Source organism: Benincasa hispida, chromosome 7 (genome assembly GCF_027475165.1).
Source record: "Benincasa hispida cultivar pf3 chromosome 7, pf3_genome.v1.1, whole genome shotgun sequence".
Classification (NCBI taxonomy): domain Eukaryota; kingdom Viridiplantae; phylum Streptophyta; class Magnoliopsida; order Cucurbitales; family Cucurbitaceae; genus Benincasa; species Benincasa hispida.
The window spans coordinates 61,321,059-61,393,147 of NC_143484.1; the positions used below are offsets into that span (position 1 = coordinate 61,321,059).

At 34.5% G+C, this 72,089-nt stretch overlaps 1 protein-coding gene and 1 pseudogene across 2 annotated transcripts; one reads left to right on the plus strand and one right to left on the minus strand.

The window, feature by feature from the left end:
- Window positions 1-13,329: 13,329 nt before the first annotated feature.
- LOC120081312 (cysteine synthase-like) lies at window positions 13,330-21,139 on the minus strand. 2 transcript variants are annotated; one of them, XM_039036068.2, is made up of 10 exons: window positions 20,572-21,139; window positions 19,947-20,056; window positions 19,379-19,436; window positions 18,419-18,682; window positions 17,358-17,495; window positions 15,381-15,432; window positions 15,204-15,283; window positions 14,775-14,834; window positions 14,479-14,559; window positions 13,330-13,746 (listed from the first exon to the last, which is right to left on the minus strand). In XM_039036068.2, exons 1-10 carry the CDS (start codon window positions 20,821-20,823, stop codon window positions 13,654-13,656), a joined length of 1,188 nt encoding a protein of 395 aa, XP_038891996.1. In that variant the 5' UTR covers window positions 20,824-21,139; the 3' UTR covers window positions 13,330-13,653. The 2 variants fall into 2 exon arrangements, with proteins under 2 accessions (XP_038891996.1, XP_038891997.1); XM_039036069.2 differs by having other exon boundaries at window positions 14,762-14,834; window positions 20,572-21,052.
- A 24,957-nt stretch (window positions 21,140-46,096) lies between these two features.
- LOC150035310 (uncharacterized) lies at window positions 46,097-48,669 on the plus strand (annotated as a pseudogene).
- The last annotated feature ends 23,420 nt before the right edge of the window (window positions 48,670-72,089 follow it).

Sequence of the window (72,089 nt, forward strand, 5' to 3'; positions counted from 1 at the left end):
ATTGATGAGAAAAAAGAAGTAAATAAAAGCGGCGGATTTGAGAAAGATAGTTACGTTGATAGATGCAATGAGTATGCGATGAACGGGTTGAGAAGGTCTTTTAGTTAGCGTTACTCAGGAATGCGTCAAACTTTGCGATCATGTTACAACCATGCACAGCAAGTCATTTTCCAATGTAAATGCGAGGCTCCTAAGTCTAAGACACATGTGTTGAATGCAAAATGTCCATAGAGCTTATCTCTAAGTCTCTACTCTTGTCCTAGGCGTTGATGCAAAATGCATGAAAGCAAAGTGACCGCATACAATCATACCTTATTGCTAAGATGCATGTGATGCGTTAATAACAAATAGTACTCATTTCTAAGTGCTTATCTCCCGTTTATGCGTTCTAATCTAGTTCTTCCAAACCTAGATTCTGACCTGATCTTCCCAAGTCTAGATCCTGACTTTAGACTACCCTCTCGAGTATCTCTAATAGACGAATGAAGCATACATAAACAAGATAATCGTAAAGATGAAGATTCCCTCGTTATGCTAGCTAACTACTTCTCAACCCATTCAACTAATTTAGCTACTCATGCTTAAATAACAGAGAGTGAGCAGATATAGAAAAAGACATTCCATTCTTATAACTGAGTTGAGTACAAAATGATAATGGAAAGTAAAGGTAGAGAACTTGGTAGCAATTCCTTGTTGATCGAGGCTATTTACACTGAATCTCTATTCTGATCTACAAATGTTCCCGCTTTCGCAGGCATCGGCCCTCTCTCTGTCTTGGAGCTTCCGGTGCTTTCCCAAGCTTGCTGGAACGATCTATCGGCACACCTTCTTCCTCGCGTCCACCTTAAAATGGAAGAAAACTATGGACAGAGGTGTGAACTTGTAAAGTGATGAAGTAATCAACTTCTTAACTCTTTCTCTGAAGAATGCACTTGGTATTTATAGAGTTTCCATGGTGAAAGGCAGCTTCTCTCTCCCGGTTGTTCAGATGGGACAGCTTTAATTCCTTACTGATGCACCGAATAATTGTCACCGATAAAGCTGAATGTACTTTGTGACCGTTATCGGCTATCAACTTAATTTGGATCCGACTGCCGTCAGCTTTCTGTTCCATCGATCTTAATTATCCTTTCATCCAGATGCGCCCACCATGTTGTGCTGATCAAGTTGCGGTGATTCTTCTTGGACGAATGTTTGCAAGCACGATCAATGCAAAGTCTTGCGGTGAAGTTGCGCTCGACCAATATATTCCTATGATCGCAATCTCTACATTGCGTTAACGCATATTCTGCACAAAAATATAAAGATCAACTGCTCTAATGCGTTGGACGCATGCGACCGCAATATTATAGAATTTATGCTTAATAGACACAATTTAACATATTTCAACAACGCAATCCAACATTGTTTAAGAACTTAGTACTATGATAACGTGCATTTCTGCCCGTTATCAGGAGTAACCGCTACCTGTGGAGAAGACATTTAAACAGGGTGAGCTAGAAGCCCAGTGAGTGACTAACCTTTGAAACGTAAAAGACATACATATCAATCATGCTTAACAAAGAGATCATGAACTGAAAAACGTAGTTGAAAACTGAGAAATTAGTCAAGCAAATAATTACATAAAACTTCTCTACTAGTAATTAAACATAACATAGGCATCATAGACATCAACTCTGTGAGGCCCTTAGGCCTTTCCACATAAAATATCTTTATAAGAGAGCAACTCTTCTGGTCTACTCTTGAGCATAACCTTATTAAACTAAAGTTTGGTTGGGGGAGGGACCCTTTGGCCCAACTTCCTCTATAACCTTAGTCAAGGTGTGTCACTTCTGACCATTACTTATGTCTTTAACTGTAACTCATCGAACAGCTTCCATAACACTTGAAGCATAAAACACAATAATGTTCTGTGAATACTTCCTGAATCTTAGTTGAGAACGAGCATTCATCGCTCAAGCTCCCAACGTCTGTATCACGCCAAGAGACCTATAATTCGGCCTTAGGTTATTGAAATATGGCCTAGGAGACCCATACTTGGCCTCTCAAATATGGCCTAGAGACCCATACTTTAGCCTCTTCTTCAGAACTTTCTACGTGCACGTGAAGTTACTTAGTACCGTCAACACCTTAGGTATTTCCTGGACACCTTCCATGCTTTTAGTATCCGGCTTACTAAAAAAACATATCATGCTTTAAAATCACATATATTATGAATCTTTCAGAATATAGCTTTAAGCTTATCATTTGTAGAAACTTAGCTATAGTCTTTAGAACGCATGCTTCAACATAAAATACTTAATATGAAATAAGACTAGCATATCACCTTGGCATGCGATAAAACAAGTACATACTTGAAGAAAATGTTAATCAATCTCATGAAACTTAATTGCTTGAAAAAATATAAACTTATCAACAACTATTATTAAAATCACATAGTTTATCACTCTTCATAATTCTTGTTAATGTGGAACCAACTCAATGCATAACATTCTTCATTAACAAGTTTTACTGAAACTTGAATTCATCTCTTGGGATGTGGCTCCTCTATCCATTACCTTCCTAGTCCCACTGGCCCTATGTGTACGTAGCTAGGATTCTATCTTCAATCACCTCTAAGCTCGGTTACCACTTCGAGGTATTGAGCTAAACATACTTTACTAGGAGTCCTTCACATAAACATCACACTTAGCTTTGTCTTATAGACTTAGCTTTCCCTAATAGCAGGCGCTAACCATTCAGGCTTTGTCTAGGGCAACATACTTCATAAGCATTAGACATCAATTACTTAAGAACATCATGCCTGGACCATACCTATCTATACTCTATAAGTTATTAATCTATCAAGCATACTTAAACATCAGTAAAGGAAATAGCTTGGCAAACGTTTGAGGCTAGCTATCAATAAATAACTTTCATTAAAGCATGACTTGCTAAATCATTCATAAACATTTGTAAACATTAGAGTCACTCACAGTCTTTGGGAACACCTTTTAAGATTGATGAGCTTCTCCTACTAATGTCAACCCTATGAACATATCGAAATACTTTAGTTACTAGCCATGGTTTCCCTTTTTAGACTCGTTTTCAGAATTAAGCTCACATTTATTCCTTTCGCTTTCAATTCTTTGTAACTTTCCTTAGAGCATCAAGTACTTAGTCGAATTTAAAAGGGCTTAAACTTCAACTAGTCGCCTCTTTTCTGACGCCCACACCCAATACTTAGTAGGATTTTTGGGCTGCCAAACCCACGTTTAGCAAGTAGTTGCCTGTTCGCCCAACAAATTCCACATTCAATTTCTAATGTCAATAACTCAAAATCCAGAAGTCATTTCAAGAAAATTCCTTCTTCAAACATGCTCAGAATTGTGTTTGCCTCAAAATTTTAGCGTAAAACTCTTTGTGGTTTGATTTGGAGCTTTAAATCTTCTCCAATGGCCCTAAATCGCGAAGCTGCCTGCTTGTTTAACACTTTCTAGATTTAAATTCCAAAATATGTAACTCAAACCCCAAACCTTATCTTGCAAAAGTTCATTCTACAAACCATTCTACAAACTTACTCATAAAGGTGATAAAAATATTACCTTAAATTTTCAGCTTGAAGTTCTATGTGGTTCGGTCTGGATCTTGATTTCTTCGTCGACGGCTCGAATTTGCCCAAAAATGGAACCCATCGATACTTCCTTCATTCTCTGGCCTTTTTCTAGCAAGACTTCCTTCCAATGGCTCAACTTTAGAAACTAGACTTACAGAGCTTTCAAACAGTACCAAGTTCGTCTGATTTGCTCGAAGGAATCATCCAAAACGAGCTCTTGAATTTCTCTTCCCTTTTTATACTAACATTCAGCCCTTATGCATGAAATCTCATTAAGCCATCTCACCTATTAATGGAGATTAAGGATCAAGATTAAGCCATCTATCTGGATAACTAAAAGAAAAGTTTAAAGCTGAACGTTTCGAGCAAACTTGATCCTTTATGAAAAAACTCGATGGAAAAGGGTCATTACTCGGTTGAAGTTTCGATGGTTCTCTGCTAAATACTTGATGGGAAGAACTTGATGCTCGATGGGATACTCGATGCTTGACCTTTCCTCAATCACTTATACTCGACGCTTGACCCTTCCTCGATCATTCAGACTCTATGCTCGACCCTTCCTCAGCCACTTATACTCGACGCTCGATCCTTCCTCAATTTCTCATACTCGATGCTCGATAGCATTTACTCGCTGCTTGCCTTGTGCTTACTTGATGCCCAGCCACCATTTCCACGTCCAACACTTAGCCAAATTTTCTTTTTTTGCAAGGCTAACTTATTAAACACCCGAAAGCCAAAATTCTCATACTTAAATATTTCCCTCTTCACTTCCTTATCCTTAAACATACTTAAGTGAGGTAATTAAAACTCAAGTTTTATACCACGACACACGCATTTTGACCCAAATCAACCCCAAACCCATTTCCCAGATTGGAGTCAAATCCTTTTTAATGAAATTTGCAATATGTCTCATGCCTAACACTATTGAAATAATTAAAATCCAAATTCATTTGGATTTTCTTCAAACTTGTAAAACGAGCTTTCTTTCATTTTTAAAGGAGCCTAAATTGACAACAAGACTTGTTGGGACAACATAATTCTTGGGATTAATTCATGGTGATTATGTTGAAGAATTTATTTCGTTTCAAATACAAATCTTGGCTAGACTTATGCAATTTAGATGTTGTTGGTATTGGTTGTTCAGAAATATTTTCGTTCAAGTGTCTTACTTTTTTATTTTTACTTTCATTTTCATTTTAAAACTTGAGGACGAATTTTTTTAGGAGGAATAGAATATGAGTAATAGGATTTGGGGTAATTTTTTAAAATTTAGAATTAGTTACCCTATCCCACACTTAATTCTCTATAAATAGAGAACCTCCTCTCTTGTATGGATTAGACTTTGATCTTTGGAATAAAACTCTCATTTGGTATACACCATTTATTATTATTTTGTTGATGTTCTTCATTTAATTATTTGGTTTGATTTCAATTTTATGTGTTGGTTTATTTTTTTCAATCAAAAAAATATATAATTCTGGAAACTACATATGTTAGGTAATGAATTTGATTTTGTCCTCATTTTATTTCCCTCTGTTGATTGGTTATTTGCCAAAATTTAGTACACCAATATTTGCCAAAATTTCAATGAGTGAGACACTGGAAGAGGGAAAAACAAGTATTGACCAAGTTTGGATTAATTTTTTTTTTCTTCTGACTGCAATATTTCTTTTCCCTTTCTTATTCTTTGAATTTTTTTCCTCCTCTTTTAACATCCGAAAAAAGGAAAAAAAAAAGAAAAAAAAAAAAGGAAAAGAATGATATTTCATGATAGGGTTGCATTCTCTGTTCTATTATCGTGGTAGTAGTGAGATTATTATTTTTATTATTATTTGGCATCCATTTGGCATATGTGGCATTCGATTTTTATTTTATGTTTTCCACTAATTTTGCATTTTTAAATTATTTGTATGACCATGATGATTTAAGCCATGAGTATTGCACATTTTATGTTATTTTTTTCCATTGGCTTATATTGATATGTTTTAATATCAAGCATAACGTTCTCATGTCACTACGTTTCAAACATAATGAATAATGTCTCAAGTTTTATTTTGTGAGAACTTGTTCGGTAAAATTATTTACGTTGGTTCACAATTATTTGGTGATCGTTTTCACATAAATGTCATCAATGATACAAAATTTTGCACCATTTGTGAAAATCATGGAGAAATTTAATGGCAATGATTCCAAATGATGACAAGATCTTTGACTTTGTCGAGAATTTTGAAAAAACATACTATTATAATGTTTGAAGGAGAAAACCAACAAAGGAAAGTTCCTTGCACTTGAGGCATAGAAACATATGCAAAATATTTATGCAAGAGTCACATTTTGAGTGAACTAGATAACACATTATATAATGTGTGTAGTGGTGGATTTGGAAAAAAAAAAACTATGGGAATCATTAAAGAAAAATAATATATATAAAACAGAAGATGTCATAACAATGAAATTTATAGTTAGAAATTTTCTGATCCAGAAAATGATTTTGATTCCAAAATCTAGATAAGACATATTTTGTGAATATGTCTTCCCATGGTTGAAAGTTAATTATATTTTGTTGGGATTGGTGTCCTGATTCTCCCGGCGTCTCGTAATTTGTAAACTTTGTACACATTGCTATTAATAAAATAAGAGTTATTTTATTTGCATTTACTCATATCCAATAAACAAAGATCCGTGGTTATTTTATGTAAACTTAAGCATATATATGAGATATACAAGTGGATTATGCCTTAAGTAATAACCTAAAAGGTCTGTAGTATAAGGATAAAGGAGGGATACCTTATCCTGGTGATACTACGGATACGGCTCGCTTTGTAGAAGTTTACAAGTGTTGTAAACTACTACAGATGGTCTGATCCTAACCATTCATGTGGAGACATGCGAGTGGGGGTGTCCTATACAAAGGGTTTATATAAGACTGGACCACGAGATGATTCGTCTCTTTATATAACACTGTTGATAATTGAGACTTACATCTCGCTTAAACGACCATAGGTGACATGACCTTAATCTTGAGTGTTTTGGGAACTCCTGCCTATGAAAACGGTCCTTTGATGAGTATGGATGAGAGTGGCTAGATTGCCAACTCAACAAGCCTACCTTTTTGAGGATTTGTGTGATTGGGGAGCTGGGAACTCAGTTACACAAGATGGAATTCACTCCTTCCCTGAAGTAGGGGTAAGTAGATAGATTGCTCCCTTAAAGGATGATTCTGGGTCTTGAACATAATAGTCACACCCTCTCTTTGGAAGAGAGGACCCAGTCATAGTAGGATTATGACTTATTGTTCATTAGAGGAATCAGTAGTACTTAAGGAGTTAGATGTAACTATAGGGGCAAAACGGTAAATTGGCTCAGTTATACTTACGAGTGATCTGTGAAGAGTTATCGCACTGTTGATTGGTTAATATGGACACAGAAATATATTTGTGAGAAGAGTGCAGCTGTCGTCTTTAGTGGAGTGTCCGGCAGTTAACGGATGGTGGATCTTGTGACTAAAGAGTTTAGTTAGTTATTCGTGTACGGTTGGAGCTTCAAGCTACAGGTCCATAAGGTCCCCTTAGTAGCTCAATGGATTCAAGTTGAGAATCAGATTTTTAGGTTGATTTGAAGTGTTCAAATTAACAAGAGAAAATTCAATTATATATGATATAATTTGTGTGATGTATGAGATACATCAAGTGGAGGAATTAATGTAAATAGGATTTACATTAAGTACCATAAAATAGAAAAGGAACTATGGTTTGTATGTTTCATGAGATGAAATATTAAAACTATAGGTTATAAATATAATGTGGTAAGTTCGTTATCATATTTATTTATAATATATTAATTATATGATAATTAATTTCTTTTTCTCTAATAACTGATTGAGTGAGAGGTTATTGGTGATTTTATGGTAATCATGAGATAAGAGGAAACTTGTTTTCCTAAAATTAGTAGTTGTCTCATTCGGAAAGTTCTCACGGAGACAAGCTATCAGGTGAAAGAGTTTCACTAAGTGATAGCCGTTGAGAGACTAAATGATCGTTTAAGAGTTGACATTATGATCGTTGACCTTTTGATCATTGCTACACGATTGAATAGTAAAAGTCTATGCAATAGGCTTTGTTTACTAAATGATCAAGCACATCGTTTATACGATAGACAGTGTTTTATCTCCTACTTGCTCGATCGTCTACTCGATCGTAGACCTCCAGTCTCTTCCTCAAGCCAAGATCATACAGAGCCCACAATTCCTGGATTCTCACATCGAGAATACTAAGATAACCATTGTGGTGGTGTCCTCACTCAGTTCGTGGATCGAGTTAGACTTGATTGGGTTCGAGGAGCTGTTGGTCGTTCGTTGTGTTCTTGTTCGTTGGTTGTACCGGTTGTTGCATTTGAGTGTGTTGTTCTTGGACGCTTGTAGATTGATCGAGGGATTCGTGAAGAATGTTTCTTTAAAGGTATGCGTCCTCTATCCCTTGTATCATCGTTTAGCATGCTATAATTTCTAGTTGTGCATGACCTGTTAGTTTTCGTTTAGACTATAATTGTTTTGTGTTCAATTCGAATGGAATTTGGAACGATCCCTTCCGGTGCTCATGAAAATTCTCATGTTTGATTTCCTTCATATTTTATATGGAATTCCATATATGAAAATATAGGAAATTTCTTGTGAATAATGGAAAGGTTAAAACCTTCTTAAAATCTTTTGTTATTGTGGGGTATTTGGGAAAAGTGACTATTCCTCGTTTGATAATCCAAGTTTGAGAATATTCGATAACAATTTAAAAAGAGATTGGGATATGTTTGAGTTGGCTACAAAATTTTTGTAAGGTATTCTTAAATTGTGAGATTATAAAATTTTTGTATGATATTTCTAAAGTGTGAATACAATCTAAACCTCTTTAGTGAACAATAATAAGTCTCGACATATATATGAAGACTTAATACAATCAGACAACTATTTTATAGTGGAATTATTATAATTGATTTTGTAAGGTCAGAAGATAATATTGCATATCTGCTTGTAAAGGACCTAACTAGAGAATTAGTTGAAAGTTCATCAAGGTGAGTGAGATTAAAGCCTTTAATTTTAAAAAGTTAATCAGAGAGACAACCCAACCTAGTTGACTAGAAATCCCAAGATCTGGGTCAATGGACAAATTTACCTCTAGATAACTTAGTGACCATTGCATTGAATTTTTTTTCTTCTTACCCATTCTAAGGTTGATGAGACAGTATAAGTGTGGTTTTAGGATAAGCATTGTGCTTTTAATGATTTTTATAAGTTGTTGAATAATTATTTATGAAAAGAGCATATACGATATTCTTTATAGGAATCACCTACATAAGTGTGAAAGGGCCGCTTCTATGAGAATTTTAAGGTGAATTCTCTGAAACACTCATGAGACCAGGCGGTGTTCAAGGCCAAAATGAACACAATTATGAGAACAAACTTTGTTATAATGAAAAACTGTGTGACTTCAATTGTCTTAGTTTACTCTAGAACGGCTAACAGTTCAAGGCATCAAGTCTGCCAATTAGCTAAGTAAACTCAATTGATGTTCACTAGGGAAAGTTCAAAGTGCTTACTACTTATCTCGATGCAGATTCTTCATTGGAAAATATTGAATGTTTTCTTTCTTTTTTTTTATCTTAAATTGTCAAATTATAATTTATGGGGGATTGTTGGAATAAATGGTATGTGACCTTTCATGTAGAATTAATTGTTTCATGAATGAACATGTCTTTTCATAATCAATTAACTTGAAGAAGAGACATGACTATTCGAATGACCACGAATAGCTTATAAATATGCTTCTTCTTCAAATTGCATTAAAAAAGACAACTGTTGTTCCAAAAGCATTTTTCTCTCATAGAAATTTTCTCCCTTTCTTATAAATTTGCAAGTTGGGTTTATTTCCACAAAGTGTAGTTTGTTGGATATATTCTATTCTAGGAGATAATTACTCATGAAACTGAGACACTAGAGTAAGTAAAATTGTCTTAAAGAGAAATGTAAAGTCGTTGGACTCAGATTCTTTCTAAGGTAATGTAATTTCTAATTTTTTGGTAAATTATTCATACAACAATCTCACCAATGAGACTACTCCTTTGTGGCTCTCTTAGTGGATATACCCAAACTTGGCTTTATGCTTAAGAGAGTAGTTTCTGGAAATACGTAAAACTTCCCAAAGAAAAGGAAAGGAAAAGGATGGACAGAAACTCACTGGCTTTGGTCAAATGACAGTGTCATGCAATTATGTATACGAGTAATAATACTTAGATGCTTTATCTTTTTGTGCATCCGAACCTACTCACCTGCAATAAGAAAATTCAAAAATATTATAAAATGATATAAGAGTTTGCATTGATAAATTATAATCGGAGAGTTAGGTGGAAATACACTTAAATATTTTTCTTATGTATACTATATCGACTCCCGGCCTACCTAAGACAGTTGTTGAGCTACACGAGAGGACAAGGACGAATATCAATTTACATCTTTAAAATTTGGAGGTTATATCAATTAAAACTTCAAACTAATAATTGTATCAATTTAAATCATAAACTTTTTTAAGTACGAGATTCGAAATATCGATATTGATGGAAATATTGAGATTCCAATTTTATGAAAATACCGATGTAAATATCGATATCGATGAAAATTTTGAGAAAATTTATGAAAATGGATGGAAATTATTATAATTAGTTAATGAAACTTTGATTCTGACTTAATTAGATTGTAATTGACCATTTTTAATTACAATTTCTATAAAGTAAAACGACATTTAAACAAATGATTGAGTAAATGTTGATACAAGAGAAGAAATTTAAAAAAGAAATTGAAAATAATTACAAAATATTATAAAGTTTAGGAATATATTGAGGTGAAATAATATGAAAATTATGAACGTTTTGGGTGGTGAAAGAAAAAAACTCACATCAATTCAATTTTAAGGTGAAATGATGTGAAATTTTAATGAAAAAAGTTTGAATGATGTTAAAAATAAATATATATTATTTTTTTGTGGTTTTTTCAAATTCAATTTCTTTAAAAATGAGTAGAAAATAAAGCTAAAAATTAAGAAAAGTTGGAAATTAAAAAAAATAACAAACAAAAAGCTTAATCTTTTGTCAAAAATGACATTGGCATGTGAAACTATAGAATTGTGTGTAATCATAATCATAAAATTAAAAAACTTGAACTAACCTAACGTAATTAATTAAAAAATCGAAATTTTCTCAAAATATCGAAATTTCTTGACATTTTTTCAAAATCTCGAAATTTCGTCGAAATAGGTGGAATCAGAATATTCTTGAAATTTTGAAATTTCTTGAAATCTTCTCAAAATTTTGTCAAAATTGGGGGAAAACGAAATTTCCCCCAATTAAAAATTCGAGGACATCAAAATCTTGAAATTTCTATAGAAATTTCTAGATTTCAATGGAAATTTTAAACCATGCTAAGTGTATTTATTTACACCCTTCTCTAGATTTCGTTCAACCAAATTTCATGTGAAACTTATAATTTGAGTCAATTAAACTCCTAGATTTTTATAAGCTAATCAATTTAACTCTTTTCATTACGATTACCTTTGAAAATCATATATACATTAATTCTCAAACATGCGTAGACTTCTTAAAATATTAGTTTTACAAAATAGACCACTAGGGTAAATGCATGAACAATTAATTCTCAAATAAAAATTTATTTAAGAATCTAACAATACATTTATGAAAGTTTAAAAATTTAATTGAACTATTATAAGTTCCACATGAGTCTTTTACAAACGGAACGTAATGAAGGTGTAAATTGGTACTTACAAAAGTTCAAGATTTCACTTTAAACAACCCTTACCATCATCGTCCGAATTTATTTAGGAAAAACTACCTTTTTAGTCCCTAAGTTTTGAAATTTTGAAAAATATGTGCGTTTGGTCCCTATGTTTTCAAAACATACTTTTTAGTCATTGAGCTACTTAGAATAAGTTCATTTGGTCCTTAAATTTCCAAAATATACATTTTTAGTTCCTAAGTTTTTAAAAATAGGTTAAAAAAGTCCGTGCATTAATTTTTAATTATTATTTTAAGTATAGAAATTTCTTGACATTTTTTCAAAATCTCGAAATTTCGAAAATTCGAAATTTCTCAAAATTTTGTTAAAATTGGGGGAAACCTCAATCAAAATTTTGAGGCCAAATTTCGAGATTTCGATGGAAATTTTAAACCATGCTTAAGTGTATCTGTTTACACCTTTCTCTAGATTTCGTTCAACCAAATTTCATGTGATACTTATAATTTGAGTCAGTTAAACTCTTAAATTTTCATAAGCCAATCAATTTAACTCTATTCATTACAATCACCTTTGAAAATCATACATGCGTTAATTCTCAAACATGCGTAGACTTCTTAAAATGTTAGTTTTACAAAATAGACGAGAGTAAATGCATAAACAATTTTCAACTAAAAAGTTATTTAAGAATCTAATAATACATTTATGAAAGTTTAGAAATTTAATTGATACAATTATAAGTTTCACACAAGTTTTTTTTACAAACAGAACGTAATAAAGGTGTAAATTGATACTTACAAAAGTTCAGGATTTCAATTTATAAAACCCTTACCATCATCGTCTGAATTTATCTAGGGAAAACTACATTTTTAGTCTCCGAGTTTTGAAGAATATGCGTGTTTGGTCCCTAAGATTTCAAAACATGCTTTTTAGTCCTTGAGTTTTTTAGAATAAGTTCATTTGGTCCTTAAGTTTTCAAAATATAAAATTTTTAGTCTTTGAGTTTTTAAAAATAAGTTTAAAAAGTTCATGTATTAATTTTTTTAATATTATCTCCTCTCTAAAATTAATTTTTAAAGAGAAATTTTCATAGATAGAAAAAATGAAAACTTATTTAAAAAATCTGTCCGGGATAGACTTATATCAATTTCTATCACTGATAATACCAATAATAGACTTCTATCAATTTCTATATAGACATTGATATACTTCCACTAGCGTCTATATGTGATAGACATTATTGTCTATCACAACTATAATTGTTTTTTTTTTTTTTTTTTATTTGTGTAAATAATTTTTCTATTTTCAAAAATCCTTTTTTAAACATATTTTTGTAATTCAAAATGTCATATAATTATATAAAGTGAAAATAAAAAAAAAAATAGCACAAAGACTTAAACCTATTCTTAAAAACTTTGGGACTAAAAAATTACATTTTGAAAACTAAAAAATATACCTATTCTAAAAAATTAGAGACTAAAAAGACATGTTATAAAGACTCAAGGACCAAACCCACGTATTGTTCAAAACTTAGGGACTAAAAAGATAATTTTTCCATTTATTTATTAGCAAGTTATAATAACTACATACATATTATTAAATTTCCATCGAGATGCCGATATTTCTATCAATATTTCCATGTTTACATAGGTTCAACATCGATATGTGAGGTAAATCGATATTTCTATTATATAGTAGAAAAATCTACAAAATACAAAAAACTAAACATCAAAATATCGATGATATAAATATAATATAAATAATAGACATGTTAACTTGTTTAAAAATTATAAAATATTTAATTACTAATATATAACTAAGACTCCCGGTAATTAATCGGTGTTGACCAAACGGAAAAGGAGAAAAAGGAACCTAGAAGATGTAGTTTGCATCCAATTTATGCACATAGTGGTGCTGAGTTATCTAAAAATAAAGACAACCGTTTAAGCCTTATTGTCACTAAATTCCTCACAAGAAAGTTGCATTTAGAGTGCAGTCAATTTGAGAGGACTGTTCTCTCGAACAATAATAACACAGCATACAAGTTGCACCAAAATAAAGCCTACCTTTTAAACAACAGTTCACAACATAAACACCAAATAACTATGGATCTTAACCCAAACTCACCCCATTACCATAAAAACAGTAAATTGTAAATAAACAAAGCCAGCCAACAAAAACTTATTACTTGGCCAGCTTCGTCTCCCATCCCACTTCTATCCTTCGTGCATAGGTGTGATGAATTGGAGGCCAAATAAAATGTACTTCATGGCTCATGTTGCATATTTTCACATTCTTCTCTGAGTGATTGGAAAAGGACCGAGGAAAGGTATCGTTCTCCAAAGCTGGCGAATACAACCTGAAAAAAGTTATATTGGGAGTCATTCAATGCTAAAGAGTTAATTCACCTTATGGTTAGTCTCTGTATCAGGAAATAAAATAACAAGAAGATTTTTTTAGTACAACAGCTGCAGGGGTAGGATGGGAGATTGAATCTCCAACCTCTAGAGAGGAAGGTTGTGCCAGTTACCATTGAGGTAAGCTCATGTCGTCAATAACAATAAGATTTTAGTAGGCAAAATGTATCTTTCTTGCTTGATGCATAGAACTGTGTTTGCCATAAAATCAAATTACGAGGTAACTTTGGTAAAAGGGAGAGTTGAGAATCATTCATTTGGAATGGCACGTCATTAAGAATGGTGAGATAAAATGGAGGTGTGAATAAACTACATTGTGAAAAACAATCAATTTCAGACCATAGAGGTTGGATTTGAAACGGTGTTAAAACAGGCTGTGCATTTTATATTTATCCCAAAACTTAAATTTTCCTAGCACTGCGTGCTACAAAGCCTCTTCGGTTGCTAAAAGACGCTAAGACTGAAGTTAAGCCATGCTAAGTCAAAAATGAAAGATCCTATACCTTTCTTAATTTGACTCCAAAAAGAAAAAGATAGAAAATGCGTGATATTTTCTCTTATCCAACCAACTTCAACATCTGCTCATTTTCTCTCCATAGAAATATTTCGTAACTGAGCATGAGACGGGAAAAATCCATTTAAGTACATATATATTTAACAATAAGGGTGCATACCGCAATAAGCTTTCCAGCATTCTCAGGTCTTTTTGCCACTTTCAATGCAGCAGCTGCTGTTCCTCCAGAAGAAAGGCCCACCTAATATCAAGTCAATGAGATAATGTCAGGAAATATACGTACACTTCAGAAGATAATGAACGGACCTAAAAAAGCAACCCCACTTTTTATACTTGAGTTAGCTGAAAAAAGCACTTCTTCTCTGTTTTGACATATCGTTTCAGATTGAAAACTTTTTTGATCGGGTTCTAGATTGAAATTTCACACTGGTCAAAAAGATTACCGAGTACACTAACCAGTAAGCCTTCCTGCAGTGCCAATTGTTTTGCCGTCTCAATAGCTTCTTCGTCGGATATCTGCATCAGTAACTTTTGGTCAGATTTTTAAATGGAAACCTAAATAAGATTTAAGAGTATATTATGCGTTTTATCCTGCCAACAATATAAATAAGGCATGTCTCAGCCAACTAGTTTCCAGTGCACGGTGTTGCCTTGAGGAATATCAGATCAGTTTCAGTGGACAAGTATGCAAGTGTTGTGTGAGTACATGCATCACGCATGCCTGTTTGACTAGTGCTAGGGAGCATTAATTCCGCACTCGGATTAATCTTAAACAAGGTTCTATGTTGCTGGTATGGAACATTTTAATTCTCACATAAAGATTTGACTAGAATAGAAAAATGCTTGATCGAGTGCATGACTAGGGAAAAAAGGTAAGAAACGGACCTCGATGACTTCATCAACTACACTTTCATCCAAATTATTGGGTATAAAACCAGCTCCAATTCCTTGAATTTTATGAGATCCTGTGTTTCCATAATTTATTAACACCGCTATTTAGTGTTATAAAAAATAAATAAAATGCATAAATAATAATCAGTAGAAGTTAAATGGTTTGCTTACCAGGCTTTCCTCCATTAATTACGTTACTTGCAGTAGGTTCAATGCCAATAACCTGTAGAATGGAACCGAAGAAAAGCTGTTAAACTTCATATATATACCTTTTCTTGTTTGCATTGAGAGAGAGTAAATCCGGGGGTAAAGAGCAGCTCAAGAATCGTTCTTTCAATTATCAGACATGCCAAAATCAGGTATTTAAACCATTTCCCACCTTTATGAACCCCATCCTTCAGAAGATCAGGGTGCGTAAAAGGATTTTCTCCAAGGTCATCTCGTGCGTTCAGGGAAGGTTGTGTTAGGCCATGGTCTTGTAGGAGAATTTCCATACTTTGCATTAATCACATTGCGCCAAAGAGCATCCTCTTCGTGGTAGTATCTCCAAATCCACTTGTTCAATAAAGCCCGATTTTTTCAGCCAAATTTTGAAGACCAAGGCTGCCATTGTTGATGGATCGAATAACTTTTTCCCAACAGGATAGGCACCACCTTGGGGAGAGTTCACTTCTAGAGAAACCTTTGGAAAATTTTTCAATATCTGTCACCACTATTGTGAGATCTTGAATATAGACAAACAGTATGTGGGGAGATTTGCAAGAGTCGCTTGTAGCAAAGTGAGTCGACCTCCCTTGGATATGTGAGAGTAAACCCCAAGAAGATAGTCTTCTCTCAACCTTTTCAACAATCGAAGCCCAAAAAGCCACTATTCGAGGCTTGCCAAATAAGGGGAGTCCGACTGTCCGAGGTAAACAGCCAATGACCTTGTTTAAAATTAAAGATGTTCGCAATAAGCTCAACGTCTTCTTGTTCAGTATTGATCCCCAATTTCGAATTTTTTTATGGTTAATATTCAATCTGGAAGCCCAATCAAAAAGATCATCAAAGCTAAAAAGGTTCTCAATAACTCAATTTTCCAGTGTTGTGAAGAGGATAGCATCATCAGCAAATAGGAGATGGTTTATTCAAAGAGAATCTCTGCCAACCTCAATGCCGTTTATGGTGTTGATGGAACAAGATTGGTCACCATTACTAAAACAATCCATAACAATGAAAAAGAGGAAAAGGGATTGGAGAAAGAGGATCATCTTGTCGAAGGCTCTAGTGGCTAGACTTTTCTCTCTTAGATGGCCATTGACGATAATAAAAAAAGTTTATGGATGAAATGCATCATCTAATCCATCTTCTCCATTTTGAACCAAAGCCTTTGGCAATGAGAATTTGGTATACGAAGTCCCAATCAACTCTATCAAACGCTTTCTCAAAATCAAGCTTGATCACAATGTCTTTTATACTTTTTCTGGGACATTCCTCTACAACCTCGTCGCCAATTAATGATGCATCATTTTTAAGGTTGATATTTTGTGAGGGTGTAAGGAGGACCTTTTTTAGCCTCTTTAAGATAACTTTAGCGATCTCATATAGGCATGAAATGAGACTAATGGCGCAGAAATCTTCACAAACCTAGCATCTACATTTTTTTGAGTAAGGCAATTTCATTAAAGGCTAGCGATGATGATTCCATTCTTAAGAAAAATCTTGGAGATGTGGTCTAGTTCAATGGTATATATGTGGTCTAGTTCAATGGTATATTACTTCCGCCCAAAGATAGTTGAGTGTGGTGAGGCAGGCATGTTGATATTGTTGAAAGGATGGTGAGGAGGGAGAGGACATGGTTGACGGCAAACGGCAGAGGAGTGGGGAAGAGGTATGCAGAGGGAATGAGAGAGAACATTCTTTTCAAGATGCTTCTTTTCAATAACTAGAAATAAGTAAAGACGAAAGAAAAGACGAAAGAAAAAAAGAAAAAAGAAGATGAGCCTTTAAGAGAAGATCTTGACCCCCAACCTTCATTCTCGTTGTTACTTGTTAGACCTTGGCTAATTAATGCTTTATCTTACACCTTACCATTCAACAAACTCAAATTTAAATGAAATAAATACAATGCTACTTGGAAGTAGCTAAATGCCTAAAAACCAACGTTACCTTAATATTTGGATTTTTCTCTTTCAGAAACCGGCCAACACCAGTAATTGTGCCACCTGTTCCAATTCCTGCAACTAAAATATCCAACTTGCCTTTAGTATCTTCCCATATCTCTGGACCGGTTGTCTCATAGTGTACCTGAAAATTCAAACTCATATTTCATCAAAGCGGTCCTTTGCAAAAGCAGGAACCGATCCGTGACAAAAGAATCTACACAAAATAAATTTTTTAGTATACCATGAAATCACAGTCATGCTTGTTTATAGATGTTTAAAGCTATTGAACTGTTCTTTACTTTACTCATATCAACCGTAACAAAAAAAATCTAGGCCTTAATATTAAATTTTTTAGTATGCCAGAAATCAAAGTCATGCTTGTTTATAGATGTTGAAAGCTATTGAACTGTTATCAATTGTACTTGTGTTCTCTCTGGTAGTAGTAGTCTCATGTCTGACCTTCACAAACAACATCTTCCATATCTCTAATTATATTTGCCACATCAAAATACAGAAAGTTCAAAATTAAGTTTTGTAATGCTATGAATTTGTGAGTTAAAAAAAAAAAGAGAGAAAAAAAACAAAACTATTATGATTTTTTCACTCTCAAAATTTATAAATTTTCTCCTATATTTTCCTTTATGTCCATCTTTAATTACTAAATATCCAAACACCTTTAGCTCTAGAGTTCAACAATTATTTGTACATTTGCAAGTGTGTGACCATATATTTATTATGCAATGCAACACAAATATTTTACATGTATGTGATCATTCAACATGTAGCCATTAGGCTTTTAACAAGTGTCCAACAATTGTTGGTGAATCAAACTGTTCAATGTGTGTCATACATAGACATGTTACCCAAACTTTAAGTGTCCATGCTTCACAGTAAGCATGGAAGAAGAAATTTACGGCCCCATTACAACCAATATATTGTTTGGTCCACATTGATCCAATGGAGTATAAACCAAATAAATAGCAAACTTGATTTAAATTTACTTGGTCTTATATTTAAATAACCAGGTAATCAAAGTTTGTTCACGTAAGATTGTAAATTTCATACCTTAGGGTTAGCAGGATTGTCAAATTGATGAAGCATATAAGCATTTGGTGTCTTTTTTAAAATCTCTTCAGCTTTCTCAACTGCTCCCTTCATGCCTTTTGCTGGATTCGTTAATACAACTTCTGCTCCAAATGCTTTTAAAAGAACTCTCCTCTCCAGACTCATCGAAGCTGGCATTGCCAATATTAGTTTGTATCCCTTTGAAGCAGCAATAAATGCAAGACCAATTCCTGTGTTTCCACTGGTAGGTTCAACCAAAGTACTCTGAAAATACATAAGAGTATTATGTTATTGGGTATTCTGGGCCAGACCAGAAGACTTCTGCACTTGCATCAACTAGAAATTGGAAATATTTATCTAAATGCTTCCATGTTCAAAAACAAAATAGTGCACGGAAGATATGCAACTAGGAGATGCCATCAGCGATTTGATATGCTCCTAAGTCCAATAAATCCTTCTTTTTTTAATACTGAAAACCCAAAACTGGCTTTCTTGATAATACAAGTACATAAACACTTCAATTCAACAATAATAATAATCACTATCATGATGGGAGGTAGGCAATTATATAAAGAAGATGTCATAATTCATCTGCAGGTTTGATATGTTACTGTGCAAGTTCTCTTTGTTGATACAGGTATCTAAAATGAAAAGTGCAGTTTTTATTTTTAAATAACCATGAGAAGATCCATATTCTTAAGTATACATGACACGCAGCAGGACATTAAAACAATTCAATCCCTATGCTATGACAAGCTGCTGAAGGATATTATAGTCATATTTTCAGTTACTGTTGTGGTGTTAAATGTGGTCTGGAAACACGTTAAAAACTACAAATGCAGAGGAAGATAGGGATACAATGTATAATTTATTCAATAATAATTTTTTGCCGAAATCATCAATGTAATAAAACGTAGTTTTCAAGAAGCAAGAAAATTACACCTCATATAATATCATTACCTTTCCTGGCGAAATAAGCCCTTTCTGCTCAGCATCAGAAATCATACTATATCCAATCCTGAAGACATTTTGAGTACAAATGGTGAGAAGATGCAGTCATTCTCTGATAAGAATAGATAGTATGACTCCCATGATCATATTAACTAGTCTTAAATCACCAATTGACCCAAAAGCTTAAGCTGATGGGTGAAGGTAAATTTAATTATAATATCTAATACTCTGTCTCACTTGTGGGCTTGAAATATATAGAAGAGCCAAACAAGGGAAAATTAATATTAACTGGGGAGGAAACAACTTTGGGGGTTTGAACACAGGACATCCTGAACCAACATACTCTGATACCATCTTAAATCACCAATTGACTCAAAAGCTTAAGCTCATGTGTGAAGGTAAATTTAATTATAATATCTAATAGCTAGCTTCAGTTAATCTATTCACTAAGACATGTAATTATCCTCTCAATAATTGGCCTAAGGATATTGGAACAGGTATAACCAGGATAAATGGACAAATACAGTATGCCATACAATAGTTAACTACTTGACTTCCTCCTGCTATATTTTCTCACCTGTCCTTGACACTACAACATGGTTCCATCATTTCAAGCTTAGCAGCAACGTTTGCCACACACCCCTTGACGATATTGTTGAGGTAGACCATGGGAGTCTTACCTACCAGCTGCATCCCAGGAAATTAAATTATTAATGCAAAGAAACATAGGGTGAAGTTCAATCTATTCAAACAATGTGAGAGAATAGATTGACCAGATGACTTTTATTTACTATCTTAAATCCTGAAACACAATTGCTCCTAGACAATCCTAACATGATTTATTTGGTTGCTGAAGTCTGACTGCTTCGTGATCCCCAAAAAATCAGGGGAGAAACACCGACCCAGTTGGTTTATCACTTATTTATCCGAAAAAAACAGTGTTAACAATTGACTTAACAGCGATCCATGATGTCTACTACAACAGAATCCATATAACGCAAAGAGTTCATTTCTAATTTAATTTGGAAAAAAATAAAAAAAAAAAGACAAAATTTTGGGAATGATACCAAAACCACCGTAATGGAGGATGTTATCGTTAGAATCTGAAACTGGTGGAGGCATTAAGCATGGGATTTAATTTAGACAATCAATCAAGAAACGGTAAAACAAGGGGGCAGGGATCCATTGACAATCATCTTCACCTGAGTTACATCTGCAGCGATGTTAAGGTCTTCAATCTCAGTCTGTGGCTTAACTGATACCGCCTTGCAAGTAACAGAGAGAGAAGAGGAAGAGAATGTCCCATAGAAATTGCTGCTCTTCTTCGAGTTAAGAGATGGAAGGCGTCCCAGAGAACTGGGCGAAGAATTCAAGACGAAGACACCTGATTTGGAATTAGAGCTGGAGGAGCAGAGAGGGGAAATCAATGAATTGATGATAGAAGAAGAAGCCATTGGACGGAAGAATGAATGATCCACTCAGGCTCTATTCCTTCTCTTTACACCAAGAAGAAATGGCCCTTCAAGCTCACAGTGAGACAGATTATTCGTTATTCCGTTCATGAGATTTTATTTAGTGTAAGGCTGTGAGGTTCTGTCGATTTGATTCGTTTCCAATTGTACTAACTTTCGTTGGAGATTTTTTTTTTCCTTTTTTGTATGCATTTGTGAGTGGTCCAGCGTCTTAGCTCAAAAACCACACTACAGGGGCTTTTATTTACTATTTTTCCTTTGAGAACGTAGATAATCTAGATAATCGAGATTTTTAGATGTCTAGAATTACATGTTCCATCTTTAAATAATCATGTTTTTTTGTAAGAATATTTTTACAAATATTTTGTAATATTTTGATATTTGTGTTCATTTCGTAGATTTTTTTCCTAGAATATCTTATATTTTAATAATTCATTTACAAATATTTCTTAATTTAACTTATAAAAATATTTGATTTTATCAATTTAAATTTTCTAATTAATACAACTTATATCATTTTTATGTGTTATTTTTCTAAACAAATAAGCTATAATAATTTAATATTTTTATAAAATAAATATTAATTTAAATTTAAATTTGAATATTTTACTAAAAAAACAATAAAACTATGATATAAAAAAATTGTGTGTAAGCGTGCGTGTGTGCATGTGCGTGTGCGCGTTCGTGTGTTGAATAGATACATATGCAAGGGCAAAAAAGTAAAATTGGAATGCCCTCAATATGGGAATCCAAAAAATCCATGTTTCATGAGAGCATCCAAAACTTTTAAGATGCTCACCATAAGGAACCTAGGATGTTTGGGAATTTCTGGATGATAGGTCATCTTACAATTCCACAAAACAAATACAGCAATCTAGATGCTCATTCCTTGGGAATCTCAGGTACCCTCAAAACAAACAATCTCTAAGAGTACGTTTATCGTTGAGTTGGTAATGATTGTATATGTTGATAATAGTTGTCTTTAAGTGTAGAGTTGAGGTGAGTTGGTAATAATTGTCTGTCTTTGGAGTACATAGTTGAGTTACATATGTTAATTTTTTGTAACCTAAAAATACATTCATGTTTATGGGTTTTCTTGTTATTATTATTATTATTATTATTATTATTTTGTTATTGGTTTTTTTTTTCAATCTGTTGTTCCATCATTTAACTACATCCTATTTAACTTCTCAACACTCATTTGAGATGTGAATTTCAATAAATAAAAATATTTAATAATTTTCTACATGTAACTATTGCATTTAATGTAGACAAAATATTATTTATATAATTAACAACTCCACAACATACATTATCGGTCGTGAAATGTAATAGTAAACCCTAAAATTTTGATAAAAATGTAAATGTCTCAAATTTTACAAAATATCGATGTTCATACAAAATGTTGATAAACGTGGATATTTCTGAAGAAAAATATAAAATATAAAAATAACAATAAAAATAGTAGACAAATATTCTCGCTTTTTAAAACTGTTTAAAAGAACATATCAATCTATCCCCTAAACTTTAGGAGTTATATTAATTTAAATCTTAAACTTTCAATTAAAATCGGAGGAACTCTGAAAACCCAAAATTTATCGGGGGATGTGGATGTCAATCGACAGGTCCTGTCAATTAAAACAGGAGGAACTCAATAATAATCGATCAAATAATAATAACCCTAAACCCTAAATAGTAAAAATGTGACGTGGATCAAAATTAGTATCATGAATATAAACATTAATTTGGTTTCCTCCGGTCGTTTCGAATGACAATGACTTTTGGTTATTTTGTTTTCTAGATTTTTATTTTGTGGATGGCTGTGAGTGAGGTCCTGTCGATTGACTTCTTTCTGGCTATCTAAATTTATCGGGGGAGTTTTATTGGAGCAATAATTGAGTTTACTATGTACTCTAATAATAATAATAATAATAGAGTTTCCTGTAACCCTCGAGAGAAGAACTTTCTCTTAGTACTAAAGAAATTTATCTTCATAGATGGACTCTACGTTAATATCAATAGATCTTACCATATTACGTACACATGACACACAATAAGTAAACGTACAATGAAAAATTATCTATAATACCATACTATAGGAAATTTTCACTAACCCTCCCTAATGACATAGCATTTGCATATATATATATATACCATAGGAAATTTTCACTAACCCTCCCTAATGACAACACTTGGTAATTAAAATTTTTGTCACATAATGTCTTAATGAGACTAAGAAGAAGGTTAAAAAGTGTCATCTAAATAAGTTAAAAGACAAATCTTTTTGACTTTATATGTGTTATCTTAGAGATAAGATAATAAAAAAAAATTAAGAACCAAAAGAACCCTTAAAGCTTATACATTCGGATCTTTGAGGTCTGATGAATGTTAAAGCATAAGAAAAAATGGTATGAATATTACAGTAAATTATTCAAAGTACAGTTATGGTTACCTAAGTACTAAGTTTAGAACACTTGAAAGGTTCAAGATGTATAAAACTTGTTAGGTAAAATAATCGAAACGCCTCAATTAGATCGAGGTAGAGAGTACAGAGAATCTGAGATTTCTAGGGCTATTATGATAAAACATGAAGTCTAGTGACAACTCTCTACACCTTTGTCTTGATTGTTTTGAACATCATTCCAATTTTAAGGTATTTTTGAAACTCCATATGAGATACGAAGAACTCATAAAAGCTATTTATGATATGTAAAAGATGTTTACATAATTCTGAAATTTGGAATAGATCAGCACATGCGTTAGTATCGAACCTTTAAATGTTGGAATATCGTTCAAAAGGCATGTTTATTTGTAGGCAAACCAAAAGTAGTATACTTTTCAAGTAAAAGAAAATTAAGTGTTTGTGTTGACAAATTTTCTGGAAAAGTATACGAGATCACCATATATTATATAGTTTCCATAAAAATCAAGTGTATATCAATAAGAGTTATTGGCTAAAGCTGACACTGTAACAAAAGTTGTTTAGACAGGTCAGATGCATCTTGCTAAAAAAGTTGAGGGTACCTCAATATAGTGGGAGAAATGTATGATAGCCTAGCTATAATTTGGGTTTAGTAGAAACTCAGGTCATCAAGTTTAGGTGATGATATTGAGAAACAAGAAGTTGTGGAAATAAGATGCATTCTTTATGTTGTTTGAATAGAAGTCCACTGTATACTAATATATTTAAAGCGATCCTCTTGACTAAAGTGTTTAAGGATCACTTAATGAGACTAAGACTATGAGTTATATAATCTACGACAAGAGGGAAAAACCCATGGGTATGTGATACCTAAAGGCAAAGTATGAGTATGTGAAGCCCTAGTTTATTGTATTTCTCCGCAAAACTAAAAAATTCAACAATATGGATTCATATGTATATTACCACTGGAGTTTTAGTCCAAGTGGGAGTTTGTTGGGTTTTATGTCCTAGAATTCGTGGTTTTGTAAAACAATAAACTTATTCTGCAAATCAATAAAGTTGTTACTGTAGTGTGGATTCAATAAAGTTGTCATTGAATATATGAATTTCTTATTTCATTTCAGAAAATCCAATAAACTGAAAGATTCATGATTATTACATGAGTACTTGAACTTTATGTAGAGACATAAGAGTGGATCGGGTTCAAGTAAATAGTCAAAATGATATGTAGTATACGAATAACATTGGATACCTTATTCTGGTAACGCTATCGGATGTGGCCCACTCTGTAGTTGTTACAAGGAGTTGTAAAGTACTACAAACAAAGTGATCTTGATTCGTTCATGTGGTGACATGAGGATTGGGGTATCATGTGTAATGACTTTGCATAAGATCATACCAAGAAATAAAGTTACTCTTACTTTATAACGTTGTTTACAATTAAAACTGACTATTTCATAACGATGACCTAGGTAACTTAACCTTAATCCTGAGCTAACTATGAACTCTTGTTTATTCGGAATTATCCTTAGGTTTGCATAGGTGAAGGTTGGCTCAACAGTACTGGCTCAATAAGCCTCCGATTTCAGGGGCAAGACTGGGTAGATAGCTGAAGACATAGGGTGCAAAAAGGAATTCACTCATACTCGCTTTCAGGGATAGTAGAGAGGTTGTTCTTTTAAGTACTGACTCCGAGACTTGAACAAGAGCCCCACCCTCTCATTGGCCCGAGAGGAACTCGGTTTGATGATCAGATAACAAACCAATTGTTCATTAGAGGATCAACGAGACTTAAGGAACAAGAGGTGATCTCGGGGGTAAAACAACCATTTGACCCAACCGTTATTATGAACAACCTATGAAGGGTAACTTACTAATCATGGTTATATCGAGTGGACACAATATATCTACAGTGAGGGGAGTGCAATTACTAGGCTTTAGTGGAGTGACCCAGTAGTTAATGAATAGGGGTTAATTCGGTGTAAAGAGTTTAGCCAATTAATCTCGGATCGTTGGATCCTATGATCTGTAAGTCCATTAGGTCCCCTATTAGCTCATAAATGAAATAATCCCTATAATAGCATGATAATTTGATTTGAAATGTTCAAATTTGAATTAAGGGAATCAGTAATTATATGTGATATAATTACACGTTTAATTTTGGAATTAAATGAAATCGGAGAATTAATTAAATATTTAAATATGATTTAAATATAAATGAATAGAGATTCATAATGGTGGAATTGGTGTTAAATTAATTTATATTTGATATTAAATTAATAGAATTAATTAAATTGTTTAATTGATTATTAATTATTAATTTTATTAGAAAAATTAGTTTTTGAATTATTTTTTGTAAAATTAATAAAATTTTTGTTCTAAGAAAAGAATTAAAATTGAAAATCAATGTTATTTTTGAAAATTAGTTTCAAAATGAAAAAAGAGGAAAAGAAATTGAAAAATGGAAAAAATCCCACATTTGGGGTTTTACCACTAAATTCCAGCTCAAAATCAAAAGAGGAGCTGGATGTTTGAGATGCAATCTAATTGCATGATATACCTGCATAAAAACACACTTCTTTCAGCTGAAAAAATGCATGCAAGTCAGTGGAATTTGTTGAGAATTAAGGTTGAAGAAGTGTTCTTCACCAAAGCTAAAAACCAGTGTGTCTTCTCCATTCTTCTCTTCAATTCAGCTTGTTGTGAGTCCTACATCTCAATCTAAGGCTCCTAGAGGATGGTAGGGAAGCTCTAGTGGTGGTTCATGACTAGAAGAAGGGAGAATTGCAGCTAAATTTCGAGTTTGAAGTAGATCTTCAAAGGTATGTTTGAAACCCTATTGTTATTTAATGAGCATGCTTAATTTTGAGCCAAAATTGATGAATTAGAAAGCTTTATAATTCTGTTTTCTTTCGTTGCACGTTTTTAGAAACTAACACAATCCTTTATTAGGACAAAACGGAGGTCATCGATGATCAGTGTAGTGTTGATTGTGTTTTTCCAGGTTGTATAATTTTCGGCCGTTAATTTGTCGGCGATGAGCAAATTTAAAGTTACGGAAGTCAAAATAAATTGTTGAAATCATGTAAATTATTTATACTAGTATATCATACATTGACCCATTTAGAAAAACTAATCAATTTTAGCAAAATAATCTAATGCACCCTAAGTGACATCTGTTTTGCAATGATGCTTCAATGAGATAGGAGAAAAGCCACCGTAGGGTGATCAGATGCCCCTTCACTGAAATGAGACTATCTTAACCAATAGACAGAAAAACTCCTTGTTACTGTAATTATTAGTCACCATTGTTTGGTCCAAAAATTGTTAAACTCGCTTAACATTTCTTGTAAGTGTAATCCCTCATTTTAGATTCTAGAGTTCCGCCCAATGAACCAACCGTAGGAAAAAACTGACTGAGGAAGAAACTAAAGTAACCCTCATTCATTTCTGGAGTTTGAATAAAGTGTCATGCAGAATTTCATTCGTATGGGGACACTCAAGGTGACACAAGGCCGAGCATGAAACTTTACTTCAAACTAATGAGAGAGATCGAGGGAAGAGTTAATACTTGTCCTGCTCCCACTTACTATAAACGTTATCTCCATTCACCTTGGTATTGATCTATATAAATATCATTCGTAGGGGGACACTCAAGGTGCCTCGAGGCCGAGTATAGATCTCACAGTGTGGACATTTAAAGAGAAACATGAAGAGGAAAAATGAAGTATCATATACTGTATTTTCCTCCCACTGAGCGTTTTACCTAGGGTTAATTAACTTACGAAAATCCGACTACTGATTTTAACTAAGTGTTTCTTTAATTTGCCTAAAAGTAATACTTACTTTGGATAGTTAAACAACTTTGATTAATGTTTATTAAACATTTTAATAAACTTCAATCAAACATTACATGCTTGTAACAAATCTATTTAATTCACATTTTCAGGTAAGTTCCCAGGTAGGGGTGTTATGTTTCCATCAACTTAAATACCCTAACCTAGACAGAACAAATCTTAAACAAAAGATCCCTTATAGATACATTTATTACAAATTTAATCTTTTAATTAAGAATCAATTTAATCCTATTAAACTGATTAAAAGATTAAACTTAAATTTATAATCTCATTAGAAAAGTAATCTTAGGCCTATATGAATCATATTTTAAAATTATTTTAAGAGATGATTTTAACCTAAGGTTTGCTTAAAATTCTAAATTATTGATTTTAATTCTAATTTCATTTAATTATAACTTTTATACAATAAATGAAATTAATTAAAACCATATATTACATGTGAAAGCATACTTAGGTAATATTATAACAATTATAAATTACCCTAAAGTGGTGACATGCTTCATGCAATTCCATTTCATTACTAATATACATAACATTTATATAATAAAGTAATGAAATAAATAATAACATACATTCAAAAATACATCCATACACTATATTATAACTCTTATAATATAATTGATGCATGTATATGTTATTAATGCATGCATGCATATATTATAACATTTATACTATATGATGCATGATCATGCTATATTAATCAAATCATGCAATTATATATATTATAACACTTATAATATAAATGATGCATGAAATTAAATGCATAACCTATGGTGAGATTTTTACTACATGATATACTTTATGACATATAATAATAAACATAAATCATACATCAAATGCATAATTAAAGACAATTAATGGACTGAGATTGGACACCTAAAACAATAAATTAAAACCAACAATTACAAATAAAAAGTCAACCGATTCAAAACACGTGAATCAGGCTTTGAACCGCTTGAACTAGCCATAAATTGGCCCAGAAGAACCCAAACAGACTAAATCGGAGAACCCACAAACTGAACCGAAACTAAAACCCACAAACCGCACATGAAGGGGAGCTAAACCATGCCTCTTCCTCGTCTTGGAGTGTTGTGACGCCGTGCCCTAGTGTCGCGACACTACGAAGAGGAAATCCATCTGCTGCATCACAACGTCACGATGCTACTATACAATCATCCACTGTACCGTTTCGAACTGCTTCAAAACGCTTCCAATTTTGGCCTTGTTTTCTACAGATCGGCACCAAAAAACTCACAAACGACTCAGGGACTTAAAGCATGGGCCCTTACAAACCAATTTTGTAAAAGAAAGTGATTAAAACAAAGTGTCAATCCCAAAATTATCCAACATTGTAAACCAAACATTCCACACATTCATCAACATGAAAGAACAGAATGCAAAATGCCACCAAAATTTTGTAAAATTAATTTTGAAACTTTGAAAAAAAAAGTTGGGCCAAAAAACCCCGCTTTACTACCAAATGAAGGAACCATTGAAGGTCCTTGATCGAAAATGGATCGGAACCAAATCCCAAATTTTATAGAATTAACAATTTTACAGAGAACATACAAAATGATTATACATTTAAATTAAAAAAATACGACATGCTAGAAAAACAAAAGAGAAAAATAAATAATAAGGAAAGAGTACTTCCCTTGAAGAACGATCTTCTTCGTGTATCTTCTTCTACAAAACCATGAACTTGAAACCCTTTAATAGACACCACCACTTGATTTCCTCTTTATTCTCTGAGATGAGAATCCAGGAGTGTGTTGGCTCTGGTTTTTGGTGAGGGAAAGAATTAAGAGAGAATTTTTGAAAGATTGGGAAAGAGATTCAAAATCTTACAGAACTCTTCTGTAACTCAAAAACTGGAGGAGGAAGAAGATGAAAAAAAACTAATTCAACTCGTCTATTCCCACTAACGTAGTAGAGAGAAAATGGGGAGGGAGTTACAACTTCCTCCTTAAAATTAATTTTCAAAAAATAAAATTAATAAATAAAAATAATTTTAATAAAAATCTTAATACATATTTATATGATAACCACTTTATCATATAATATATATTAAACTATATGTTGTATCAAATATAAAATATAACCTATAGTTTAATATTGTATCCAATACAATATAACCTATAGTTTAATTCTCTCAACAATGATATTTCTTATAAATCCCATTTATATTAAATTTAATTATATGAATCCAATTCACATAATTAATATTTGAATCATATTCAAATATTTATTTCCTCTCAAATAAACTTTATATTATAATGTATCGAATACATTATAGTAATTATATCATATATAATTAAATTAAATTTAATTATATGAATCCAAAATTGATTCTCATAAATACCCCGTTGAGCTACAGAGGAGACCTCATGAACCTGTAGCTTGAAGCTCCAATGGTACTTGAATAATTAATTAAACTCTTTAATTAATTTACTCAACATCCATTAACTATCGGGCACTCCACTAAAGGTCGACAGCTGCACTCTTTACACTACAAGTATATTTTTGTGTCCATTGGATATAACCAATCAACACTACGATGACCCTTCACAAATTGCTCACAAGTACAGGTAGGCAACATTACCATTTTGCTCTTGTAGTTACATCTAACTTCTTAAGTACCACTGATCCCTCTAATAAATAATAAATCATAGTCCAACTATGACTAGACTCCTCTCGGGCCAATGGAAGGTGTGGTGCCACATTGTTCAAACCCTAGAATCAGCACTTAAGGGAACAATTTATCTACTTTCTCCTACCTCGGAGAAGGAGTAAATTCCGTTTTGTGTAACTATATTCCCAGCTCCCCAATTAGACGAATCCCCAAACTGGTAGGCTTGTCGAGTCAGCGATTTGGCCACTTTCACCCATACAAATCAAAGGAACGCCTTCATAGGCAGAATTTTCCAACTCACTTAGGATTTAGGTCATGTCACCTATGGTCATCCTGGTGAAATGTAAGTCTCTATTAGGAACGGTGTTATATTATGAGACTAGTCATTTCATGATCTGATCTTATACAAACTCCTTTTTATAGAATATCCATTCTCACATGTCTTTACATGAATGATTAGGATCAAATCATTTGTAGCACTTTACAACAATTGTAACATCTGCAAAGCGGACCATACTCGTAGTGTCACTAAGATAAGGTATCCAGCCTTATCCATCTACTACAGACCATTTAGGTTATCACTTAAACGTGATCCACCTTTATATCTCGACATACATGTTTAAACTACAAAACATAACCTTGGATGTTAGTTTATTGATTTATGGGCTTAATGCTACTAAATGTCAAATAAAACATCTCATATTTTAATAAATAAATAAAATATTTGTATAATACAATTACAAACTACAGAACCCTGCGAGATTTAGGGCATCAACCTCAACAATATCCCACTTGTCCTAAAGCTAGTGAAGTGTACAATATACAAGTCACACTAATATACAAGTACACAAAACAATAAACTAGGGCATAACACGCACCCAGTACAAAATCTCCCACTTGCCCTAGACTTTATGTGGCCCATCCCATAGATCCATACTCTTCAGGTGACCCTCAAACACCTTAACTGTGAGAGCCTTTGTAAATGGATCAGCAACGCTGTGCTATGGAGCTATCTGTATGACGATCATGTCTCCTTGATACACAATCTCTCAGATGAGGTGATACTTCCGCTCTATGTGCTTCTCACGTTTGTGACTCCGAGGCTTTTGGGAATTAGCCATAATACCACTATTATCACAATAAAGGGTGATGGGCTTTGACATGTCTGGAACCACTTCCAAATCAGTCAGAAACTTCCTAAGCCATACAACTTCCTTAGCAGCTTCATAAGTCATTACGTACTCAACCTTCATGGTGGAGTCAGCAATATACCCCTGCTTGGTGCCCCTTCAAACTACTGCCCCACCATTAAGAGTGAACATTGATCCTGATGTGGATTTCCTAGCATCCTTATCAGTCTGGAAATTAGAGTTTGTGTATCATGTAAGAATCAAATCCTTAGAACCATACACAAGCATGTAGTCCCTTGTTCTCCGTAGATATTTAAGGATGTTCTTAACGACACTCTAGTGATCAAATCTTGAATTAGGCTGATATCTACTGACTATCCCCATCGCATAGCAGATGTCAGGTCTAGTACATAACATCACATACATCATGCTGCCAACAGCCGATGCATAGGGGATCCATCTCATTTCCTCAACCTCTTGAGGTGTCTTAGGACACTGTTCCTTAGACAATAACTCCATGTTCGAAAGGGAGTAAACCTCTCTTAGAGTTTTGCATCGAAAATTTGACAATCATCTTGTCAATGTACGATGCTTGAGACAGATCTAGTGATTTGTTCTTTCAATTTCTAAAGATCTGAAATCCCAAAACAAACTGAGCATCTTCCAAATCTTTTATTTGAACTTGGGTCGCAAGCCAGTTCTTAACTTCAGTCAATAGACCTACATCATTTCCAATGAGTAGGACATCGTCTACATACAGCACTAGAAAAACTATTGAACTATTGATGATCCTCTTGTAGACACAAGGCTCATCATCATTCTGATCAAAGCCATAAGATTTGATCGCAGTATCAAATATTATATTCCAAGATCAAGAAGCTTGCTTTAATCCATAGATGGACCGATTAAGCATGCAAACCTTTTGCTCTTGACCTTGGTTAATGAATCCCTCAAGTTGCTGCATATAAATGGTCTCCTCAAGATTGCCATTCAGAAAGGCATTCTTGACGTCCATTTGTTAGATCTCATAGTCATAATATGAGGCAATAGAAAGGAGAATTAGGATAGACTTTAACATGGAAACAAGTGAGAAAGTTTCCTCACAGTCAACTCCCTCAACTTAGGTGTAACCCTTTGCCACAAGTCTAGCCTTGAAGGTTTGCACTTTCTCATCAGCACCCCATTTCTTCTTGTAGATCCATTTACAACCAATAGATTTTACCCTATCAAGTTGATCTACAAGATCCGAAACTGAATTGAAGTACATAGACTCCATTTCGGATCCATAGCTTTGATCCACTCATCTTTGTCAACATTCTCCATTGCCTTCTTATAAGACAATGGATCCTCAACATCTTTGTCAGCTACCATAGCTAGGATTTTTGTTAAACCCATATAATAGACAGGCAAGTTTGCAACTCTCTCACTACATCGAGATTCCCTCAACATTTGCGGTGGATTTGACCAACTAGATGATCCAACTTCAATAACTCTTATTGAGGTGTTGGGTTCTTCAACAACTCTTGTTGAAGTTTCAGTAGTTTCTTTGAAAATTTCATTCAACACAATTTTACTGTCGGGCTTGTACTCCCTTATGTGGTTTATTCTAGAAAAGTAGCATTTTTCGACACAAACACTTTATTTTCCTTAGGGTCGAAGAAGTAACCACCTCTCGTTCCTTTGGGTTAGCCTACAAATAGGCACAATTTTGAACAAGGTTCCAATTTCTTAGGATTGGCCTCAAGCATATGTGCTAGACAACCCTAGATTATGAAATAATGTAAACTAGCTTTACGACCATTCCATAACTCCAAAGGTGTTCTCGTAATACTCTTAGATGGAACACAGTTCAAAATATATGCTGCAATCCATACTACAAAACCCCAAAACAAATCAGGTAATGAAGCGTAACTCATCATAGACCGAACCATGTCCAACAGGGTTTGATTTCTTCTTTCTGATATACCATTTTGCTGGGGGTGTACCAGGTGCTGTGAGTTGGGATACAATTCCATGCTCTATCAAATAGTTCTGGAATGTAAGATCCAATAACTCTCCACCTCGATCTGATCGAAATGCCATAATTTTTCTATTCAATTCATTTTCAACTTCTGACTTAAACTCTTTGAACTTTTCAAAGGATTCAGACTTATGTTGCATTAAATAAACATACTCATGCCTTGAATAATTATCAGTAAAGGTGATGAAATATTCAAACCCTCATCTTGCTTTTACATTCATTGGACCACAGAGGTCTGAATGCAAAAGATATTTTAGTCATTTTGCCGTCAAAGTATGACTCATACATAGGTAAATAGTTTTCTTCTAACTCGCTTAGAAGTCCATCTTTTACCAATCTCTCAATCCTATTGAGATTGATGTATCCTAATCTTAGGTGCTAAAGTTGGACATTTTATTTAGGAGAAATTTCAATTCTTTTATTTCGAGTTACTACAGTTTTAAAAATTTCAGTATTAAGGAGGATTTTAGTCGCTATCGATTTTAGCACATAAAGATTATTTTTCAGCTTAGCAGAACAAATATTAAAACCATTATTTGAAATAAACACTTTATTTACAAAGAATTGAACACAATAATTTTGTTTTAACAAACACTTTATAGAAATTAAGTTCTTTTTCAGACCAGGAATAGTATATACATTTTCAAGTAAACCATATTTATTCTGGAAAGTTAGCTAGAGTCCTCCCATTGCCACAACTGAGACAACGTGCCCCATTCCAACACACATTTTCATCTCTCATCCTCTTACAATGTAATACTTAGAAGACCAACATTGCATGACCTGAAGGCAGTCCCGTCAACATATCATCAAACCCTTAAATTCCCAATTCCTAAGGGAACGATGGTGATCAAGGGGGAGCAAAAGGTTGCAAGAGAATGCTACTTCACAACCTTGAAAAAGACAAAATTAACCTCAAGTACTATGGAGTTTTAATAAAAAAAATTATGTCATTAAGTTAAAATTATCTTTTAAATTCCTATGAATTTAGATAGGGTATTATATTTTTTTCTTTTTTACTTTGCCATCTCAATCAAGGTTGTTTTTTTAATAAATAAAACACCTTCCAAAATTTCTTTATTCAAATCGAAATTCGGTTTTCCAAAGTAGATAAACTCGTCAATCCTTTTAGGGAGGCCGAGGTAGACCTTCTTATAAGGGATGTCAAGGCCGACCCTATAAGAAAGGAAAAATAAGATTAACAACAAAATAATAATAATAATGATGCATATATGGCTGAGGTTAACCCGAGCAAGAAAGAGAAGCAGGAGGCATAAAGATAATTCATTAGATAACAAGGAAAGCGTACACGAGGAAGCCAAACAAACTAGAGAAGTAATCCAGAAATAGAGGAGAAAATAACATAACAAGAGTAAACCAGTAAAAGAGCCAATCATCCAAGAAGACAAATGCACGTCGTCAAACATTATCACCAACATCAGCAACATGAGAATGGAAAACATAGGGATTATTTCGTAAAGTCTCAAAATCTTAGGTCAGATAGTCAAAGCTCATATCAGGATGAGGGAACAAATTTTTCTCTTTGCTAAACTCCACACCATCTTCCATATAAGAGCTTCGCATTTTAGTATAGGCTCAGTCTCAGTGAATTCTACTCAAGGAAGGCGGTTTAGAAAGTAGAGATTCAACTTTCTCAAGTTTGGATTGGTGGACCGTGATGTTAGCCTTAGAAGACTAAAGCTTCGATTGAGTATCAGAAAGGAGACCATTGAGGTGAGTAATGTTAGATTGAGCTTGAGCCAATTCCTCCTATGGAACTCGAGATTCCATTAGATAATCAATACGGTTAGCCATGCTCATCGTCAATGTTGCAATGCGAGAAAAGACCTGAGAAAAGGAAGATAAGAAGGCTCAGTCAAAGTTAACAAGCTACATGGCCGACCTCATACAAATAAGTGTCGAGGCTGACTAAAGTACAGTAAAAAAGAGTAAAAAAGAATGAACATGAAAGAAACCATAGACTCACATCGTGAAAGTCATTCAAAGTCCTCGTAATTGCCTCGGTCAGATCATCGTATCCAAATAGAGAAGAAGGGCGTCTAGACCCAACTCTCAGCTAAAGAGAAAAGCTTTGTGCTAGAAGTTCTGTTTTCACCACCCACTCTGGAGAAACCACATGGAAAACGAAAATAGGTGTCCAATGAAAAGAAGTCCTCCGACGGAGGAAGAGTTTCACTATGGAAATAGGGCGAGGGGGAGATGGTCAGAATGCTATTAGTAGGCTCATCGTCGATAAGGTCAGTTATCTTGCTTTGAGGCCTCTTCAAGAAGAGTCGCCCTTCTTTTTCCCTTTTTGGCTCTGTTTATGGCAATTTTAGTCATTGAAGCAGTGCGGGAAGGTATCTCTACAAAAAAAAAAAACATGTGCATTAAAAAAAAGAGGAGTGGCCGAGGCTAAGAACTCAAGGTGAAGAACCATGAGGAGAGACAAGTCCAAGCGAAACCAAATTGCATTGTTGGACTGTAGAGGGACCAAAACGTTGAGATTCAGGGAGATTACAAATAGTGTCCAAGAAAGATGCTACGACCGAAGATCCATAATAGTTGCACGGAATTGCACGTGGCGAGAAAAATAAAAGAAGTTAAAATAAAAACACTTGTAGGTTAAAATATGCTCAAGCACAGGAAGAAGGAAGAAAGTATGGCTTACTATATTTTCTAAACTCCATTGGAACCACATAATGGGAACCTTCAGGGCCAAGGGAGAGCCAATTCCTGTTGACCCAAAACCAGTTGTTTTTCCAATTCTTCACCGAAGAGGGACCATTTACAACAAACCCTTCCCTAAAACCCAGGTAATAAAAGTATTCACCAAACTTCGGATTGTGACTCAGGTTGTGAAATGACATAAAATTCGTAGTAGATAAAGAAGAGTCATCGCCATGTTGGTTCCACAGGACATAACAACCAAGCAAGTGACTCTAACCATTCGAAACAATTTGGGTCGGCGCAAGCTGAACCAAAGCCACATAACTTTGAAAGAAGAGATAAAGGGGAACGTAGCCAAGTAAAATGCTACTACTCTAGGAGGAGGATTAGCAATGTAGTCATTAAATTCATGATAACTCATATGAATATCATCAAGAATATGATAGTCAAGCCTCAATCTCTTAAGTTGAGGAGTAGTGACGAGAGAAGAAAGACCAAGGGATTGAATCTCATCTCCCATTTCAAACAGCCAGACACATAATTCCACCTCTTGGTAAGAAAAGTACAATGAGTTGTACTGGAATAGTCATCATAATCATCAATGGGGCTAAAACTCATGCTACCACTACTCACCATAAAGAAAAGACCATCCTAAAAGATGACTACAATAAAAAAAAAAAGAAAAAAAAAAGAAAAAAAGAAAGAGAGATAGAGAAGAGGAGACCAACTTTAATAGAATATAAGGGAGTTTTAAAGGAAAAAAGGGTAGAGCTCGACCTCGAATAATGACAGGGATAGAGGAAATTAAAAATACATGGTTCAAACTTGAAGGTTGAGGTATAAATAGAACAAAAAAGAGGAGGAAGTTGCATGGCTCGACCTTCACTTGAAGAGGAGAACTAGTCATCTGCATGCGTTTTATCCATTCATTGTCGTCATCAAAGAAAAACTTGTAAATCGATTGAAGAAGGAAGAGATTAGCTACAAAAGAACCCCTTCAATACCAAAGCCGAGGCTATCAAATTGTTATTCTCAGGCCATGTCAAGGAAGTTGAAATTTCAGGAGAGAAGGGGGAAAATTGAAGGGAACCCCAAGCAAGCTAAAGTAAAAAGAATGAAGATTCCTCCTAATGCATGTAGAAACAAAACATGGGGAATAGGGGATTTTAGGTAGAAGTGACAACTCAACAACTTGTCTTTAGCCAAGGAGACAAGGAAGGGAAAGCCATGTGTGGGCACATCATGAAGTGATGAAGCAAATAAGAAAAATAAAATACATGGAAAAAAATTTTCTCGAGTAAAAGAGAAAAAGAAGAAGAAGAAGAAGCCCACAGAATTATTGACCAATGGTCAGCCTCGACCTATGGGTCAACCAGAAAAGGCGCAACAATCAAAATTGCAAGGGGCTTCAAAGCAATCAAATCAAGCAGTAACAATCGATTGAAGGAAAAAAGCAACGTAATGAGTTAAGAAGCAACGGTGAGTCAAGAAAAGCAACAGGAAAGAGAAGCCAATCAGCAAACGACAACTAAAAATGAAGGAATGCCAGGAAGCCAAGAATCAACTGGGTAATATTCCAGGCGATTCCTAATCTAGAAGCTACCCAGGATCAGTTGAGAACCAGTTGTTAGGGCCTATCCTAGAGGTAGGCCTAACACGATTTGGTGTAGAACTTCATCATGAGATAGAGAAACGTGTTAGAAAATCAGTTGGACCTCAAAAAGGTTTGGCTCGATAGACCCAATAGCCCTTAGCAAGTCCGAATTAAGCTTCAAGATGAGTGGCGAGGAAATTGAAGGGGAAATTATACTCCCAACATAGGTTCCCAGGATTTAAATCCACAACAAATAGCCAGTGAGAGGGTCAGCTGCCTCATTGTTCAAGACCCAAAATCAACCCTTAAGGGAACAATCCATCTATTTACCCTAATATCAGGAATGAGTGAATTTCATCTTGTGAAGCTATGTTTCCAACTCCTTACTCGGACAAATCCCCAAAATGGTAGGCTTATTGAGTCAGCAAATTTGGCCACTCTTACCCATATAGATTAAAAGATTGTCCTCATAGATAGAAGTTCACAACTTATTCAGGATTAAGGTCAAGTCACCTATGGTAATCTTATTGAAATGTTAATCTCTTTAAGTAATGATGCTATAAAGAGAGACTAATCATTTCATGGTTCAATCTTATACAAACTCTTTGTATAGGATACCTCTACTCGTATATCTCCACATAAACAATTAGGATCTTACTTAAATGTAGAATCTGAACTTGTAAAGAAGATAGAGAAATCGTTGTTTTCCTAAAGCCTTTGTAAAATATCTACAAGTTGCTCGTTGGTAGAGACATGATACGTGGCAATGGAGCCATCCTAAATAGCATCACAAGCATGATGACAATCCAACTCAATATGTTTTATGTGTTTAGAAAAAATTGAATTTTGAGCAATATGTAAAGTCAACTTACTGTGAAAAAATAAAATTATGGCACGGGCATGATCCACTTCAAGACTCCTAAGTAATGCTTTTAAAAAATAAATAAATAAATAAAACAAAGTGAAACTTTTACTCGTGGTCCCCTAAAAACATTTATGAAAAATAACATTTAAAAAGGTTTTCTATTTAACACAAAGTATTGCACCAAAACATTAAATGACTTGAAAACATCCATAAAGTTGAGTGGAAACACTAAAACTAATCTCCTGGCACAGTCACGGATCTCACCATCATGCAGTATAGAAAATACTTAGTAAGTAACTCTACTACTATTCAGACTATACAGTCACATGCAATCATGAATTTGAAAACCATTGAGACTAGTGAAACCTATAAGTTAGCCAAAATTGACTGAAACTGTTTCTTGTGCCATTCCAGGGCACATTTTGTGTAACATCCCGATTTTTTTTTAGGAAAATTTAAGTTAATTATCTCAAATTGCTGAGTTTTAGTTTCCTAATCTTTGAAATTTGGAAACAAATTGTTACAGTTGAAGAAGTTTTATTGGTTAATGTGGATTCTTTGAGTATGAGTTTTAAATTAATTGGAAGGGATAATTGAATTATTTGTATAAGAAATTTTGAGTTTTTGTGAAATTTTGGAAAAGAGGAAATTGTGGTTTTAAGAATTTACCCTCTTTAATTTTGGAACTTGGATTCAAAATTTAAGTAAATAATTAGGAAAAGATAATTGGTTTATTTTGAAGTAATTAAATCAAGTACTTAAAAAGATTTGTAAATTTGGATTCAAAAGATTTGTAAATTTGGATTCAAGTTAAAATTTAATTTTGGGATTTAGAATTTTTGGAAAGAAGTGATTTAAAGTTGGTGAATTTATTTTTAGGTTTATTTAATTAATTGGAGAAGAGGTAAAAGATTTGAGTTTGATATGACATATTTATTAAGGAAAGAAAATATATATATATATTATCTATGTATTTGTGTGGTGAAGAATTAAAAAGAAAAGAAATATGGAATTTTTAAACCCTCACTTTCTCACTTTCTCTCTGGTTTAGACGAATTTCGGCTGCCGCATCGCCGACGTCCACATCCTTTCCTCCATCAAGTTGTAACCGCGCCGCTCCGACCTTCACGTCGACGGATCTACTTGCCGTTGGTCCTCCTCTCTTCCAGTCGTTGTCCTCTGTCGAACACCGTCATGAGGTTCGTAGTTTTGGGATAAGATCTAAAGGATTTTCATGGTTTTATTGAGGATCTTGAATACCCAATAAATAACCTGTTTAATTATCATTTCAATCGTGATTTTGGAGGTTGAATTTGAAAGTTTGAAGGAGTTTAAAAGGTCGTTAGCATGCTGTCAAGTAGAGTTAAGGTGATTTCGGCAAGAATTTTGGTAAGATTTGGGGCTTTGTGACTTGTTTGGTTCGAATGTAATTTATACGAATTAAGTTATTAAGTTTTGTTGTTGATTTTGGTGTGATTAAATGCTTAGGTGTGAACCTAAAGGTTAAATTTTATTTTGGTTTATGTACTAGGATTTAATTCAAAGATTGTGGAGATTAGACAGGATTAGTTGCTCAAATATTTGGCTCGATTAAGGATTCAAGAATTTCACAAAGATTCAATTACTTTTTGGTTCAACCTAATATCAAAGTAAGTAATCTTACTACTAGAACTACCCACGGGCCAGACACTAGATATATACCAGCATGATAGATGAATATTATGACAGAACGATAACATGATAGATGGATAATATAGTATGACCGATATATGTTCTTGTATGGGAATTTGAAAGATTTATTTGTGCATGTAGAGACTTGCATGCTAGTAAGAGGTGATACTTGATTCACTGAGGGTGTATTTGATATGAAGATATAGAGGCATATATGCATGTTGTATAGCCATGATGTTGAGGTGTATATGTATGTTATAAAAACATATTTTAATAATTGTGATGTTGAGACTGTGATAGTGTCTTTGCCGATTAGTTAGATGCCCACTAGGTATTGTGTTTCTTTCGAGATTCACCAGATTTTATTTCTTTTGGGATTCACTAGATTGTGTTTCCTTCGGGATTCACCAGATATTGTGTTTTCTTCGGGATTCACTAGATTGTGTTTTGGTTGAACGCAATTTTTAAGTGTGTAATGTTGCATGTCTTAAGCTATGCGTTTATGCCTATGCATTGGAGGTCATGTGTTGGAATGGAAAGTATGCGTTAATCTAGTATACAATGACCATGCGTTCCTATCATAAGTTTCTTGCCTTCTCGCCAAGTATAATGAGAACGCAAGTTTCTTGGGTAATCCGAGGTCGAACACGGGGACTTGTCACTCAATAATGCTTGGGAAGCAATGCGTTTGAGGCGATGAATAAAAGTAAAAAAGAAGAAGTTTAATAGATTACACACTACTCCTACTCCTAACTAAACAGATTGAGCAATGGAAGACTCGCGATGAGAATTGGTAGATACACAACAACTATTAACACATATTAATGTTTATTATCTTAAATCGCTCGAGTAATCCCAGCTCGTCACACTAATGCATCGCACACCTCTCGGTGGTCAGCCACATGACTATATCTCTATAGTGCATGGTTGCGTCGAGCATAAGACCATGCCCATCTCTAGGAACAATGCATACTTTGATTTAGTGCGTTCCATCTCTTACCTTCTCAGGCAGTTAGATGCGACTAATTAACCTATAGACAAGCATTGCAACAACCCATCGAAAGCGTTGCTACAGCCTTTCACTAAGCAAAGAGGATTAATTCACTATACTCATACAATGCACACCTCTCGGTGGGTTGCTACATGCGTCCTATCTCTAGGCTACATGATTGAGTATGTGATCGCCTTTGATAAATAAACGATGAAGGTAAACAATGATAAAGATACAAATGATGAAGAAGATGGCATTGAAGGAATCAAGATAAGCATTAATTACAAAATGTCTTAATATCTTAAGCTAAAATGTAATACAATACAGAGATCAGAGAAGAAATGAAAGACTCTGCATCAAGGCTACTGGTGGTGCCATGGATGGATGGTGTAGATGTCTCTCTCGAGCTCTATCTCCAGCGAAAGCTTCGGTTGTCACTCGAATTGGTTTGTGGAGATGAAGAATCCTCATGGAAAATCTCGCTCATGTTCTCATCTGTGATCGCAAACCTCTGCCTTAAGGCAGAAGTTCGGATGATTTGAAGTGAAGGTTCAAGGGCTATTTGTAGAGTTCAAACGCCGACAACAATCATGATTGCGTTATGTCTCATTGCTGCCTTTGTCGCGGTACGGGCAATGTCACATCATCTTATCTTGTTGATACTCCCAAAGTATGCGTTCGAGCTTGATTCAACTGAAGTATCAATGCATTCCACCCATCTTGCGGTCACCCTTCTATTTAAGGTTATCACTCCGTGGCCGCAATCTCCAAGTGATGAATGCATTCGATCGATAGCCGCAACTTCCATGCGATGGACGTATTTGGTTGATGACCACAACTTCCATGCGATGGACGTATGCGATCATCGCATGCGTTCGTCTATGTGATAGCTCGACTTTCACCGAATGCGATTATCTTTGTGGTCGCCTGGCTTCAGCGCATGCGTATGATTTTGTGATTGCTTATTTCCAGCGCATGCATTTGATTCCTGCGATAGCTATAAAAATAGACACTTTGACACGGAATAACGTATAATATTGGGGTTAGTGAGGATTTAGATGTTGATTGATGCAAAACTCAAATTTTCACAAATTCTAAGTATTATCACCGCATTTTCTACTTTCTAACCCTCATAATTCTAAATAAAAGGCTTATAATAACTGGCATTTCGGCCAGTTATCATGTTTCCTTCGGGATTCACCAGATATTGTGTTTCCTTCAGGATTCATCAGAGGTAGTAGACATACTTAACTACAGTAGGATAGAAACCAGTTTTGCATGAATGTATGTGTCCCATGAGAACTAGGGCAATTTTTATTTTCCACCAGAGGTAGGCATCTAGAGGACATAGATGCCTAGCCCGACCCCAGTAGTGGGGTTACTTACTGAGTATTTTATACTCACCCTTTCTCATGTTTATGTTTCAGGTAAGGGCAAGGACGCACTGGCCAATGACAAGAGGAATCCTTGAACGAGCCACTGGAGACCAATTTTATGCTTCCGCTGATGATATTTAGATTTCTTTCTATGTTTTTCAACTTTCAATTTGATGTTTGAAACTTACTATTAAGATTTGTTTTCAAACCTATTTATTATCATTTATGATTTATGGGTACCCTATCGTTTGTTTTTAATATCTAAATTTATTGAAGGTCTCTTGAGTTCAACTTATTTATTTAGCATTTATTTCACTATAAAAGGATGTCGTTTTAAGTTCCATGCATGCATGTGTTTAGTAACGGCCTAACTTGAGTCCTAGGGGGTCGGGTCGTTACATTTTGTGGCATGTGTCTTTCTAGGCTAATTGTATTATGTGCCTAGAAGGCAAGTCATGTCATGTGCCTAGAAGGCAAGTCTTATCATAGTTTATCAAGTTTTTTTCATTTAACATACACATGCAAATTCGAACATGAGCTACTCAATGTTCCTCTCCTTCGTAATCATAACATCATATTTCATGCTACATTAATATACATGTTTGTCAAAAAGAAAGTTGACACAATCAATCACATAGAAGGACATGATTAACATTTGTCTCTTAAATCATCATTAAAACATCATTTTGCCTAGCTCGAGGGCATTTAAGTAGTAGTATCACTTACCTCGAAATCAAGCCTAAATCTTTTATCCAATCAAATGAAGGTCCCTTTTCGCTTTGAGAAACCTTGGATCAAACCCTACAATATGAAACAAATTAAAATTCAACCTTTAATCCTAACTCTAAACATAAATTCATTTCAAAGATCTCTAAATAGCATACCCAAAAATGTGGCTTAGTCCAAAACTAATGTCAAACCCTAAACAACAATGGCTCCAAAATCGAAAATTAAAGGAAAAATAAAATCCATTAATTTGAGATAATTAATTTAAGTTTATCTGAGGGCTCGAGATGTCCCACTCAGCTTCTGCAGATGAGCGAGATACTGTTTGTTGGTTCTCAGTTTTCTAAAAGATAGGGTGAAGGAATCGAATTCCTCAACGGAAGCGCGTTAATGCATGTGCTTTCGAAATCCATTTTGAGAACGGTGAAAACAGAGAGAAAAAATATAGAATTGTTAAACATACATATAAATAAACTTGTTGTATAAAGGAATAGAGGGATTAGAGGAACTAATCCTTGAAGACAATTTTTAATGGTTTCGGATCTTGTAGAAATACAAGTTATTGTTCTCTCAAAGTTAGAATAATTAGGATTATAAGTGATGTGAATACATTCATGATAAAGGAAAATGTATGAAATTATACTATGTGATAAATTCATGCAAAAATATCTTTCTAAGTAAAAAACTGCATCATTGATGCAATTTAATGCAAGAATAAAAAAATTTACTAAGTGTTGCAAACAAGGCCAACACAAGGGGCATGCGTCCAACTCACCTGGCGCATGAAAGATACATTTCATTCGTGCAATTCACGTCAAATCACAACTTGCAGGCATGGACATCGACTAGCGGTGTCTGATCAAGGCAGAATGGCAAGTCGGCTATCTCAGTGTATGAAATTTAATGCAATCATATCACCAAGTGGCTGTTCTGATTGCCTATATAAAGAGATGATGCCTGCAATGAGGAGTCAATTAGAGAGTTAGCCATTTTCTTGTTTTCCAACTCTACCAACTGCAAGCAAGAAATAGGAGAGATGATAGCTATTCTCCACCATTGGTAACAAGGTGTTGCTGGAGAGAAGTTTGAGAGAGACATCTCGTTTAACCATTCCCCCGAGTTGGCAACAACAAGCATAAACACAAGCCAAAGGGGACAAGAGATTGATCCTTATAGTTTGACTTCTTTCTTGGACTTTGCATTCTCATTCACTATCCTACTTGATTGAACTAAGATTATATGTATCAAGACCTATTTCTTTAATTCAATCTCAATCTCAATCATTCTTCTCATCTTCATCTGTTAATTTTCTAAGTTGTTTGTGTATGTGAATTTTCTGGCTTGATAAGCGCATAAACTTTGTTGCTTGAATCCACCTGATCAGTTGATTGAAATGAAAAAGCAATTAGTTGCTTGAGAGATGTGAGCATAAATTAAAGAACAGACTTCTAACACATCACACGTACACTTAGATTTTAGCTTACATCTGTACCATTTCCATTTCATTTTTCATTGTGCTTACATAGGCTTGTTGTTCCTACTAGGAAATCAACACATATCATCTACACTTGATCCAATCATCCATGAACCTTTTTCTCTTTTTTCTGAACTCCTATTTCCCTCTTACATGCATGTATGCCAACAGTTTAGTGTACATAACCAATGCACATCAACTAATTAGGAAACCTTTGCGATAGATCCAAAGACCAAAACCTGCGATAGTGTATTCTTGAATCCCTGCGTTCGACCCTGGACTTACTAGGACACTTAAGTTAGATTTATACTTGTGTCTAGCTTAAGAGAACTTGTATGCAACTAGCAAGGTGTGCATGAACATAAATCTATCTGTAGTCCAACACATAGCATCATCTTCATACCAAGAGATAGATTTCGTCATAATCATTCATTCTCATCATCGTTTATCTCTAAAAGCACAAACACAATTGAAGCGCAATAGTTTCCTCTCGAATAAACTCCCACGTCACGAACTCAACGTACAGTGAAATTCTCCCTCGAACAAACACCAACAAAAATACTACCACCGAGCCTTCCTTGCTATTTTCTGGAATAAGAATCGAAGGAGTTGTGGGCTCTTCGATTTTGGTAAGAGAAGGAATAAATTAGAGGGGGATTACTTTAACTTATAGTTTTATATGTATCTCATTCATATAAATAAAATTTGAACCATATTTAAATATTTATTTCTCTCATATATAGTATTGTATATAAGGAAATTTGTATTGAATAATACAAATGGGAAAAAAATTTGATTATATATACCACATTTTTAATATTTGCTATTATAGCAAATATTGACCGGTCAACCTTTCCTTTTTTTCGGAATTTCAAATTTACGCTCTCTTTCCCTTTATTAACTTTCCTTTTTCACATTCGTGACCTCCTTTGAACATTGCCGTTCGTGACCTTCTTCTTCTTTTACAGTGGAATATCTATCGTCTCCATGAAATCAGATCAATGAAGCTCTGTGATACTTTTTGCTTTCCTTTTTGCCATTCTTTCCTTTTTTCCGTTCTTTCCTTTTTCTTTCACGGTGATATATTGATGAATCAGTCTCCATGAAATCTCATTCGTGAAGCTCCGTGATACTTCGGTCAATTCCAATTCGTGAAGCTCCGTGATACTTCGATCAATTCCGATTCGTGAGTTCGTTTTTCTTTTTTCGATTTCATCTTTGATTGGGAGTTTTTTTTTTCTTTTAGCATTCTTGTTTTTTCGATTCTGTTTTTCAGTTTTTCCTAAATAGTTTTTTGGTCATTTAGTCTTTTCTTTCTCTTTTTCTCAAGAACCTAATGATTTCTTCAGCTCACCGTGAACATAATGGATTGTAAGCAGAGTTTGTGTGCTTTCATGAAATTTTACTTTGTTCATTGCGTTGATATTTTGAGTTTTGATTGATTAATTAAGTTAGGGCTTGCATTCTTCATTGTTTCTTTGATACTGTATATTCTTTCTATAAACATATAAGTGTATTTTGATATTTGATATTTTTAGGTTTGATATTACAGCTACATTGGCTTTGTGTTTGTCATTGATAATATCTATCAGTGTATTGGAAGATATCAGTGGCTATCATTGATAATGTCTATCATTGATAGAATGTGTGATTGCTATCACTTTTTATTTGTTCATTAACTTTTATTGATATCCATTGAAAGACATGCCTAGTTTTAGACTGGTATCAATGATATTGATAGATTTATATTTGCTTTTGATAGCTATTAGAACCTATTGATATTGTTATTCAAGAGTTTTTGTTTTACTTTTGCAGAAATTTTAAAATATGGTTATTCCAATAGTTGTTTTTCGTAGTGGAATATGGAATGAAAAATACTGTTATGTGAATTACAAATCTATTGGAGTTTTAGTAGATGATATAACGGTTTTTGAAGATTTTATGGGTTTAATAGTTAAGGAGATTTGTTTGTATGTGTCTACTTCTTCTATAGAACTTTCAGTTTTATTAGATTTTGTTATGAATGAGGTTCAAAATGTAGTTCAAATTCGTGAAGATAAGGATATAGCTTGGTTTTTGGCTTTAGTTAAGGAACACAATACACGACATCCTTTGGTTGCTCATGCTAATAGTTCGTGTTTAGAAGTGTCTTCTAATGTTGTTTCTAGTGGAGCTGAGAATTATTTGTCTACTATTCCTTCTTCTAAACCTATGATTGATGATGGTGATTTCCAAGTGATTATGGATATACATATTGCTCATGATTTGAAAGAAAAAGATGTGTTTCCTAGTAAAGAGATTTTATCAAATTGTTTTTACTTGATAGCGGTTAAGAAGAATTTTGAGTTTAAGACTATAACGTCAAATTCAAGAGCAATTATGTTTCAATGTGTTCAAGATGGTTGTCAGTGATATGTGAGGGCATCCCGTTACAAGCGGAGTGTTTTGTGGATGCTTAGGAAGTTTATTGATATTCATGATTGTTCTATAAAAAGTATTCAAACTTGTCATAGGCAAGCTTCTTCGTCCTTAATAGCTGAATGTTTGAGAAATGATTTTAGATTTAGTTCTTCTCATACCTCAACTCCTAGTGATATTGTGAATAAAGTCTATAAGGAATTTGGAGTAACTATTAGCTATTATAAAGCATGGAGGGAAAAAGAGAAAATAATGAAGTCTTTGAAAGGCGATGCACGTGAATCATATGCTTTGATTCCAAAGTTTTTGATGAAGTTAGAAGAAAAGAATCCAGGTTTCTTGTTTCTGACTTATTATATGATCTATCAATGATAGCTTCTATCACTGATTAGAGTCTATCACTGGTATCTTCCATCACTGATAACATGAAAATAATGGAAGCTATTGGTGATGGACTGCAACCAGTGCTAGAAGCTATTGGTGGTAGGCATCAATCAATTATATACCTTTTGTAATCTGACTTAATTGTTTATTTTCTTCTTTTAGGTACATTTACTGCCTATGAAGCTGACATAAATGGGCATTTTAAGTATTGTTATATGGCTATTGGAGCATCAATTGAGGGTTGGACGCATTGTAGGCCTAATATATCAGTTGATGGGACGTTCTTGAAATGTAAATACGCTGGGACTCTTTTGACGGCTTCAACAATTAACGGTAACAATAAGATTTTTTCTCTTTCTTTTAGTATTGTTGACTCTGAAAATGATGCATCCTGGAGATGGTTTTTTGAGAATTTAAAGAAAAGTTTTGGTGAACGAGAAAGATTAGTCATTATTTCTGATCAGCATTTTAGCATTCCGAAAGGTGTTATGAATGTTTTTCCAAATGTTGAGTATTGTGTTTGTCTATGACACCTTTTGCAAAATATGAAGTTGATTTATAAGGATTCTTTAATTGATGACATATATTATAGTTGTGCAAAAGCTTATACAATTGATAAGTTTGAGTTTTATATAAAATGGATGGAATCAAATATATCCTACAATTCGGGAATATCTCAGTCAAGTTGGTTTTGAGAAGTGGGCACGTGCACATCTAGGAGAAGAAGGTATAATATGATGACTACTAATATTTCAGAGTGCTTGAATAATATTTTGAAAGAGCCTAGGGAGTTCCCCGTTGTATCATTACTTGATTATATTAGAAAAATACTTCAAAATTAGTTTTATGAAAAAGGTCAATCAGCATTATCCATGAAGACTGTTTTGACTAGTCGGGCAGAGTCTGAGTTGCGAGAGTAACACAATCAGTCAAGAAGCTTCAAGGTACAAATACCTTAACTATTAGAAAATATCATTATTAACATGTTATCAGTGATAGAAGCTATCACTGATAGTTTTTGTTTTCACTGATATTTTTTGTTTTCACTAATAGCTTGAAAATATTTAATCAAGTAGGGATAGTATCACTTACAATTTCGTTTATATTTTAGTTTTCATTGACATTCTATTAGTTCACCTAGTTGATTACATTTCGTTGACTGTTTTATTTTTCAGGTTGATCCTATTAACAATGAAGAATATAAAGTAGTTGATGGGGACAATCACTTTTCGGTAAATTTGGCCTATAAATCATGCAGTTGTCGTGTTTGGGATTTGGTGGAGATTCTATGTGCTCATGCTTGTGCTGTTATTCGTGGGCTAAATTTAGATATATATACTTTTGTGTCGGATTACTATTTTTGCAGTACATTGTTATCAACGTATAAAGGATCAGTTTATCCTATTGGAAATCATTCTGATTGGAGATCCGTTGATGTTGATGTGAATGTATTACCTCCAATAGTTAAACGTCCGGCTGGACGACCACGTAAACAAAGAATATTATCAATTGGTGAAAAGAAAAGGAGCTCGAAGTGCAGCCGATGTCATCGTCGTGGCCATAATTGTAGGACATGCAAATTTCCACCAGTTGTTTAATGAAGAAGCTTGATTTGTAATTGATGTTTGTAATGAAGAAACTTGTTTTGTAATTGATGTTTATCATCAATTTATCAATGATAGTGAGACAGCCGATGTTTTTCACCAATTTGTCAATTAGATTGTAGTTGTTGCTTGTTGTCATCAATTTAACCATAAGATAGTGAGATAATTTGTTAGATGTTTGTCATAAATATATTAGAGACCTTGTTACTAATGTTTTATTAGTAGAATAGACTTTGTTGTTGATATATCCATTCTTTAATCAATATGATGCTTTTATTTATGAAGCTTTTGTTTTCCTTTAGCCACAACAATTGAAAGAAATGATATCAAGTTATCTGTAATAGCTTCTGTCAGCAATTAATACAATGAAGTGATAGATTCTATCATTAATAGTAGATAAGCATTTTTGCAGAAAATCCATCAATGATAGATTCTATCACTGATAGAATCGCCAACTAAATGCTACATGATCGTATAGCATTATTGATACCATACTATTAGTGATAGAAGCTGTGGAGCTTGTGTTTAAAGTTTGATCAACGCAACAACCCTGTTGAAGAACACTGAATAACCAGTAGAAGAACCGACCCAAAGACTAAACGATCGCTTAACAAGTCCAAACAATCGTTTACAAAATACTATATGATTGCTTAACAAGTCCAAACGATCGTTTATAAAATACTATACGATCGCTTACCCAATGCTAGACGATTGCCTACCAAATGCTACACGATTGCTGAGCTCGGCTACACAACGCTGAGTAACAAAATACTATACGATCGCCTACCTAATGCCACACGATTGCCAACCAAATGCTATACGATTGCTGAGTAACAAATATTATACGATCGCTGAGCTCTGCTACACAATTGCAGAGTAACAACATGCTATACGATCGCCTACCCAATGCTAGACGATTGTCTACCAAATGCTACACGATCGCTTAGATCTGCTACACAACGTTGAGTAACAAAATGCTATATGATCGCCTACCCAATGCTACACGATCGCCTACCAAATGCTACATGATTTCTTAGATTTGCTGCACAACGCTGAGTAACAAAATGTTATACGATCGCGTACCCAATGCTACACGATCACCTACTATATGCTACACGATCGCTTAGATCTGCTATACAACGCTGAGTAACAAAATGCTATATGATCGCCTACCCAATGCTAGACGATCGCCTACCAAATGCTACACGATCGCTTAGATCTGCTACACAACGCCGAGTAACAAAATGCTATACGATCGCCTACCCAATGCTAGATGATCGCCTACTAAATGCTACATGATCGCTTAGATCTGCAACATAACGTTGAGTAACAAAATGATATACGATCGCCTACCAAATGTTACACGATTGCTGAGATCTACTATACAACGTTGAGTAACAAAATGCTATACGATCGCTTACCAATACTATACGATTGTATACCAAATGCTACATGATCGCTTAGCTCTGCTACATGATCACTGAGTAACAAATACTATATGATCGCTTAAATTATCTACACGATCGCTGAGTAACAAATATTATAAAATTGCTTAAATTATCTATACTATCGCTGAGCTCCGCTACACAATCGTCGAGTAACAAAATGCTAGACGATCGCCTACCAAATGCTAGACGATCGCCTACCAAATGCTAGACGATCGCTTAGATCTGCTACACAACGCTGAGTAACAAAATGCTATACGATCGCCTACCCAATGCTACACGATCGCCTATCAAATGCTACACGATTGCTTAGATCTACTGCACAACGTTGAGTAAAAAAATGCTATACGATTGCTTACCCAATGCTACACGATCATCTACCAAATGCTACACGATCGCTTAGATCTGCTATACAATGCTGAGTAACAAAATGCTATATGATCGCCTACCTAATGCTAGACGATCGCCTACCAAATGCTACATGATCGCTTAGATCTGCAACATAACGCTGAGTAACAAAATGATATACGATCACCTACCAAATGTTACACGATCTCTGAGATCTGCTACATAACGCTGAGTAACAAAATGCTATACGATTGCTTACCAATACTATACGATTGTATACCAAATGCTACATGATCACTGAGTAACAAATACTATACGATCGCTTAAATTATCTACACGATCGCTGAGTAACAAATACTATACAATTGCTTAAATTATCTACACGATCGCTGAGCTTCGCTACACAGTCGCCGAGTAACAAAATGCTAGACAATCGCCTACCAAATGCTACACGATCGTTTAGATCTGCTACACAACGCTGAGTAACAAAATGCTATACGATCGCCTACCCAATGCTACACGTTCGCCTACCAAATGCTACACGATCGCTTAGATCTGCTACACAACGTTGAGTAACAAAATGATATATGATCGCCTACCCAATGCTACACGATCGCCTACCAAATGCTACATGATTGCTTAGATCTGCTGCATAACGTTGAGTAACAAAATTCTATACGACCGCTTACCCAATGCTACACGATTGCCTACCAAATGCTACACGATCGCTTAGATCTGCTACACAACACTGAGTAACAAAATGCTATACGATCACCTACCAAATGCTACACGATCGTTGAGCTCGGCTACACGATCGCTTAGCTCTGTTACACGATCGTTGAGTAACAAAATGCTATATGATCGCCTACCCAATGCTAGACGATCGCCTACTAAATGCTACACAATCATGTACCAAATGCTACATGATCATTTAGCTCTGCTACACGAACACTGAGTAACAAAATACTATACGAAGTTGCAACTATATCAATCACATTTATGAAAGATTCATATTGATTCAATCTAACCTTCATTGATCTTGTAAAATAACAATGCAATTTCCAAAATCATAACAATCACTGTATATTGTCAAAATAATTTCCAAACTATTGTCAAACAGAAGTCTATTGTCAATAAACAAGTCTATCTATTGTCAATCAAAGTTGTGATATTTTGAGATCAAAACTTGGAGCGTCGTCATTCCACCTTGGAGACTGCCTTGTAGCTTTGCTTGGAGACACCTTGGTAGACACATTTGGAGAGACCTTCTTTTTGTCTTTCTTTTGTTTCTTTGCGTTCTCCAAAATTTTCTTGGTTGGTTTTGCTTGTCTTTTTGGTCTCTTGTTGTCCTTTATATTTTCGATGACAACCTTTGGTCGATATTTTTTTAGACTCTTTTTAAGAGTCTTTTCAATCACCTGAAATCATGGAATCGAATATAACATGACATCAATGTGCTATCAGTATCAGTCAAGTAAATAAAGCTTCCTATTATTTATACTATCACTGATAACAAACTATCAATGATAGTTTGTTATCAGTGATTTCAGATATCACTGATAGCATGCTAATGTTATAATTAAGATCATCAATCAATCAATACTTACATTCTTTTTCGTCATATCTTCTTTATCTTTTTCTTCTTGATCTTCCTCTTCATCTTCAGGATCATCATGCAATTGTTCTTGCTGGTCATTCTCTTGATCATCTTGAGCCTCCTTGTCCTTAGCAGTGTTAACTTCAGCCTGCATGCATATATCATTTTTGTTATTGTACTTCTTTACAGAAAAAGAAAATCACAAGTTTTACCTCTAGAACTTCCAAACTTGCATCTAAAAGCTCCAAACTAGATGATGGTGCTTTGTTCTTCTCAAGAGATTCTTGAGATTGCTTTTCACCACCTTCTTCTTTTTGTGGAAGTTTATCACTGATAGCTTTTTTTATGTGGCCCAATATATCAAGAATCTCCTTGTGCTTTTCATTGATGTCCTTCTTAATATCTTCTTGTCCTCTTTTTAATTCTTCAATTGCCTCTTGTAATGATACAATTCTTCTCCCGGTTGACAATCATTTTCCTTCTTTTTCTTTTTCAATATCCATTTCCTTGGTTTCCAGCTCCGCAAAATAGGCATAATAGTTGGATTGCAATTCTTGTTCAGTTGGAACAAATGAAGCAACAGTAAACTGAAAGTTTAATAAAGATGTTAGTGATACAACTAATTTATAGAAACAATAACCGATTTCAAGCTATCACTGATTGCTTCTATCTACAATAATATGCTTTCAATAATAGAAGATATCACAATAGTTCCAAATGACTGATAGAAGCTATCACTGATAGTGGTATCTTATATGTCATAAAAGCTGAAACATCAGTTATAGTTTCTATCATTTGATAGCACGCTAACAATATATATAAATAAAGGAAATAACAGTGATAAAAGACTTACACCAGTGGCTTTGAAAATATTGTTATTGATGTGTTGCCAATCATTAGGTTCTTGAGACTCCCATTGAGTAAGTCTAGGTCCATCACTTTTTATTCTTCGTGCAAATCCAATAGTGGGGTTGGATAATCTTGGTATAATTTCAAAAGCCCAATATACCAAAACTAGTGGAAATCCTTGGAGGAAAATGGAAGATGGCTTATTGATGACAACCTTCTTAAAAAACTCTATAGTTAGTTCAAAGGAAACCCTGCCCCATGGATAAGATCTAAACCTTTCTTCATCATCCAACATTTTTAGATGCTTCCAACTTACTTTGTTATGTCCTTGTGTAGGAATTAGGAAGCTTTCTAGAAAATACAAGTGTGCAAGTTTGACCTTTATATCAATGGGTATGTCGGCATCAGAACTTAACAAACTAAAAGTAGGTTGGAGCTCTCTTCTTATAATTTTTGTATTTGTCTTGAAAAAGAAGTTCCTAATTGTGTTGTTCATTGATTCCTGTTCACTATAGATACCATCTATAGGGTAATCATCACAATTTAAACCTGTTACTAAACAAAAATCTTTGAGGCCAAATTCTGAAATATGTGCTTCTAAATTAAAGGTCAATATATTTTGCTTGGTAGTTGTGCATTTCCTTCTAATAAAGTGAGATATGAGTTGGTTGGGCACCTTTTTCATTTTCATATCTAAGAAGTGTCCAAAAGGACCTCTAAATAGTTGGAGTGATGGCTCATCTAATTTTCCTATGTTAGACAGGACATCTAAACTTATGAAGGAGCTGACTTTTAATGAATTTGTCCATTCACTCTCTGGAACAATTAATACATTTTCCTATATATATAACAATAACATAAATGTAAGAAAAAAGCAACCACAAATCTATATAAATTTATAAAATATCATTAGATTGTGACCTTAATCTTCTTGTGTTTTTTCCCAGATGTTGATCCTTCCAATGTTTTCCTATTTCCTTTCTCCATTTATCCTAAAAACAAACATGTGGAACCATTACATTCATATCATTGATACCAATAATAGTGATAGATACTTTTCTTATGAATAAACAATCATCAAATCACAGTACAGGGAACTAAATTAGCATTAATGATAGCATCCATCAGTGATAATTTGTTGATAGATAAATCCATTAACAAACTATCAATGAACTGTCAACATATTCCCTAAAGCATCAGTGATAACTTCCATCCTAAAAACAAACATGTGGAACCATTACATTTGTTGAAATTCCTTAAATCTGTTTGCTGGCGTTTCGAACAACCTAGTATGGGGGTCTAACCTAGGGTTTAGAGCAGTGCGATATATAAACTCTCTAACCTAGAGGCGCCGTTCTGGATATAATTCTAAAAACATTCTCTCGAAATAATATTGTTCTCCCTCTACCCGTGGACGTAGCTAACACACTGTTAGTGAACCACGTATATCTGTGTGTCGATCTCCCCTACTCTACGTTCCCTTTTGTGTTCTTTAATTGTCGATTTCGCAACAAACTGGTATCAGAGCCTTGTTAGGGTTTTTTCGAATTTCTGCATTTGTTCGACAATTGAAGATGTCTGGCGTGAACGTAAAGATCGACAAATTTACCGGGACGAATAGTTTTGGTTTATGGCAGATCAAGATGCGATCCCTACTAAAGCAGCATGGGCTGTGGGCGCCATTGACGAGTAAGTCAAAGAAGGCTGCCGTGGATGACGAAAAGTGGCAGACTCTTGAGGAGAAGGGTCATTCGACGATCATGCTATGTTTGGCTGATGACGTCATCATCGAGGTCGCAGATGAAGAAACTGCCACTGGTCTCTGGTTGAAGTTGGAGATTCTTTACATGACGAAATCATTAACCAAGAAGTTGTTTATGAAGAAACGTTTGTATCATCTACGTATGCAGGAAGGTACGTCTCTATGAGACCATCTTGATCAATTAAATAAAATTTTGTTAGATCTGCGTAATGTAGAGGTTAAGGTTGATGATGAGGATGCTGCCTTAATTCTGTTGACATCTTTGCCGCTGTCTTATGAGACTTTCGTTGACTTGTATATGGAGGGAAAGAAACTCTGACCTTAGAAGATACAAAGTCTACATTGCTTATGAGAGAGAACCGTCAGAATGCAGGAAGTTCAGTTATAGAAATTCAGGCATCTGGGTTAGCTGCTACAGAAAGCAAGAGACATAGAAATTCTGGTAAGCAGAAGTCGAATCAGAATAAAAGATCTTCGAAGTCAAAGGGTTCTAGATCAGATGATATTTGTAACTACTGTAAAGAAAAGGGGCATTGGAAAACCGAATGTCCTAAGATAAAAAGGAATCAGGAAAAGGAGGAAAAGAATGACAAAAGGGAAGCATCCGCCTCTGTTGCACAAGTTGAGATTGATTCTGAAGAAGTCGAGATTGATTCTGAAGGAGATCTAGCTTTAGTTGTGAATGAACAGTCACATTCTAATGATGTGTGGGTTCTTGATTTTGGGGCATCTTATCATATGTGCTGAAATAGAGAGTGGTTCTCAACCTATCAGCAAATAGATGGAGGGAATGTTAGCATGGCTAACGGTGCTGTGTGCAAGATAGTTGGAATCGGCTCAGTCAAGATACGAACACATAATGGTGCCTTCTACACTTTAAAGAAGGTTAGGCATGTTCCACTAATGAAGAAGAGTTTGATATCCTTTAGTGTACTCGATAGCAAGGGTTGCAGTTTTGAAGGTAAAGGTGGAGCAATGTATGTCTATAAGGGTTCTGAGGTCGTTCTGAAAGGCATAAAGTGTGGAACACTATATTTTCTATTAGGTTCCACAATAACAGGTTATACTGCTGTTGCATCGTCGGTCGTTCACAAGGATGATATGACTAAGTTATGACATATGAGACTTGGTCATATGAATGAAAAAGGGATGCAAATTCTGTCAAAAAGAGATCTTCTCTGTGGGCATAAGGTGTAGGATTTTGAATTTTGTGAACATTGTGTATTTGGGAAGCTTCATCGCAGCAAGTTTCCAAGAGGTGTTCATCGTTAAAAAAGGACACTTGATTATATTCATTCAGACAGTTGGGGACCTTCCAAAGTTGAATCTATTGGAGGCAGTAGGTATTTTTTGTCTATAATTGATGATTACTCAAGAATGACTTAGGTGTTTATGATGAAACATAAAAATGAAGCCTTCAAGAATTTCAAGCAGTGGAAGATATTGATTGAAAATCAAACTGGGAAGAAGATCAAAAGGCTGCGAACTGATAATGGTCTGGAATTCTGTGGATCTAAATTTAATGAGTTCTGTAAAGCTGAGGGGATTGTTTGCCATCATACTGTTAGGAATACTCCATAGCAAAATGGGGTTGCAGAACGTATGAATCAGACGTTGTTGGAGAGAGCAAGATGCATGCTCTCTAATGTAGGGTTGGCTAGAAAGTTTTGGGTAGAAGCAGTGAATACATCATGTTATCTGATCAATCGTGGACCTCACACAGCTATTGATTGTAAAACACCTTACGAGGTGTGGTCTGGTAAGCCTGTAGATTATTCTTTATTAAAAGTTTTTGGTTGTACTGTCTACTATCATGTTAATGAAGGTAAATTAGAACCAAGAGCTAAAAAGGGTATATTTGTGGGTTTTGGGGATGAAGTTTAAGGATATCGATGTTGGTCACCTTATGAGAACTAGAGTCATACTTCACTAGGACTGTGATAATTGATGAAATTCATGCTTAAACAACTGTAAAGCTTTGAGACGTTATTATATGGGAGAAGTAGTGGTGTTGATAAACAGGTGAGATGCAATTCACTTCAGCTGTGAATGAATTACAACATCAAGGTGGAGAAAATCAAAACGTTACTATAGAAACTGATATGCAACCAGAAATTAATGTGCCTAGAACGTCAGAAGTTGCTTTGCCTAAGAATTCTAGATCACGAGTAGATCAACTGAGCATAGCTCATGATAGAGCTAGAAGAGTTAGTGTTGAACCTCCTGTGAGGTATGGTTTTGAAGATATGGTTACTTTTGCATTGCAGGTTGCTGAAGAGGTGGATCCTCATGAGCCATCCATTTATAGAGAAGCTGTGTCATGTGGTGAGTCTACTCAATGGCTTGCTGCTATAGGGGATGAGATGGAATCTCTTAATAAAAATCAGACTTGGGAATTAGTTAAACGACCTAATGAGAGAAAAATTGTCACTTGTAAATGGATCTTCAAGAAAAAGGAGGGAATATCACCTTCAGAGGACATTAAATATAAAGCTCGAGTTGTTGCTAGAGGGTTCACACAAAGGGAAGGAGTTGATTATAATGAGATCTTCTCACCAGTAGTTAGACATACTTCTATCAGGGTGTTACTAGCTATAGTAGCACATCATAATTTGAAACTTGAACAATTAGATGTGAAGACAACTTTCTTACATGGAGAGTTGGAGGAAGAGATTTATATGACCCAACCAGATGGGTTCCAGTGTCTAAGTAAAGAAGATTATATTTGCAAGTTGAAGAAATCTTTGTATAGATTAAAGTAGTCTCTAAGGCAGTGGTACAAACGATTTGACAGCTATATGATTGAACTTGGCTATAACAAGAGTCTGTATGATTGTTGTGTATATCACAACAAAGCTGATGATGGTTCGATGATTTATCTACTTTTATATGTAGATGATATGCTCATAGCTGCAAAGTCCAAGTCTGATATTCTAAAATTGAAGAATATTCTCAGTGCTGAGTTTGATATGAAGGATTTGGGTGCTGCTCAGAAAATTCTGGGTATGGAGATTTATAGGGACAAAGATAAGAATAAGCTCTTCTTGTCGCAGAAAGGATATATATTTAGAAAATATTGTCCAGGTTTGGTATGTCATTAACTAAACCTATAGATACTCCTAGTGTTGTAAATGTTTGTTTGTCATCTGTGCTTTCACCACAATCTGAAGCTGAGAAGGAGTACATGTCTCGAGTTCCTTATGCTAGTGCAGTGGAAAGTTTGATGTATGCTATGGTCTGTACTAGGCCTGATCTTGTCCATGCTGTTAGTATTGTCAGCAGGTTCATGGGTCAACCTGGGAAGGAGCATTGGCAAGCCGTTAAAAGGATTTTTCGTTACCTTAGCGGTACATCTGATGTTGGTCTTGTTTATGGGAATTGCACAGAGTGTTTGGTGATCGGTTATTCTTATTCTGACTATGCTGGAGATGTTGACAGTAGGAGGTCTATGACTAGCTATGTGTTCACTCTGGGTGGTTCTTTTGTTAGTTGGAAGGCAACCTTACAGCCTACAGTTACTTTGTCTACTACTGAATCAGAGTACATAGCCTTGACAGAAGCTGCTAAAGAGGGAATATGGCTGAGGGGGTTAGTTGGTGATCTTGGTTTGCATCATGACCAAACTATTGATTGTGATAGTTTGAGTGCAATATGCCTAGCTAAGGATCAAGTTCATCATGAGAGAACTAAGCACATAGATGTAAGATATCACTTCTTAAGAGGTGAGCAGAGAGTTAAGGTGATGAAAATTGGTACTACTGATAACCCTGCTGATATGTTCACTAAACCGTTCTACAAGGCAAGTTCCAACATTGTTTGGACTTGCTGAATGTTTTGAATTGTTAGTGGTCCCCTTTGTAGGACACTTTGAGGCATGAGAGAGAAGTCTGAGTACGTCTGGCGATATTGATTTATGTTGCATTTGGTACATCTGTTATCTGGGAGAGAATTCAAGTCAAGGTGGAGATTTGTTGAAATGCCTTGGATCTATTTGCTGGTGCTTTGAACAACCAAGTACGGGGGTCTACCTAGGGTTTAGAGCAGTGCGATATATAAACTCTCTAACCTAGAGGCGCCGTTCTTGATGTAATTCTGAAAACACTCTCTCAAAATAATATTGTTCTCCCTTTGCCCGTGGACATAGCTAACACACTGTTAGTGAACCACGTATATCTGTTTATCGATCTCCTCTACTCTACGTTCCTTTTTGTGTTCTTTAATTATCGATTTCGCAACAACATTCATATCATTGATAGCAATAATAGTGATAGATACTTTTCCTATGAATAAACAATCATCAAATCGCAGTACAGGGAACTAAATTAGCATTAATGATAGCATCCATCAGTGATAGTTTGTTGATAGATAAATCCATTAACAAACTATCAATGAACTGTCAACATATTCTCTAAAGCATCAGTGATAACTTCCATCCTAAAAACAAACATGTAGAACCATTACATTCATATCATTGATGGCAATAATAGTGATAGATACTTTTCCTATGAATAAACAATCATCAAATCACAGTATAGGGAACTAAATTAGCATCAATGATAGCATCCATCAGTGATAGTTTGTTGATAGATAAATCCATCAACAAACTATCAATAAGCTGTCAACATCCCTAAAGCATCAGTGATAACTTCCATCCTAAAAACAAACATGTAGAACCATTACATTCATATCATTGATGGCAATAATAGTGATAGATCCTTTTCCTATGAATAAACAATCATCAAACCACAGTATAGGGAACTAAGTTAGCATCAATGATAGCATCCATCAGTGATAGTTTATTGATAGATAAATCCATCAACAAACTATCAATGAACTGTCAACATATTCCCTAAAGCATCAGTGATAACTTCAATTAAACAACAATAAATAACTAAATTAGCATAATATTCACTGAAACATCAGCAAATCACAACGAAACACAATACTAATCTTCACATAATTAGCAATCAAACATAGTCAATAATAAACTATCAACATATTCCTCGAAAAACTAGCAAATCACAATCAGCATTACAAATAATCTTCACATAATCAACATTTTGATGACTATTAGTCTATGATAACTACGCTGTGATGACTACACCGTGATGACTATACTGTGACCAAAATGCATAATAAAACACTGAATGAAACACCTAAAAAAGATGGAGAATGTATGTAGCCCTAATTTGAAATAACTATTTATCTTCTTATATAAACTGTCAATGGAAGAAGAACGAAGCCCTACATTTTCGAATTCTTGCTATCAGTGATGAAGAGATGAACAAAGGAAAAAGAAGAAATGAAGAAACGAAGAAGAACAACATACCTTTTGAAGTTTGCAACAAAATCGATGGGGAAGAAGACGACACTGTCGGAGCGAAAGAAGACGGTACTGTCGAAATCGAAAGGTTGAAATCGGAAGGAGACAGCACTATCGGAGCTCGAAAGGCTTAGAAGTGTTTTTCGCATTTTCCAGAAAAAGATGAAGGGTCGAAATGAAATTTATAATTAATAAAATAGTCCTTTACATTATGGCCAAACGGTTTTATATGGACCCATGTCCATTTTAGTCTTTTCCTTTTTCTGGGCTAAATCTTTAATATAAAAAATCTATATTTGCAAATACTTTTATCTTACTACATAAACTCTAATATTTATTGTAAAATAAATATTCGTGCAACTTCCCCTAAATATAAATCATATTTATAATTAACTATACAATAAAATGTATCTATATATATTACATTAATTTTATCTCATACAATTTTCCCTTATTTAATTTGAACAATTCAAATTAATCCAAAATTAATTGTTTCTCATTTCTACCCTTAGTGAGCTAACAAGGGGATCTAATGGACCTACAAATTAGAAGCTCCAATGATTCGAGATTAATTAATTAAACTCTTTAATTAAATTAATCAATATTCATTAACTGTGGGTCACTTCACTAAAGACCCACAACTACACTCTTCATATTGTAGATATATTTATGTGACTATGGATCCAATCAATAGTAAGTCGAGCCTTCACAAACCGCTCGTAATTACAGTTGGGTCAAATTACCGTTTTACCGCTATAAATACATCTAACTTCTTAAGTCCTACCGATCCTCTAATGAATGATATGTTTATGGTCCTACCATAAGCAAAATACTCTCGGGCCAATGAGAGGGAGGGGCCCCATTGTTCAAGACCCCGAGTCACTTAAGGGAGCATTTCATCTACTTACCCTAAAGATGGAAAGGAGTGAATTTTATCTTGTGTAGTTATATTCTCAGCTCTCTGTTCGAACAAATCCCTAAAATGGTAGGTTTATTGAGTCGGTGAATTTGATTACTCTCACTCATACAGATCAAAGAACTGCCCTCATAGACAGAAGTTCATAACTTATTCAAGATTAAGGAGTCAGCTATGGTCATCTTATGAAATATTAATCTCCTCAATCAACGGTGTTATAAAGGGAGATTAATCATTTCGCGGTTCAGTCTTAACAAACTCTTTGTATAAGATACCTCTACTTGCATGTCTCCACATGAATGATTAGGATCAAATCGTTTGTAATACTTTACAACTTTTGTAACATTTACAAAGTGGGTTGTATTCGTAATGTCACCATGATAAAGCACCCAATCTTATCCATATACTATATATCATTTAGGTTATTACTTAAACATGATCCATTTGTATATCAATCACATACATGTTTAAGTTGCATAAAATAACCTTGGATTTTTCTTTAATAGATTATTGCATATATTAAATAATCAACAATTATTTCAAATAACATATAACTACGAGATTTTAGGGCATACATCCCAATATAGGAGAACACACTAAGAAATACAAGTCATCCAGTGAGAACGTTGTGTTAAGGGACAACTCGCCCAATCCAAATTGCACCAACTTGATAAAGGGAGATCACAATTTGAGCAAAAGAGAATTCCTTGACACATATAGCTTTTCAAGTAACGAACAGTGCTGCAACATCATAATGTTCTTATTGCAGTGCCTAGATAAATTGTGCTAAAATGTGCACTATATAGGTCAGATCAGGTCGTGTAAAAGACAAGTATGTTAGACGTCTTACTAAACATCAATATTGTATAAGATCTTCTAATAAAACTTCCATAGAAAACACAAGTTGATGATTTTGCTCAATGAAAAACTCTGCTGGCCTCGCTCCTAATGTGGTCAAATATGATATCTTAACCTAGAATTTTCTCTATTTGTTGTTTACATAATTAATTTTCTCTATTTGTTGTTTACATTTCCGATTAGTTACTTGGACTTTAGTATTCTTAATTTGCACATAAAAATTGGAATTTAAATAAGAATATAAAAAAATCTTTTGGAGTGTTGGCAAAGAGGATAGCTAATCCTAGGAACATTTTAATTATTATTGATGTTTCTTTAAAAAAAATAATTAGAAGTATATCGCTATTTAAGAGTCCATTTAGATTAACTCAAAAAAAGAGTATTATTCAAAAAATTCATTTTATTTAAATACTTCTGATGAAAATTTATTAAAATATATTTGAAAAGTTGTTTAGAGTGGTTGCTAAACACTCTAAATTCTTCTAAAGTGACTAATTTTTAATATATTCTAAACATACCCTAAAACTACTTCAATAAAAAATCTATTCCACAAAAATATGCCCGAAAAATATATAACATGATGACAATTTGAAGTAATTTATTCTAAAACGGAAAGAAATTTGATTCAAGAATAAATGAAAGATTTTTCATAAAAACAAAAATATAAGAAGGAAAAAAAAAGAGCATAATTTTTAAGATTCGACAACTTCAAATGTCTTTGTCAAAACTTTTATTCACACATCCTGTCTTCCATTAATTAATGGGCCAACAAAACTTAGTGGTTGATTTGCTTTAAACTTCAAATGGAATTGAAGTGTACAGGTAAAATTGGAGTGTTGAAAAATAATAAAAATAAAAAAAGTTTCTTTTTTTTAGCCAAATAGAGGTTATGATATTGAAATTGCATCATTTGATTTTGCCCCTACAATTACAACATAATTGTCGATTTGCCCTAAAATTTAATGCATCTTTTTTGGATTTTTATTTTTTATTTTCTATATATTGATTCTATGACATTGTTATATTTCAAATTTTTTTTTATCTTATATTTACTTTTTTTTTAGATTTTTCATCTTTTTATCCTCTTTCTTAATTAATTTTGGTTCTTTTGTCATTATTCGTTAGATTTAACCATTATTGACAGTTTTCATATCTGATTTTTAGCCAAACTATGACTGACATGACGTTAAAATTATTTTGTGGTGTTTTGCCCAATTTACCTTTTCTAAAGTGAAATACAATTTACTTTGGATAATTATGATGGTTTAAATTTAAAAATTAGAAAAGAAAAATTGATTTTCCATTTTTTTTTCTTGTGTACGCAATGATATTAGAATTTTAATAATTTTGAATGAATACATTTAGATATGATCTCCACATTATTTATATTACAATGTACATAGTTCACATCTTTGATCTTTTCTGCTTTCGTATTCAAATCCTAAGATTCGAAGTAGTATCGTGGATTCTTTATCTTGTGATGTCATTCAGTTCAATGGTTTTACTTATTAGATTTTATAAGTTTTAGAGAATCAAATTTTAAGTTTGTCCTGGAATTGACCATCATCGTGCGTGCATATGCACAAGAAAAAAAAAACATTAAACAATGCATGTTTTTTCGATTTTAAAAAACTACACTAGATATAAACTTTCTTTTTCTTTTTTTTCTTTTTTTTTTTTTTTGAGAAAAAGGTAAACTAAAACAAATTACACAAAAACATTTGAAGAAACAAGTCGTAAATACCACTCAGGATAAGGAGATTGAAGAAAGGAAGATCGTCGCTCCTCCAAAGTCTTGTGTGCCACGTGGTATGCCATGCATTATGATTCCACCTCACATGAGAGGAAACAACTTCCAACTCACCACCCCAACTTTTGGCCTCATCAATGAAAAAAGAAACTTCAGAAATATCCACTGCCTCATCATTCAGCAATCGAACAACCTCAAAATAGTCAAACTCCACCAGAATATTAATAAGTTTTAAAGAAAAGACGCTCTCTAAACCCATACAAATAGCCATCAACTCCAGAGTCTTCACCTCGTGGCACCTGAGGGATAAAAATCAGACCAGCAAGTTGAACACATCCCAAATGATCACAGAGCACCCATTTAAGACCGCCCACTTTCAATACCAGACTCCAAGCAGGATCGGTATTCAATTTCCAGAATGACTCTACAGGGTGTTACCATCCAACAAATGAACTCATTTGAGGGAAAGACACCCCCATAGAAGCATCCTTCCTAACATGATCAGACTCAATGATATGCTTCTTGACTAAGTCGCAAATAGAATCAGCGTTAGCCGGTTTCATTAGAAAGAATACTTTGTTTCTTACCTCCCAGATCTGTCAATAATAATCACGACCTTCTCCAACTTGAATGCAAAAACTTGATCGAAAATCCAGAGCAAAGGGTCTTAGTAGCTCCAGGTACAACTGTCATTACAAAAAATGCTAACATTAGTTGACATAAATCGACACCATATTTCTCTGGTAACCTGACACTTCCACATAAGGTGAGCTATAGATTCCTCATGACACCTACGAAACCCACACAAAAGATCAATTCGGAAACCTTTCTTTAAAAGCTTAATTTTAGAATGGAATATGTCCTGAATTATTTTCCAGCAACAAATTTTAGCCTTAGAAGGAGCCTTAGTCTTTCACAGGAATTGACACATAAACTAGAAGCATTCATAGAGGAAGAGCTAGCAACATACAAATTAGAAAATTTAAACCAAGAAAATAAGCACTTTTAATAGTAAAAACTCCTTTTTTTTTTATTGAGGTCCCAAATGATCCCATCATTACAGTGGCGTCTAGGTAGCCGGATTCGCAAAATAGCTTCAGTGTCATCATGAATGAAACTCGATTGGATTAGCTCTTCGTTCCATCTTCTATTACCTAAAAGAAAAGTCATATTTCACCCTTGAAGGCTTTGTGGCACCCAAATAGGTCTACTATTCCCCTCCATAGGAATCCAAGGGTTGCTGGAGATTTGAATAAACTGTCCATTGCCCAGGACCTACCCCAAAGGATGCTCCTCCAAGTATAAGAAGGGTTATGGCTTAAGCCTACATTTAGAAAATTTTCAGTTTTGAAATACTGATCTCGAAGCACCTTTTAGGTAAACTGTTAGGCCGCTTTAAAATCCATCAACTTTGCTTAGCCAGCATCGTCTGGTTGAATATGATCAAATCACGAAACCCAAGCCCACCTTCCTTCTTTCTGCAACATAATTGAGACCGACTGCGCCAATGAATTTTAGATTTATCACTTGAAGAACGCCACCAAAATCTTGCAAAACATTAGCAGATCTCGTCACAAAGACTTCTTAGCAGTTGAAAACAACTCATTGTATATAGGAATAGCTTAGGCCAATGCCTTAATCAACACTTCTTTACCACCAATTGAAAAGGACATTTCCTTCCAGCCTTGCAGGACCTTCCATACACGATCTTTAAGAACTCCAACCATTGCACATTTATTTTTGGATATCTGGGAGGGAAGACCTAAATACTTGTCCAACGATTGAGTATAATGAATCTCGAGTTCTTATTGAATATTAAGAATCATTTCATGCTTAGTGTTTTTGCTGATTGTGAACCTAGATTTGTCCAAGTCGATGGTTTGTCATGGAGCCTTCTCATACGTGTTTAGCACCTCTTTAATCACCATCCAATCCTTCTCATTTGCTTGCAAGAAAATAAGACTGTTATCTGCAAAAAAAAAAAAAAAAAAAAAAAAAAAAAAAAAAAAAAAAAAAAAAAAAAAACAAAAAAACAAAAACAAAAAAAAAAAACAAAACAAAAAAAAAAAAACAAAAAACAAAAAAACAAAAAAAGAGAAATAGAAGGGCAGTGAGGGTTAATGCACAAACCTAAGAAGCATTCAGAATGCTCATTTTCTTGAAGAAGAGCATAGAGGCCTTTTGTCCAAATATGAAAGAGATACTGTGATAACGGGTCTCCTTGATTCAAACCCCGCGTGGGTTTGAATTGTCTCTCACTATTTCTGTTGGAGATTTGGTTTGTTGGCACTACAATTTTCTATATGGCAGTGGCTCTGTACAAGTCTCAAATAAAGTACTAACATCAGGTTTTGACATCATAATTTTTTTCCTGCAAAATACTTTCCTAATCTAGAAATATCTGGCAGATTAATGTAGTCTGATATTTTCCTTCATTGTGGCGCGATTTATTTTTCCTATTTGGAAGATGTTTCCTTTTCTGGATTCATTTATAAAAATGAGTGTTCTGGTATGTTTTGATGAGAAATTTGTTATTCGCCGATTTGGGTTTTTGAGAGCAAGGCACTTGTAGCCTTCAGTCGAGTTGTCCTACATTGCGATTTTGCTCATTGCTCACTTTATTCCGCTGTGCAAGTTCTTGTTCCGTTGAATATGAAACTTTAAAGGTTATTACTGTTGGGGTTGATGCCCTAAATCTCGTGGGTCTTGTAGTTTTTAATTGTATTATACAAACAGTTTGTTTATATGATAAAATCTGAGGTATTTTATTCGACATTTAATAACATTAACCCACAAAACCGATAAAAAAAACATACAAGGATATCTTCTGTAGCTTAAACATATATGTAGAGGCATACATGTCAATTGTGTTTAAGTAATAACTTGAACGGTCTGTAGTAGATAAATAAGTCTGGGTACCTTATCCTGGTGACATTATGAATACGACCCGCTTTATATATGTTACAATTGTTGTAAAGTCTTACAAATGATTCGATCCTGATCATTCATGTAGAGACATGTGAGTGAGGATGTTCTATACAAAAGGGTTTGTATAAGACGAACCACGAAATGAATAGTCTCATTATATAACACGGTTAATAGTAGAGACTTACATTTTACCAGGATGACCATAGTGTTGGATTGACACCAGCATGCAGCGGAAGGGAACAAGATCCATAAGCACTCTAATTGATTAATTTTGGCATAAAAGAAACATGTTAAAAATAGAGTATAATGGGTTTCATGAACATACCTTGGCCAAACTATCGAAATCTCCATTTTCCAGCTGTAAAATCCTCCAAATCCTTATGTACATGATAACGAGTAGAAATGCACATTATTACAGCGCAAATAAGTAAAACAATGAGGGAATGCGACGATATACAAAATCATGTCCAAAAGCGTTAAACTGAGAAAATTGCGATCACATGCGCCCATCACATAAAAGCAGCTAATTTACTTATTTTGTGCAGGAAAAATGCGTTGGCGCAAGTAAAATTGTGATCCAAGGAATTAGGTGTCTGCGCATATGGAAAGATTGCGATCGTATGCGTTCACGAGAAGTTGCTCAAGAAGGTGGCCGCATAAAGATGGCGCATCAAGGTGAAAGCATAATAAATCATGATAGGACGGAAAGTTGATGACGGTCGAATCCGAATTTAGTTGACAAGCCGTTAATGACACACTGTAATAAGTACACTCAACTTTCGGTGACCATTAATCGGTGCATCAGGGCAGGAGATTTAATAACCGCCCATCATTGCAATCATTAGAGAGAAAAGCTTCTTCACCTTGAGCTCTATAAATACTGAAGGCTATCATCGTTGAACAAGTTCGCCATATAGAATAGAGATTATATAGAAGATAGATAGCCGTTAGGTTATTCATACTTATACTTAGAAGATGGAGGCGAGCCAAGAGTAGAAGACACCGAGAGATCATTCCTGGTCAGCTCGAAAGACTACCGGGAAGTACTATAAAAAGAAAGAGGGCCGACACTTGCAAAAGCAAGGATATCCTTCTGGCAGAGTTGGAGTGAAAAGACAGTGTAAAAAGCCACAGGAAGCAAGACATTGCTACTGACTTTCTATCCCTACATTTCATTGTTGTTTTGTATTCTGCACTTTATTTATAGAAAATGGAATTCTCATCTCAACATCTGTTCAATCTCTCCATATTTCGCATGAGTAGCTAAATTTTGGAATGGGTTGAGAAGTACTTAGCTAGATGACCTAAGATTTACACTTTATGCGATCATCTTGTTTTATGTATGCGTCATTCACCCTTTAGAGATACTTGAGAGAGTAGTCTAAGGAAAGAATCTAGACTTGAGAGAGTCAGATTAGAATCTAGGCTTGAGAGAGTCAAATTAGAACTGCATAAGCAAGAGATAAAACTTAGACATAAGTTCTATTTGCTATTATGCATCGCATGCACCCTAGAAATATGATATCATAGTATGCGGTCACCTTGTATATGTGTGCATCATTCATCATTGCAAATATAAGAATAAAGGCTTAGACATAAGTCCTATCGATATTATTGTATACATCGCATGTGTCCAAGAAATAGGAACTACGACATTTGCATTGAGAGATGACATGCTGTTGTGTGTGTATAGCATAATCGTATAACTTGAATGCAATCTTAGAAAGTGTTAGCTTAATCCTTTCTCAACCGTTCATCGCATACTCATTGTAATTTTCGATTTCATCAACTCTTTACTCGAATCGTCACATAGGAAATATACTTAAACAAAACACCATCCAACTTATTTGTTTTTGCCACCACAAAGTAATCAAATTTACTGTCGCATAGTAACTCAGTAGTCTCTAGTTTGACCCTGGACTTACCAGAAAACCAAGTGAGATTTATACTTGGGTTTTACTAGGAAAACTTGCATGTGCAACGCATAACTCATCATCGAAAATATAGACCATAATCGCATCACATTTACAACACATTAGTAGACCACCACAAGATCTTCCCTACTATCCTATTGGTGCTCTAGATTGAGTTGTGGGACTCAAAATAAGTTGGAATCAAAGGGAATATGGAGAAAGCTCACTAAACCAACCCATTGAAGAACACCTTCTTCATCCGAATTTTTCAGCAAAAATTCAGTCGGTTTTTTTTCTTCACTCCAATCTCTTCAATATATTGCAGACTATCATGCAAAGAGATGTGCTACATGGTTGGAGTAAACCAAAGAAAAGGTGGTGGGTTACTTGTGAGCAAGTTGAAGATGACTTGAAAAACTCATTTTTCAAGTTTGTGTGATTTTTCAATTTCCAAATTCTATTTTGATTTTAAAATCATATTTTATTTCTAAAATCAAAATCTATTAATTTCATAAATTAATTTTCTAATAAAATTAATAAATAATTATTTAAACAATTTAAATAATTCTAATTAATTTAATACCCAATATTAAATTAAGTTTTACACAAATTCAGCTTCATATATTTAAATCATATTTAAATATATTTTCTCCAATTTCGTTTGATTCTAGTTTGAACATTTCAAATTAACTTATCACACTACTCTAGAGCTAATCCATTTTCGAGCTAGTAGGGGGACCTCATGGACCTATAGATCATGGGCTCCAACGATCCGAGATTAATCGGCTAAACTCATTAGACCGATCTAACCCCCAATCGTTAAGTAATGGGTCACTACACTAAAGCCCATAGTTGAACTCCCCTCACTGTAGATATATTATGTCCACTCGATATAACCATGATTAGTAAGTTAACCCTTCACAGGTTGTTAGTAATAACGACTAGGTCAAATCTCTGTTTTACCCCCGAAATTACCTCTTATTCCTTAAGTCCCTACTGATCCCGTAATGAACAATTGTTTTGTGATCCAATCACAAAATCGAGTCCCTCTCATACCAAATGAGAGGCGGGATCCCTTCTACAAGCCCCAGAATCAACACTTAAGGGAACAACCTCTCTACTATCCCTAAAGCGGGTAGGAGTGAATTCTCTCTTGCACCCTATGTCACCAGCTATCTATCCAGTCTTACCCCTGAAATGGCAGTCATATTGAGCTGGCGTTGTTGAGCCAAACCCCACCTATGCAAATCTAAGGGCAATCCCAGATAAACAGGAGTTTATAGTTAGCTCAGGATTAAGGTCAAGTTACCTAGATCATCCTTTTGAAATAGTTAGTCTTAAACAGTAAATAACGTTATAAAGTAAGAGTGACTTATTTTGTGGTCCGATCTTGTACAAACTCTTTTGCACAAGGACACCCCCACTTCTCATGTCCAACATGAACGAATTAGGATTACTTCGTTTATAGCACTTTACAACTCTTTGTAACAACTACAGAGCAGGCCGTATCCAATAGTGTTACCATAATAAGGTGCCCAACCTTATCCATGTACTATAGATCATTTTGACTATTTACTCGAACCTGATCCACTTTTATGTCTCCACATAAAGTTCAAGTACTCATCCAATAGTCAAGAGACTTTTAGGTTTATTGGATTTCTATTCAAGCAATAGATCTATTCAATAACACCTTTATTGAATTATCAGAATAAGCTTCATTGTTTACATACCACGAGTTTTAGGACATAAAACTCAAAACTCCCACTTGGACTAAAACTCCAATGGTAACTTATACATCTGATATATAAGATTGAGTTTCTGAGTTTTATAGAGAAATACAATAAACTAGGGCATCCCATACCCATCTTTTACCATTCGGTATCTCTATACCCGATATTTCTCCCACTTGCCCTAGATTATCTGGTATTTCTAGTCCTACTAGGTAATTTTCAAACACTTTAGCCGAGAGAATTATTGTAAACATTTTAATATACAATAGGATTTAGATAAAACTATAAGGGGATTGCATCTTAATCTCAATAATGGCTAGGAAACACACTTTCCTCCCACTACATTGAGGTACTCTCAACTCTTTAAGCAAGATGCATCTGACCTGTCTCAACAACCCTTTGTTAACATTCAGATATAGAAATCTTTAAACTTTTTATACTTTGATCTAGCTATTTAGATATCTGAATATCTACAAATGACATTTAACAATTTGATTCTCAACAGAGGTTGCTAGAACAAACATAAATTTTTATCCCAAAAATATATACAATTTATTCTATACAAGTTTTAACAATTAAAAACAAGTAGCAAGTTCTCCCACTGGATGAGCTGAGCAAATGGTCCCAGGGTCAAATTAGCCTGGTTAATTTTTCTCTGCTCTCTTCTCGACAAGATATTGAGGGTAGTGCCTTCTTCAGTGCCCTTCATCGTTGCAATGGAAACATTTTCCTTTGCAGCGCTATCCTTGCCTTTTAATCCAGTGGGCTTCTTCTTCCGTTTCCCTTTGTCTTTCTTCACAAAAATACTCTTACTCTTCGAAGAGGAAGCAACTTCAGGCTTGGAGGACATTCCTCACTTCTCGGTAGTAGTAACATTTACTTCTGGCATTAGACCCTTTGTTCTTAATATTATCTGGTAAGCCTGTAGCTCATTGAGTAGAGTAGTGAAATTTTATTCATTAATGCATTCAAAATTTGCAGAAAACTCTTCAGAAGAGATTGTAGAATAAAATCAACTTGACTTCTCTCATCCATGATAGTACCGTTTACTTCTTCCATATGAAAGTGGACCATCATGTCCAGGATATATTCACAAACATGGATCCCCACTTTGATGTGACTGTTGTAAACGTACTTAATGGCATCCCTCGTAGAGATTCCATAATCTCTTTGGCAGTACTCATATCCTCATGCTTCTTTTGTCAACACATCAGATAAGCTGGCGAGGATATAAGCACAGGCTATATCATTAGCCTTGACCCATCTGTCATATACATCCCGAACATTTCGGTTTGTGTTAGAGCTAGGAATGGGAGGACAATCCTAAGTTAAGACAAAGCACAAATTTTCTATCACAAGTATCGTGTTCAAATTTGATTTCTAATTCACATAATTATCCCCAATAAATTTATCTGATGCCAACACTTGTATTAATGAACTTGTCATTCTGAAATTTAAATATTCAATCAAGTTTTAGCAATTTTAATAATTTACCCAAGATTATTCTTTTGCAACGATACTACATCAAGACATTCTTGACTAAATACTACCTTAAGAATAACTCATATTCCGATAGTCATTTAGGTACCGCTTTTGGTCAGACATTATTAACACTTAATAATTATGTAAGTGTAGATCCACCATTTTTGGACGTCAGAGGCCACTAATGACCAAAGAAATCCTATCCATTTCTAGAGCTTGAGTTGTTCCGAATCCTATGTTACAACCCTCAGAGGGGATATCCGTTGTTAAACGACTAGCAAAGGGCCGCTTAAAGCTAACCAGTAGACACAATATAGGAATTTCATGGTCCAAACTAACGGAAGAGACCGTAGGATATGTTGACACATTTCTTTCACCCACTTATTATGAACTACTTTCTCCATTCATCTTGATATTGACTCATACAAAACACTTTTCGAAGGGAGGTCACTTTCAGGGTGACACTTCTAGGATGACACGAAGCGTCATATGAATCTCACGGTGTGAACTATA

Coding starts and splice junctions, on each gene's coding strand:
- LOC120081312 (XM_039036068.2), bottom strand. CDS start 20,823: ATGGCTTCTTCTTCTATCATCAATTCATTGATTTCCCCTCTCTGCTCC. Junction 14,560..14,774: donor CACTGCAGGAAGGCTTACTG/GTTAGTGTACTC, acceptor ACTTGATATTAG/GTGGGCCTTTCTTCTGGAGG. Junction 13,747..14,478: donor ATGCTGGAAAGCTTATTGCG/GTATGCACCCTT, acceptor AACTTTTTTCAG/GTTGTATTCGCCAGCTTTGG.